The sequence below is a fragment of the Aquarana catesbeiana genome, linkage group LG09 (assembly GCF_042186555.1).
Source record: "Aquarana catesbeiana isolate 2022-GZ linkage group LG09, ASM4218655v1, whole genome shotgun sequence".
In the NCBI taxonomy this organism is placed as follows: domain Eukaryota; kingdom Metazoa; phylum Chordata; class Amphibia; order Anura; family Ranidae; genus Aquarana; species Aquarana catesbeiana.
In genome coordinates, this window is record NC_133332.1 from 186,624,386 (window position 1) to 186,696,474 (window position 72,089).

A 72,089-nucleotide genomic window follows, 5' to 3' on the forward strand; every position below is an offset into this window, starting at 1 on the left:
TGGGATGATCTTGGATGGAGGAATGTGCCTGTCCAGCAGCATGCCAGAGAATCTGCAGTGGAAAATCTGAAGATTGCCATCCCCAAACCTGAAGTGCTGACAACAGGGCAGAGCTCTGCTAACCTCTGCCCAGCACTGATAGCATCTTCTGGATTCCATGGACAGGAGATGGTGAACCTCCATCCCCAGACACTAGTTGCAGAGACAGGGGATTTGATAGACTTTTCTGCTGAGGAAGAACCATCGGGTGAGCCCCAGCAGAAGAGTTGGGATTAGGGCCAAACTTCATTGCATTCTGCTCAGCACTGATGGCATCTTCTGAGTTCCACGGACATTTCTAGAAATGAACACATGAAGACAGATCACTGCTGTTAATAGAGCACGGACCTCACAGTTTGTTCGGATCCTGGGACATCAGTGTTTCGCAGAAGACATCCAGCTGAGCAGTGTGAGCACGGACCTCACAGCCGACTCGGATCCCGGGACATCTGATGTTTGGTTCCTGCTGATGACATCTAACAGAGTAATTGTCTACTGATGCCTTATAGACCCCCTGTAATTAAGGGGTCCATCTAATCTGGTAAGGGCATCCATATGCTTTTATTTATTAGATCTGCAGACAAGTAACCATCCTGGATATTACCAGTAGATTATTTTTGCTTTATTTTCTATGGACTTTAAATGGTGTATTTGTTTACTCAACTAGTTCGAAACATTTTTTCTCAATAGTTATTTTGTATCAGTTCTTTTTGCGCTGCACTTAACTGCTTAACAAGCTTTAGGTGCACACTGTGCAGAGGACGCACTACACTAACTGTAAATACTGCAACTGCATTAGATAGATTAGATAGACTAGATAGATATACACTGATACTGCAGCTAGCAAAATCAACTGCCTGCCTGTAGCATGAGAACACCACCAATCTTCTACAGGTAGCTTTAGATGAACACGGTGCAAAGGTCACACTACACTAACTTGTAGCTATAGCTGAACACTGTGCAGAGGATGCACTACACCCACGTTAAAATAATGTAGCTGCCTGCGGTAGTGATAGGATCAGGACAACACCACCAACCTTCTACAGGTAGCTTTAGCTGAACACTGCGAAGAGGACGCACTACACTAACGTTAAAATAATGTAGCTGCCTGCGGTAGTGATAGAATCAGGACAACACCACCAACCTTCTACAGGTAGCTTTAGCTGAACACTGTGAAGAGGACGCACTACACTAACGTTAAAATAATGTAGCTGCCTGCGGTAGTGATAGGATCAGGACAACACCACCAACCTTCTACAGGTAGCTTTAGCTGAACACTGTGCAGAGAACGCACTACACTAACGTTAAAATAATGTAGCTGCCTGCGGTAGTTATAGGATCAGGAAAACACCACCAACCTTCTGCAGGTAGCTTTAGCTGAACACTGTGCAGAGGTCGCACTACACTAATGTGTAAATTATGTAGCTGCCTGCGGTAGTGATAGGATCAGGGAAACACCACCAACCTTCTACAGGTAGCTTTAGCTGAACACTGTGCAGAGGTCGCACTACATTAACTTGTAGCTTTAGCTGAACACTATGAGGAGGATGCACTACACTAACTTGTAACTTTAGCTGAACACTGTGCACTACACTAACTTGTAGCTTTAGCTGAACACTGTTCAGAGGACGCACTACACTAACTTGTAGCTTTAGCTGAACACTGTGCACTACACTAACTTGTAGCTTTAGCTGAACACTGTGCAGAGGTCGCTCTACACTAACTGGTAGCTTTAGCTGAACACTGTTCAGAGGATGCACTACACTAACTTGTAGCTTTAGCTGAACACTGTTCAGAGGATGCACTACACTAACTTGTAGCTTTAGCTGAACACTGTGCAGAGGTCGCACTACACTAACTGTAAATAGTCTAGCTGCCTGACTGTGGTACTAATAGGATCAGAAGAACACCAGCAATTTTCTTCAGGTAGCTGTAAATACTGTAACACAAGCCTGCCTGTCAGTAGGAACGGATCTAGCTATACAGTGTGTATAATATATGTATGTATGTATGTATGTATGTATATATATATATATATATATATATATATATATATATATATATATATATATATATATATATATATATAGTGCATGCCTGGCCAATCATCAGCCAGCAATGCACTGCCGATGCCGCAGTGAATTATGGGCCTTGACACGCCACACGAATTTGGCTCGAACGGCCCATATCATTCACAATTCGTCGAACGGGCGAACAGACGATGTTCGAGTCGAACATGGGTTTGACTCGAACACGAAGCTCGTCCCTAGTGGTGTTCTTTTGATCCTATTAGTACCACAGGCAGCTGCAGTATTTACAGTTAGTGTAGTGCATCCTCTCTGCACAGTGTGCACCTAAAGCTACCTGAAGAAAATTGGTGGTGTTCTTCTGATCCTATTAGTACCACAGGCAGCTGCAGTATTTACAGTTAGTGTAGTGCGTCCTCTGCACAGTGTGCACCTAAAGCTACCTGAAGAAAAATTGGTGGTGTTCTTCTGATCCTATTAGTACCACAGGCAGCTGCAGTATTTACAGTTAGTGTAGTGCGTCCTCTGCACAGTGTGCACCTAAAGCTACCTAAAGAAAATTGGTGGTGTTCTTCTGATCCTATTAGTACCACGGGCAGGCAGCTGCAGTATTTACAGTTAGTGTACTGTGTCCTCTGCACAGTGTGCACCTAAAGCTACCTGAAGACAATTGCTGGTGTTCTCATACTAATAATACTACAAGCAGGCAGTTGATTCTGCTAGCTGCAGTATCAGAGTGTGTGTGTGTGTGTGTGTGTGTGTGTGTGTGTGTGTGTGTGTGTGTGTGTGTGTGTGTGTGTGTGTATATATATATATATATATATATATATACACACACACACACATCCCAGCTTTGTGCAGCTACATCTCACTGCAGGCCATTAGTATGTCTGGAAGGCCAACAAGAAGAGGCAAACATTTCTCATTTCCACTGATGCTTTCCAATCCTTGTTCCACAAAAAACCCCAAATTTTCAAAAAACATTTGTCATTGGGACAAAAAGTGAGGTGAAATCTTCTGAAGAGGAGGAAAGACAGCAAAACAAATGTCACAGGGGTGATAACCCTTCCCTATGTTTTCCAAAAAGCTTAAAAAAGATTTTTTGGCTGGAGCTAAACACGTTAAAAATGTAACCGTTAAAAATTACAAACAGATTCTACTTAACAACAAACCTACAGTCCCTGTCTTGTTTGCACCGCCTGTATACTGCTGTTCAGAGTATATAGGGCCTGGTGGCCCCACACCTTTCCTTATTTTAATTTGGGTGTGGGGTTCCCCTTAATATCCATACAAGACCCAAAGGGCCTGGTAATGGTCTGGGGGATACCCATGCCGTTTGTCTCACTGATTTTCATCCATATTGCCAGGACCCGACATTACATTAAACCCGCAAGCAGTTTTAAATTAGATTTATTCCTTTAAAAATGACATTTTGTGCAGGGACTGTTCTAAACACAGGAAACACGCGCCACTTTACAGGCATACTATAGACACACCCCAGGTACGATATTTAAAGGAATATTTCACTTTTTTTTTTACTTTAAGCATCATTAAAATCACTGCTCTCGAAAAAACATCCTTTTTTAAAAGTTTTTTTTGCATCGATACAAGTCCCCTGGGGTAGGACCCGGGTCCCCAAACCCCTTTTAAGACAATACCATGCAAATTAGCCTTTAAAATGAGCACTTTTGATTTCGAACGTTCGAGCCCCATAGACATCAATGGGGTTCTAACGTTCGTGCAAATTTTCGGTCCGTTCGTAGGTTCTGATGCGAACCGAACCGGGGGGTGTTCGGCTCATCCCTAATCACTGGCCAGAGCTTGCACAGTATGCAATTGAGCTACTGGCCTGTCCTGCATCCAGTGTTCTTTCAGAATGCACATTCAGTGCTGCTGGAGGCTTTGTTACCGATCACAGGGTGCGCCTGTCCACTGAATAGGTCGATTGGCTGATCTTCATAAAAATGAATCAGTCTTGGATCACCAGCTACCAAGCACCTGATGCTGATGTAACCAATTGATTTTTGATTTTTTTTTTAATGTGAGATCTCTTCAAGAGTGCCTATGCTGATGCTGTGTGACTATCCTGTTATGCTGAGTAACAATCCTCTTCCTCCTCAATTTTCATGCTGATAGCTTGTAAGAACATGTTTGGTTCTGGGCACTGCCACCAGTGCCCAGGGCCCAATTTTTCAGCCCCTGTTTAACAGGGACATGTAATTACAACTCTTGATCTAATATTTCACAGTACGGCCTGTTCCTGCGCCCACCAAGAGTAACTGTGAGGGCTTACAGTGTTGTGTCAACCTAAGGCCCCAGTTTCTGCAGAGTATATAGGGCAGGCCCCTACTTTCAAAAATCCATCTTACAAATGACTCCTACTTGCAAACGGAAGGAGACAACAGGAAGTGAGATGAAATCTACCCCTAGGAAGGGACATTCTCTCCTGTAAGAGTTAATATGGGAAAAACATGTCTCCTCTTCATTGATGCTTTATCACCAATCCTTGTTTCACTAAAAACCACATTTTCAAAAAACATTTGTCATCGGGACAGAAAGTGAGGTGAAATCTTCTGAAGAGGTGCACAGACAGCAAAACAAGTGTTACAGGGGTGATAACCCTTCCCTATGTTTTCCAGAAAGCTTAAAAATAGATTTTTTGGCTGGAGCTACACTTTAAAAATGTACCAGTTCAAAATTACAAACAGATTCTACTTAACAACAAACCTACAGTCCCTGTCTTGTTTGCACCGCCTATATACTGCTGTTCAGAGTATATAGGGCCTGGGGGCCCCACGCCTTTCCTTTTTTTAATTTGGGTGCGGGGTTCCCCTTAATATCCATACATGACCCAAAGGGCCTGGTAATGGACTGGGGGTGGGGGGTACCGTTTGTCGTTTGCTGTTTGTCCCACTGATTTTCATCCATATTGCCGGGACCTGACATTACATTAAAGCCGCAAGCAGTTTTAAATGACTTTTATTCCTTTAAAAATGTAATTTTGTGCAGGGACTGTTCTAAGCATGGGAAACAAGCGCCACTTTACAGGCATACTATAGACACCCCCCCAGGTACGATATTTAAAGGAATATTTCACTTTTTTTTCACTTTAAGCATCATTAAAATCACTGCTGCTGAAAAAACGGCCGCTTTTAAAACTTTTTTTGCATTGATACATGTCCCCTGGGGCAGGACCCGGGTTCCTAAACCGTTTTTAGGACAATAACTTGCATATTAGCCTTTAAAATTAGCACTTTTGATTTAGAACATGCAAGTCTCATAGACTTTAATGGGGTTCTAAAGTTTGCGCAAACTTTCGGTCCGTTCGCAGGTTCTGGTGCGAACCGAACCGGGGGTGTTCGGCTCATCCCTACCTCTGACTTTGCGTTCCCTCACTTAAGTTCGCACCTTAGTTTTTTGGGCCTTTGCGTATTTTTTGCAGAATTAACCCAGTAGCTTACGCATTAGATCGTCCTTCTAATATGCATATTTTGAATATGTATTTCATTTCTCCTTATTAAATCCTTTGGTCTGCAACCACTTTACCACATCGGTGCCTCTTTTTCAGAAACCTGTACAGGTTGAGAACCATGAGGAGTATGAAGTACAGTCCTTGTTGACTTCCGTAGGTCCCATGGGTACATACAGTACCTGGTGCATTGGAAGGGGTACGGTCCAGAGGAACGCTCTCGGGTCTCATCCTCGGACGTCCATGCCCCTGTCCTCCTCCGTGATTTCCATAGACATTTTCCCCTCAAGCCTGGTGGTCCTCCGAGGGGGAGGGCTCATTGAGGAGGGGGTACTGTCAGGGCTGGGCTTAGCCCTTCCTTCTCTGAGCTGGCCGCTCAGCTGTTGATTAATTGCAAGCTCCAATCTCTTTCCAGAGTTACTCAGCTGTCTCAGTTGCCTTCGCCTTGGTCAACATCACAAGAAACATCTCCTGCATTCCTGTTTAAAGACTGGCTTTGCTGACATCCCTTATGGCTCCAGATCCTGCTCGCTGTTCCACTACATTGTTCCCTGACTTCTGGCTTGGCTGACTATCCGTTCCGGTTACTGAACTTTGGCTATGTTTTGACTACATTTGTTCTTTTTACTTTTATTATTAAACAAGTGTGATTTAACTGTACTTCTGTCTCAGTCTGATTTCATGGTTTCTGACACAACCTCAAGGATGAAAGGTACCGTAGGATCAGGAAGTACAAACACAGGAGCAAAAACAAAGGCAGCCTTGAAACTTTCAAAGGCCTTAATGGAACCGGAGACAAATTCTGTGGTTTGACCTCCTTTCTGGTCATATCAGTCAGGGGTTTGACCAGAGACGAGAAGTTACGAATAAACTTATCATAATAATAGGCAAAGCCAAGAAAACGTTGCAATGGACGTAAACCCCCGGGTCGATGCCACTGTAGAACTGCTGAAAGTTTCTCTGGGTCCATCGAAAAACCAGCAGTGGAAATGACATAACCCAAGAATTTAACCTGTTCACAATGAAACTCGCACTTCTCCAATTTACAATACAGGTTATTATCTCTCAGCCTCTGAAGCACATGACAGACATCTGTGTGGTGGCTCTCTAGGGAACTGGAAAATATGAGGATATCATCGAGATAAACCACCACACATAGTTGCAACAAATCTCGGAGGACATTGTTGATGAGTTCCTGGAAAACTGCTGGAGCATTGCAAAGACCAAACAGCATTATAAGGTATTCATAATGGCCAGTTCTGGTATTAAACCCAGTTTTCCATTCATTTCCCTTCTTGATCCTCATGAGATTGTATACCCCTCTTAAATCAAGCTTTGTGAAAACCCTTGCTCCCTTGAGGCGGTCAAATAACTCCATAATCAATGGAAAGCATTCTTAATCGTGAAGCGATTGAGACCCCTATAATCAATACAAGGTCTCAGTTCACCACTCCTCTTTTTCACAAAGAAGAAACCGGCATCAGCAGGAGATGAGAATTTACGGATGAATCCTCAAGAAAATGTGTCGTCAACATACTCCTCCATGGCTTTGTCCTTTGAGACAAAGGGTAAACCTAGCCATGAGGGGGTATGGCATCAGGTTGAAGGTCAATTGTGCAATCATATAACCGGTGTGGAGGCAAACTACCGGCTTGACCTTTGTCGAAGACACCGCAAAATTTGCGGTACTCCTCCGGCAGAGAGGAGAGTGAAGAGGTGCACAAGACCTTAGCCACTTTCTGAAAACATGTCTTCCTGCATTGTGGCAACTAGGAAAGAACCTCAGCTCGAAGCCAATCAAAAGAGGGGTTTTGCCTCTGTAACCAAGGATAACCAAAAACCAACGGGAAATGAGGTGAGGAAATTCTTGAAATTGGATTATCTTGTCGTAAAGAGACCCTACGACCATGGTCAATGGAACAGTCTCATGAGTCACATGGACAGGCTGTAGAGGTCTCCCATCAATAGCCTCAATGGCAAGTGGAGTGGCACGAAGCTGCAGCGGAATCGAGTGCTTAGACACAAAAGCACCATCAAAGAACAGGCCTACAGCCCCAGAGTCGATTAAAGCCTGTATCTAGATGGATGACTCAGACCAAGAAAGGGTCACTGGAACCAGGGGCTTATCCTTCTGGATAACTGGGGATGAAACAATGCCACCTAAGGTCTGTCCCTACAGGACCTCAGGTGCAAGCTTTCTCCTGGATGGGTATGACAAGACTTCTGCAAATAACCTGCCTGGCCACAATAAAGGCACAATCTCTCCCTCCTCCTAAAGGCCCTTTCATCTGCAGAGAAACATGTGAAGCCCAATTGCATGGGTTCTACCTCACTGGCAGACTCTGTACCAGGAGGTATGAGAGGTGAGGGAGGCACGGGCGGGACTGCAAAGCTCAGAGCAAAACATACAGGAGGCTTCCGCAAGCACTCCTTAAAGGAAGGTCTCTCTCTGGAGACTGGAGTCTGGAGTCAATGAGAACGGCAAATGTGATCAACCTCTCCAGCTCAGTCTCGGGTTGTTATCACATCTTTGATGGTATCCGAGAGACCATGAGAAAAAGGAGCCATGAGGGCCTCATTGTTCCAAGCAACCTCTGCTGCCAGAGTACAGAATTCAATGGTGTAAATCGGCAACAGTTCTCGTACTCTGTTTGATGGACATGATGCTGTTAGCAGCAGAAGTGGAGCGTGCAGGAATGTCAAATACCCTTTTAAAGGAAGCCACAAACTTAGGATAACTCAGGACGAAAGGGTTTAGTGTCTCCCGTAGAGGGTTTGCCCAGGCCAAGGCTCTCTCAGAAAGCAAAATAATCACAGACAAAAAGAAAGGCGCCTCTAAGTGCAGAATTAAAAGCTTTTTTTAATATCCCCAAAGTGATTCAAAACACTTACAGGATCTGAGGAAGGGAAGAGCATATTATTCATTGATAGTGCAGGTGATCTGGCTTCAGGAAGATCCCCAGCATATTGTAGACTCACAGGGCTGTTCATATATTGCGGCAGAAGGTCTCAAAAAACCAACAGAAGAGTGCCCAAGGCACTCTAAGTACCGATAAACGGTCCTAATCCATGGAGAGCGGTGATCCCGGAAGTGATGTCAGCAGAGGGGGACAGCAACCAGTGTGGACCACAAGCTGGATGTAGTCATCAGAATGGGATGCGTTTCGGAACTACTAATTGGTTGCTTTGTCAATCTTTGTCAATGACTGAATCTTATTACTTATCTCTCTTGATTGTCACGGGATTGCACGGAGGGGAACTATGGGGGACCTACAGGGAGGAGAGTGGGAGGAATTTATGGCCAATATCCAAAGGAGCTATGAGGGCAAGGAACAGGTCACTTCGGATCTATCCTCACTCTTCTCTAGTTTGACTAAAATCCTAGAAAATAAATCAGCCTTACATTGGCATATCGAGTCTCTTGGGAGATATATTAGGGAAGGAATAAATCCAATTGGCCTTAGAATCCAAATATTCCCCATTGTAGATAACATCTCCAAGGAACTCAAAAAGAACTGGGAGAGCAAGCTAAATGATTGTTCAACAAACCTTATGTTACTGCTTCAGAATGAATACAAACAGCAACTGGACAACATGAACACAGAAATTAAAGCGCTTTATGATCGACTCTCCCCATTAAAGACACATGAAGAATATGCAAACTATGAGAAGAAACTCAAAGATCACTTGGAGACCTTTGGCAAAACCATCCTTATCAAAAAGGAGAAGAAATATTGGAGAGAGACAAGAATGCCTTCAGGGAGGGCAGAGCCTATAAATGGAACATAAATAGTAACAATAGAAAAACTAAAAAAAGAAACTCAAGAATTCCTCATCATGAGAATATGAATGGATCAAATGACTATTCTTCAGACACGCCGTCCAATTCCTCCTCATCAGCATCCTCACACACTGGCCAATTTCGGGGGAAAAGAAAAGGGCCGCTGGGAAGACAACAAGAAACTGAGGGAGAAATAAAACTAACCAAAAAAAAACGTACCTCGGATTATGAAACAATGGTACCACAACGGAGTGGTAAACCCAATACGAGTAAAAATCCAACTCAGGGGAATACAAGAAATCCCCCCTCAAACTTAGGAAGAGGAAATCGGAAAGATCAGGGGGCTTACCCCAAGACCCAACAAACACAACTCGACAGTTTTTTTAGACAAAAACACCATACCACCACCCAGTCCGCTACCCCCAACGCAATTGACAATGATACCCACGACACCTCTAATTTAAAAGGAGAACTAAATGTTATTAATCTTTCCTCACACCAACTAACTGAAGATGAACAAAGAGTACTATCCCTGGCGCTTTCCTTCTGCCCCAATCAAAGCATGGGTGGCTTTGAGACTACCAAGGACATCCATCTCTTCGCTAAGTACCAAATCGGAAGTAACACCGAATTTAAAAACTGCAGACTTCAAAGCCTTGAGGGACTTAAACCTTCTACTACAGGAGAACAACATCAGTGAGGATCTATGGGAGGAAGAACTAGGAAGTGGGGAGGCGATGAGAAGGAATTTGAAGAAGACAATACCCAATCGAAGTCATACACAAAAAAATTTAAAAAGAAATCACATACATTTCCACCACTAAATCTCAATCCAGCAATAGTATTATTCGTAAAGCAGACAACCAAAGAAATTGAAAAATTAGGCACAAAGACAACTAAAAATAACCTTAGCTCAGAACTCCGACATGCTCTCAACACTCTCAAGAATGATATGAGTATCACAATGAAGGCATCAGACAAAGGGGGAAACATTGTCCTTATGGACAATGAAGATTATGAAAAAATGAGCCTTGATATTCTTAATAACACCAATCGCGGTAGTGGAGCGATTTAATCAGGAATTTTTTCACCTGGTGGATGCATCATTTAATGAAGGTGCCATTGACAGGGAGATGTGGGAATTTATTAGAACGCAGCACCCCCGCTCACCCACATTTTACGCCCTGCCAAAGGTGCACAAGAGACTAGATCATCCACCAGGTCAAAAATTTCAAAAAAGTCTTACATGGGATGATGGCAATGACACACCCATGCCACCGAGGTTATATGTATATAAAAAAAAAAAAAAAAAAAAAAAAAAAAGACTGCAAGTTTAACACAGACTTAACTTATGCTCTCCGGGCAGGCTATGGGCGGAGCTATGGACGGGAAAGGGAAAAAAGAGAATGGAGAATAATGGAAGGCCTTCTCTCCAAAATAATATAAATAGTAACACTATATTGGCACACATAAATGTACCACTAAACATAAGGTAAAAGAATACACACACACATACACACATCCACAAGGAACAAATACTGGCAACAAACAGATATGACAGAGCAAATATCCAACAAATTAGAGTCACATGATGCAAAAAAGCCAGTGATAGCCAGCTTGAAAATATAAAATAAAATATTATGACTAAATCACACAATGTCATTATAAGGGGGGGGGGGGGCAGGGAGATGGGGGGGAAGAGGAGAAGGGTTTTTTTTTCTCCATTATATAAAAAAAAACACTAGAGTAAATAGATAAGAATTAAAAAGGAATTATTTTTTAAAAAATTGTTATACCATAAAAGAACGTTGTTATTAGTACATCCTATGTGTATGCCCGCATGAACCATTCAAATGGTCGGTTTAAAAAGGACCGGTATAATAAAAACGTATGTGGACACATACAGACATAAACAATATATATATATATATATATATATATATATATATATATATATATATATATACATATACACACACATATACATATACATATACACACATACATACACATACATACACACACACACACACACACACACATATACACACACACATATACACACACACATACACACAGTGTGCACATCCATAGAGAGACAGGTGTATACATACACACACACACACACACACACACACACACAATCTCCTGACCACATACACATATATTCTCTCATGCATATTAGCAAAAAAAAGGGGGGTATATAATTGTCCAATAGAAGAACGTTGTGACTATAAGAAAGAGATTTACGAATTGGCAACGAAACAAAAGTATGGCGCCAATTTCAAAATCTTTATTCAACCCTCCTGGGGCCAAAACATTCAAAGAAAAAATCCAATACATCTCTCTATGACAGAGCCTTCTAAAACACTCATAAGGAGGTAGGTCTCTAGGCATTGCCTCGATAACCCAGACCTTGAGGCCCTCTGTAGATTTTGCATGGTATTCGAGGTATCCAGTCCATCAGAAATGAAACGGCGATGTTCGCCAAATCGCTTGGAGCAACAGAGGCCAGTGTCTCCACACAATGCTCTCCATTTGTCTATGGCGAAAATGAAATTGAGTAATAAAACGCAAATCATTCTTATTGGTATCACCATGTGTTGAAGGGCGTGATTGAGGGGATGTGTTTTTATATTGAGAGTAAGCTGTTTCCACAAGATCTGCTGGAAATCCCTTTTCCAGAAGTTTCTCTTTCAGAATCTTACTCTGGATGTTGTAATCATTGTTTCTAGAGCAGTTCTTTTTGAGACTACAAAACTGGCTCTTAGGTATGTTATTGAGCCATTGAGGATGATGTCAACTTTTATAATGAACAAAATAATTTTTGCCCTAGGCTTTGTGAAATTCTTAGCATGGATTTCTTTACCAACAGAAAAAATTTCTAAATCAAGAAAAGCTAGCTTTTCTTCATCCATAACGTAGGTGAACTGTAATCCCATATTATTATTATTGCAATGTGCGACAAAATCTGGAACTATGGATGCATTACCATCCCAGATGATGATCGCATCATCTATGTATCGTCCAAAGAACACATTGTGGGAAGAAAAAGGATTATTGTGCCAAAATGTGCAAGGATTCCCACTGCCCCATAATAAGGTTGGCATATGAGGGGGCAAAATTTGCCCCCATAGCTGTCCCATTTACCTGTAAGAAAAAAATCTTTATCAAATTTAAAATAATATATGGGTAAGGCAGAATGAAGTAGCCTCAACAATGAAGGAGGCTTGTCTGGGATTCAGCATGGGATCCAGACACAAAAAAGATTGTATGGCAAGAAGTCCCACATTCTGTGGTATGGAGGTATACAGGGATTGAACATCCAATGAAACTCAGAGGTAGGTGAGTTTCCAAGTGTAGGGGGAGAGCAATTCCAACAAATGAGTGCCATCTCTGATATATGACTGAAGGGATTGGGCAAGTGGCTGGAGGAACTGATCAACATATTGTGAGAAGCCACTGGTTATGCTTCCCGTGGCTGCAACGATCGGTCATCCAGGGGTGTTATCCAAATTTTTATGCACCTTAGGCAGGTGATAAAAATATGGAGTAGGCGTGTCCGGCAGCTCACTGAGAAGGACATGGATTCATGGAGCTCTGCAGTTCCAGCTCCAATCCACCGCCATCCTAGCTGGAAATTCTCCGGGAAGGCCACCAAATCTTCCCTAGTGGCCCCTGGACAACTGCTGCCTTCTTTTCAAACAATATTGAAAAACTTGGCCAGCTCATAATGGCTTCTCCCCGGTCCGATCCACACAACCCAAGCCGTCCGTCATCTTGAGGCCTACAGGGGCCTACGGGGCCTCCCTGGCTGTCTCCGAGTGGCAGACGCCCTCTCTCCCAGCCACAGCCTGTGGTGGGGTACCCAGTCGAAGATCTATTCCCTTCTGCGACCGCTGACCAGATCGATACCGTAGGGAGTCACCGAGGTGGTGGGATCCGCGCGGCCTGCATCATCCCCGAGCTGGAGTAGCGCAGACCGTGAAGCTGCGAGCGGCTCTCTTGGACGTTCAGGCCTGGCATCGCAGAGGCACCCGCCGGCTGGCACACCCAAGGGGACCCACCGCTGCTCTCCTAACAGCCACACCAGTGCGATTACAGCACCCTGCCATATTGCGGCCTGAGGGCCCGTGAATTATTGTTTCTGGTGCAGTTCTTTTTTAGTATGCAAAACTGGCTCTTAGGTATGTTATTGAGCCATTCAGGATGATGGCAACTTTTATAATGAACTAAATCAATTTTTGCCGTAGGCTTTATGAAATTCTTGGCATGGATTTCTTTACCAACAGAAAACATTTCTAAATCAAGGAAAGCTAGCTTTTCTTCATCCATAACGTAGGTGAACTGTAAACCCATATTATTATTATTGCAATGTGTGACAAAATCTGGAACTATGGATGCATTACCATCCCAGATGATGATCGCTTCATCTATGTATCGACCATAGAACACAATGTGGGAAGAAAAATGATTATTGTGCCAAAATGTGCAAGGATTCCCACTGCCCCATAGTAAGGTTGGCATATGAGGGGGCAAAGTTTGCCCCCATAGCTGTCCCATTTACCTGTAAGAAAAAAATCTTTATCAAATTTAAAATATATGGGTAAGGCAGAATGAAGTAGCCTCAACAATGAAGGAGGCTTGTCTGGGATTCAGCATGGGATCCAGACACAAAAAAGATTGTATGGCAAGAAGTCCCACATTCTGTGGTATGGAGGTATACAGGGATTGAACATCCAATGAAACCCAGAGGTAGGTGGGTTTCCAAGTGTAGGGAGAGCAATTCCAACAAATGAGTGCCATCTCTGATATATGACTGAAGGGATTGGGCAAGTGGCTGGAGGAACTGATCAACATATTGTGAGAAGCCACCGGTTATGCTTCCCATGGCTGCAATGATCGGTCGTCCAGGGGGGTTAACCAAATTTTTATGCACCTTAGGCAGGTGATAAAAATATGGAGTAGGCGTGTCTGGCAGCGCACTGAGAAGGACGTGGATTCATGGAGCTCTCCAGTTCCAGCTCCAATCCACCGCCATCCTAGCTGGAAATTCTCCGGGAAGGCCACCAAATCTTCCCTAGTGGCCCCTGGACAACTGCTGCCTTCTTTTTGACCAATATTGAAAAACTTGGCTGGCTCATAGTGGCTTTCCCCGGCCCAATACACACAACCCAAGCCGACTGTCATCTTGAGGCCTATAGGGGCCTACGGAACCTCCCTGGCTGTCTCCCCGAGCCATAATATTTTATGTTATGTTTTCATGCTGTCTATCACTGGCTTTTTTGCATCATGTGACTCTAATTTGTTGGATATTTGCTCTGTCATATCTGTTTGTTACCAGTATTTGTTCCTTGTGGTTAGGTTATATATATATATATATAGATATATATATATATATATAGATATATATATTATATCTATATATATATATATATATATATATATATCTATATATATATTTTTTTTTTTTTTATTTATTTTATGTTTTACCTTATGTTTAGTGGTACATTTACGTGTGCCCATATAGTGTTACTATTTATATTATTTTGGGAGAACGCTTTCTATTATTCCCCATTCCCTTTTTTCCCTTTCCCGTCCATAGCTCCGCCCATAGCCTGCCCAGGGAGCATAAGTTAAGTCTGTGTTAAATTTGCAGTCATTAGGTTGACAAAGGAACCAAGTAGTAGTTCCGAAACGCCACCCATCCTGATGACTACATCTGTCTTGCGGTCCACACTGGTTGCTGTCCCCCTCTGCTGATGTCACTTCTGGGATCTCCGCTCTCCATGGATTAGGACGGCGCAACTGTTTATCGGTACTTAGAGTGCCTTGGGCACTCTTCTGTTGCCATTTTTGAGACCTTCTGCCGCAGTATATGGACAGCCCTGTGAGTCTACAATACGCTGGGGACCTTCCTGATGCTGGATCACCTGCACTATCAAAGAATAATATGCTCTTCCCTTCCTCAGATCCTGTAAGTGTTTTTAATCCCTTTGGGGATATTAAAAAAGCTTTTAATTCTGCAGTTAGAGGCGCCTTTCCTTTAGTCTGTTTTTATTAGAGATTGCTCCTCTTTGTGAGTGCAGCCCTAAGTGTTGAAGATCCACCACCATCACCACACCCTTCATTCCAATATAGACATTATCTGCTTGGTCCTGACACTCAGAGCGCCCTTATATGAACATTGTATCTAAAATAATCCTGAAGCCTACTTTGCTTCTATCCGTGGGAAAAGCCTGGGGAAGCATCTCAAAGTATATACCAACCTGGTTGAGAAACCCTCTGCATTTAAATGGATCGCCCCCAAATCTCTGGGGAAGCAGAGCAAAACCAGACATACCTCTTATAGAGGTAATATTCGAGGTGGAGCATCAGCAGGGACGGCCTGCAACACAGGTTGTACCGGAAAAGCCTCAGTGGGAGGATCCAGGTGAGCAGTGCGACTCGGGAGCGTCCGTAACGCTATGGCAAAATGATCCATGTGGTGGATCATCCAATCTGGAAAAAATATTACCAATAAGTGGATTGCCTGCATCTTCTGAATTCATGGCCTTCGCCTCCTGTCAGGAACCATGAATCAGAATGAGACAAAAGTGTAGTAAATATCACACTATTTAATGAAATGGTAAAATGGTATAAACAGAGCAAACATAGTCAAAACATAGCCAGAATTCAGTAAGTAGGATGGGTAGTTGATACTAGCTGATGAGCAGGAAATTAAGAACAGGTGAGTCACTGTGGAATGAAGAGTGCTGGAAATTAACAGACAGCTGAGCACAGAGCTCTGAGAAGGAAGGACTGAGCCCAGCCCTGATAGGATACTTCAAACATCTAAATGAAACAAACTCATTTAGTTTATTCATTATAATTAGGGTTGCACCGATACCACTTTTTTAAGATCAAGTACAAGTACTGAAACCTTTTTTAAATACTCGCTTATACGATTACCATTACTTTTTTTATGTCATGTGACAGTGGACTGTGTAAGTAGTTTTTTTAGTTTATTTTTTTTTTTTTACAATTTATTTTTGTATTATTTTTTACAACTGATATTTTTTTGTTATTTTTTATTTACAATATGTTCTTTTTTTGGGGGGGAGGGGTTGGTGTCAGTGTTTTTGTTTTTTTTACAATTTTACATATTTATTACTATTTTTTTTATTTTTTATTATTATTATTATTTTTTCATCAGACCCCTGTCATATCCCCTTTGAGACAGAGAAAGAGACTGAGGACACAGATTCCCCAGTCCCTTTCTCAGCAGCCTCAGCTGCACTGAAAATGAATGGACAGAAGACAGCGGCTCCCCTCCATTCATAAACTGAGACGTCGTAAACACAGTTTACTCTGCTCGGGTATGAATGGACAGTCAGTGATAACTGGCTCTGTTCATTCGGAAAAGGAAGGAGCCAGTAAATGACAGATTTACTGGCTCCTCCCTCCGCACTCCATCCTAACAGATCCAGGACGGGGGGACGGAGGATGACAGAGGGGGACCGGAGGAGCAGGGAGGACATGGCAGGGGACCAGAGGAGCAATGAGGACATGACGGGGGACTGGAGGAGCAGGGAGGACATGGCGGGGGATCGGTGGTGCAGGGTGTACATGGCAGGGGGATCGGAGGAACAGGGAGGACATGGCGAGGGACTGGAGGAGAATGGAGAATAGGACACAGGGGACAGTCAGGGATGATTGGTGTATGGTGGGGGGAGTTACAATCACCAATCTCCCTGTAAAGATTTCAATAAAGCAGCTGAAAGCCACAGGGGGAGAAGCAACTGTCAGCTGCTTTATTGAAATCTATACAGGGAAATAGGTACTTGTAACTCCCCCCCACTGCTGCACTGATTACCCCTGACTGCCCAAGTATCGGGTGAAGTATCGGAGCATTTGCAGAAGTACAAGTACTCCTGCAAATACTCAGTATCAGCACCGATACTAGTATCGTGGCAACCCTAATTATAATACAACAAATAATTGTTGAAATTTGTTAGTATTGTTATTTGGAGATTCTGATACATATGAATCTCCAGATAATGAAAATTTCATCTGAATTTTGTTTTGTAATGAAATTAACTGCACATGTTTACCCTGGATGTTGGTCTATCTCTGGAGGTCTAATTGGCAGCCACCTCTTTATTCAGAAAGCCTAAATCTGTGCTTGGTGCTGTATGGATTGAGGCAGGCATAGTCAGCATCAAAACGCACAATCACCTCCTGGATTGTTAAGACAATTAAAGGAGCCTACTCTTCACAAGACCCTTCTGTTATGGAAGACTTAAAGCAACCACCCAAAAGTGGAACTTCCGCTTATGTGATTCCTTGCCCTCTCCGGTGCCACATTTGGCACCTATAGGGGGGAGCGGGTACCTGTTTTTTACAGGTACCCTGTCCTCTCTTCCGTGAAACTGGGCTGCGGCGAAGTACAATAGCAGCTTAGCCCCACTCCTCCCTCCCCTTCTGCTGGGCCAGTGAGAGAGCGCAGAGCACTTTGTGCATGCATAGTAGGGACCCGGCCGTGAAGCTGAAAGGCTACACTGCTGGGTTAATAAAAAGGATAGCTGGTGCTGTGCTGTTAAAAAAAACAATCCAAGTAATCAGAATTTTCAAACTGTATCAAGAAGCAATGTGCTGCTAAAGGTAGTAGTACAAATGTGAAATGATAAATAAAAAAATAAAATCAAAATCACATAAATGAACTACCTTTACTACCTTTGGCAGCACATTGCTTCTTGATACAGTTTGAAAATTCTGATTACTTGGATTGTCTGTTTAACAGCGCAGCACCAGCTATCCTTTTTATTATTTCTGTGTATGGGTATGGATTGACCCTTATTCAGTGTTCGCAGCAGTTATATTTCCTATATATATTTTACACTGTCGGGTTCCCTTAGCAGCAATGGTGTCGGCAGCACCCGACCAGCTGCTGTAAACATCGGCTTGCGGTGCCGACATCGCTGGACTCCAGGACAGGTAAGTGTACTAATATTAAAAGTCAGCAGCTACAGTATGTGTAGCTGCTGACTTTTAATTTTTAAAGGGGCAGGGTGGAACTCCTCTTTAAATGCACATTCAACCAGGTCAGTGGCAACTCTGTGGACAGTGCAGCGCTGAGTGTCTCCTGAGGCTATTTACAAGTCAGCAACATGGTCCTCCTGGAACTACGCATTGTTAGGTGGACCCTACTCAATTCACAACAGTAGAATTTGGAAAATGTGTTGCTCGGGTGCATACTTATGCTACTGATCATTACAATTTTTTTCTTGTGCGCTCCTGTCTGGCAAGTTAATTCTTATTGCATGCTGCCATGACGAGCCAGGAAAATGGAAAATTGTGCACTCACATTTCCGTAAATTTCCTTTCCTGGTGCATCTTTAGGGCAGCATAAAGTGATAGTTATAGAGAATCCCCTGAACAGGAGCCTTTAGAACTTTATAGTTAACCAGTCTATTAGCCACAACCCATTATAAGTTACCATGAAGATGCACCAGGACAGGAACATTACGGAAAGGTGAGTATACAAGTTTTATGATTTCCAGTTGGGGCCCACACTGCTCTGTGTACTTGCTGTGTACTTGGATGTTTCATCTTACTTTTTTATTAAACTTCACATACCTGTTAGACATTTGACATGATAAAAAAATGAAATATTATATTATACTGTCGGTTTGTTGCTCTGGTAATGCCATCCACCTGCTTCTTGGCAGAAAATGGAAGCTAAAACCCTCCTTAGGACTAACAGATGCTTCCAAGTCAGTTGCCTGGCATCATGCTGATAATGCATGCTGTGCCTCAGGTCCTGAGTGTGCATTGCAGAATTATTAAGCAGAGTGTTATAGTTGTTTACAACATTGTTATTTAATACTGTTATGAACAGTCAGAAGCTAGAAGACAGCATGAGTTATCATTATGAGGTGTGGTAACTGAAAGGACAGCAACTGTTGGATCTCTGAGGGTCTCTTGGCTCTAAATCTCCAGCTCCAGAGCTGACCTCAGAAGCAGGTGTATATTTATAAGCAAATCTGCATAATTATGATCATGGAAGAATCAGCAAATCGGATGCTATTTGCAAATATTATATTTATTGCACTGGCCTCTTTTCACTGTTTACTAAAAAAGGCAGGCCTTGTTTAGTTATGCAAAGGTTTACTATGATATAAGCCTAAAATAAATAACTAGGAGCACAGAAATGGGTCCATTGATTTGTTTTTAGAGTAATAAGTGGAGGAAAGTAATGCTGGGTACAGACAGGCCAATAATCAGCTGGTTCAGCAGGAACCAACTGACACATTTGGTCAGTGTGTACAGCACTCTGTCCAACAGAGGTCGGTCTAAAACCCAGCTTTTGTCAAAGGGACATGCTGGAAAACCACCATCCAAATCAATGCTTGCTGTCAGAATAGGCACAGCAGGGAAAACACTGTACCAACATTGCTTGTGTTGGTATAGTTATCTGTCAGTTTTTGTTTCTTCAGCCCACTGGGTTGAATAAAAAATAAATAAATAAATAAAACTACTAGCAGTGTGTACCAGGCTTAAGTTTACGCTCCTTTGTTTTTTGTTTTTTTTTTTTAAATATTTTTTATTAATATTTGCTAAAAAACATATTTTATTTATAAGGATAAAAAAAAAAAAATAGATCACTTGCTAGTATTACAACCAGAGAACAATGTAAGAAAAACTTTTTAGCAAAAATACCAGGAAATACAATCAATCAGCGTATGAGATCACGGGTCAAGGTCCTTTTGTTTTAAGGTTCAGCACTTTGACAAATTAGCCACAGCATTCCTTTTACCTAGATATGCTTTTATTTTTCAGCATTTTTGGATAAGGTAATTATAAGGAATAACCAAATCAAATATGAGTGAAAACATGATAGATTAGTAAATGCAAATGTAGCACCCTCTACCAGAAGGTAGGTGCTAGAATAGGATTTTTCTGGGTTTAAGATATCAGTGTAGGCAAATTTAGACAGGTCTGTGCTGTAAGTTAGGCCTGTGTGTTTTGATTTGAGTTTGGGAGTGTTTAGTGTAGTGGTGGATGTGACCACCTGTGCTCTAACTCAGAGGCACCTCCCCTGCTTTCAGGAAGATTGTTCTGGAACAGTGGTTGGACCTGAGGTTTTGGCAGGGGGCAGGCCTCCCATATAAGCTGGGGTCACATGCTGCCCAAGAGGTTCTGATGGTACAGGAGAAAAGGAGAATGGAGTCATAGGTAGCTGCCACAAGGCATCCCCATGTGGGGGGGCGCGCTGAGCACGGAGGAGGGATGGAGGAGCTGCTAGGCTGTATTCCTGGCTGCTGTGACCGGGTAACACAGGACTTGTACACAGATGAAGATCGGTGAAAAGTAACAGTAGGACTGAAAAGAGCAGAGTTCTGGGACTGGGGAACACAGAGTTTGCCCTTTGGAGAAGGTCAGTGTACAAGAAGCAAAAGGAGAAGTGTTGAGAGTAGTGCAGAATGCTGTGGCCGGGGAATGCATTGTTTGCAGTTATGGACTGGCTGGGAACATTAGTCCGCCTATTACCGTGTGTGTCAGAGGAATAATCCTTCCAGCCACACCAGCCGTGTCCCTGCATGCATGTGCGGCGGAACAGCGCTCCGGCGCATGCGCATCCGCGGCCCGGCACTACGGTGCATGCACATGTGCACTGGTGCATGCCCAACGTGACCCTTGGGCTGGCCTATAAAAGTTGCTCTTGTGCTCAGACAAATTGCTGGTTTGTCTTCAGCTTCCTGTTAAAACTTGATCCTGTTTCCTGTGCCTGATTACCTGTTGTGACCCGGATTGCTACTGACTCCTCTGCTCTTCTCCTTGACCTGATCCTTGGCTTGCTTAAGGGATTCTGCCTATCTCCTGTGTTTGACCCTCTGCCTGTGACCCGGATTTGCCTCCTGTCTCATATAGTTACATAGTAGGTGAGGTTGAAAAAAAAGGACACAAGTCCAACCTATGTGTGTGATTATGTGTCAGTATTACATTATATATCCCTGTATGTTGCGGTCATTCAGGTGCTTATCTAATAGTTACTTGAAGCTATCGATGCTCCCCGCTGAGGCCACCGCCTGTGGAAGGGAATTCCACATACTTGCCACTCTTACAGTAAAGAACCCTCTACGTAGTTTAAGGTTAAACCTCTTTTCTTCTAATTTTAATGAGTGGCCACAAGTCTTGTTAAGCTCTCTTCTGCGAAAAAGTTTTATTTCTATTGTAGGGTCACCAGTATGGTATTTGTATATTAAAATCATATCCCCTTTCAAGCATCTCTTCTCCAGAGAGAATAAGTTCAGTGCTCGCAACCTTTCCTCATAACTAAGATCCTCCAGACCCTTTATTAGCTTTGTTGCCCTTCTTTGTACTCGCTCCATTTCCAGTACATCCTTCCTGAGGACTGGTGCCCAGAACTGGACAGCATACTCCAGGTGCGGTCGGACTAGAGTCTTGTAGAGTGGGAGAATTATTGTTTTATCTCTGGAGTCTCCTTGCCTTGACCCTCTGCTTGTGACCTGGACTTGCCTTGTGTCTCCCAGACACCATTCCTCAGCCTGTGATTGGATTTACTGATCTTTTGTGTTTGACCCTCAGCCTGGTTCTGGACTCTGTTTGTTCTCCTCCAGCAAGTTATCCCATTTGCCAGTCTCTGCACAGCTGCTATTGCTCAACCATAGTACCAGTACCTGACCAGTCTCCAACATGTACCTCCAGTCTACCTGGAGTTTAAGGATGTTTTTGACAAACAGGCTGACCGTCTACCACCTCATCGGTCTTACGACTGCCCTATAGACCTTTTGCCCAGCTCTGAAATCCCTTTTGGTCACATTTTTCCCTTGTCTGAGACTGAATTAAAGGCCCTGAAGTCTTACATTGCCGAAAATCTAGAAAAAGGATTTATCCGCGCTTCCTCATCACCGGCTGGAGATGGTATCTTCTTCGTAGAAAAAAAAGACTGTTCTGAGACCCTGCATCGATTACAGGGAGCTAAACAAAATCACCATTAAAAAAAAAAAAATCGGTACCCGCTCCCTCTTATTCCAGAGTTATTCCAATGTTCCCGATCCTGAATCCCTGAATCTTCACCAAGTTAGACCTTCGTGGTGCCTACAATCTTATTCGAATTTGAGCTGGCAATGAATGGAAAACTGCCTTCAGGTCCAGATTTAGGCAATACGAGTACCCGGTGATGACGTTTGGGCTCTGCAACGCCCCGGCCACCTTCCAGCACCTGGTAAACGACATTTTCCAGGAATACCTTGATGACTTTCTAGTCATTTACCTGGACGAAATCCTTATTTTTTCTGCCACTATTGAACTACACCATGTACATGTCAAACAGGTCCTTGCAATCCTCAGGATACACAAATTATATCTCAAAGCAGAAAAATGCGAATTTGAAAAGGCAATGGTGCAGTTCCTGGGATTCATCATCTCCACCAACGGGGTCGCAATGGACCCTCAGAAGGTCAAGGCAATCCAGGAGTGGCCGGCTCCTGTGGGTAAAAAAGGGGTACAATGATTCATAGGATTCTCACATTTCTACCGGAGATTTATCACTGGCTTCTCAGCTATTGTAGCACCCATCACCCAACTCACATGCCAAAATAATCGTTTTCAGTGGTCCTCAGAAGCCCAGGAAGCTTTTATCAAACTAAAAGCCCTATTTTCATCCACACCAATCTAACGGCATCCAGATCCAGCCCTGTCTTTTGTACTGGAAGTAGATGCCTCGAAAACAGCCACTGGGGCCATCCTCTCTCAAAGACAGGACCCCAAGGCCCTACTGCACCCCGTAGCCTTTGCATCACGGAAATGAAGTCCACCTGAAAAGAATTATGATGTAGGCGATAGGGAGTTGTTGGCCATCAAGTTTGCTCTGGAAGAGTGGAGGTACCTACTAGAGGGGGCATCCCATCTTATCATGATCTCCACCGACCATAAAAATCTGGAGTATCCAAGGACAGCAACACGTTTAAAACCCAGACAAGCCCAGTGGGCTCTCTTCTTTTCCAGATTAAATTTTCATATTTTCATACAGACCCGGCTCAAAAAAAATGGAAAAGCATACGCACTCTCCCGGATGTTCCATGAAACTTCTCAGGTAGCTGAACCGAGTACCATTTTGTCTCCACAAAGTGTTCTTTTGGTCACCCAAGCTGACCTAATGACCGCCATTAAATCAGCATCCAGTCATTAGTTCAGTTCTGACATGTCCTCTTTGGAGAAACACGACGACTTACTCTGGGCCTGGGTAAAAATCTTTGTCCCGCTGGAGGTAAGACCCCTGACCTTAAGGACCTTCCACGACCACTAATTGGCAGGCAACTTTGGGACACAAAAAACTACTGAATTGATTTCCCATTCTTTTTGGTGGCCGAGTTGGAGACAGGACTGTAAGAACTACATTTCCGGGGGGGGGGGGGGCGCATGCGCGGAGTCTAGCACAGCGGACATGTGCTAGAGCTCCGCTCCGTGAAAAGGGAGAACCGCTGTATAAAGACAGCCCGCCGACGTTTTTCATTTAAAAAACGAGACATACTCCTGAGAGGTGAGAGGAAACTTTGAAAGCAAAATGGTACTAGGGGGAACCCGGAATAAGTATAAAAATGCCCCCAGCAGAGGCACACAGGCAAAGACTGCAGTGAAATTGGCGCCAGTCCCCTCAGTCTCCTCAGCCTCAGGCATAATCACCTCAGAGCACAGGAGAAAGACAAAGCTGTCACAGCAAATCTCCTCAGATGAATCTGACACAGAATTGTTTCTGTCACAAAAATCTTCACAAGAACCAGCAGCAACTCCAAACCTTATTAAACAATTTGAGAAAACGCTACACAAAGCATTAAAGATTACCTCAGAACAAATAACCAATAATCTTACTAAAGAAATCAGAGAATTGGGGAACCGTACAGCAGCGCTGGAAATTAAAACTGAAGAACTAGAAAACACAACACAGGAATTCATGACTGAAATAGATCTTCTTAAAGAAGAAAATATAATCTTACAAAACAAATTGGAAGATTATGAAAATCGCACAAGAAGGTCAAATTTGCGTTTCAGAGGCATTCCTGAATCGATCGTTGACCTATCTTCTACAATAACAGCTTTATGCCAAGAATTACAACCAGGAATACCGATCGAAAGGTTGGAAATGGATAGGGTACACAGAGCCCTCATGCCTAAAAAAACAGATGGACCCCCTCGAGACATCATAGCAAAGTTCCATTTTTATCGAACGAAAGAACAACTTTTATTTGCGGCCAGAGAGAAAAAAAAAAAAAAAACTTAACCTTTCAAGGTCACAATTTTCAGATTTTCGCAGATCTCTCTCAAGTTACTATCTCTAAAAGACGTGCTATGAAAATACATCTGCTGGAACTGCAAAGAAACAATATCACATACCAATGGGGTTTTCCATTCTCCATACGTTTTACCTACCAAGGAAACAGGCATATTTGTAGATCTCCGAACGAACTACAACAAGCTCTACAAGATCTTAATTTGATCGATGGAACATCTGCAATCAATACCTCACGAAGACGAACAGCATCCGCTTCTTCACTATCAACTTCATCCCCTGCTATTGATAAAAACGGTAACCAGCAGGTTCACAAGAGAGGCCGCTATGTATCCCCTCCACAAGACCAAGAAGTAGATCCAATGGACTGAAAGACTATTTTTCCAGGAACATGAATTTAAACATAAAATATAGAATTAGCTAAGAAGATATGCTCTCAATGAATACACAGCATTTTGGACGCATTCACAATGCAATTCTTATTTGAATTCACATTCCATACTTGTATTCTAAACAGGGGCCTCTCCAACTAGGTCCAATCTCTTTCAAACAACTTTTTTATATAGGACTATTACGGTACCAAGGGAAATATAAAGAGACTTTAGTAAAAAAAGTAAAGAAATTTATTTGAAATCACAATAAAAAGTCCTACAAGGGACACATCATATACATTGTCATGGTTTAACATACACAAAAAACGGTGATTGTTACAGCATTGTTGACACTTAATTTAGTAAAACTAATGCCCACACAGATGTATGAACAAAGGTTGTATAATATAATACTTGCAGACGTGACCTCTACAGTTTCGCGGTCACAGCCGCTTCTTCAGGAGGCGTCTGATAGTATATAATCTACAAAGAGAACAATACAGTATCAACATAACAAAAAAATGTCATAAGAAACATACACTTCATGTTGGAGAACATGTTTGAAGTTAAAAAAATGCACTCACCAACCTATAACCCAGAAGGGTTTTCCGGAGAGATACTGTGAGACGCCCTCTAGAGGCGTTTCCCCCGGGGGCGGGCCAGGGAGGCAAATTTACGTGAAACTATTGTAAATAAATATAATAAAGACGAAATTCAGAATTTAATACGGCATGTCTTCTATTTAAAAGACCACCCGGGAGTGTGAAGTTAACAAATGGAGAGGCAAGGAAGAGGGAAAAGGGAGAAAAAGGAGACGGGAGGGAGGCTGAGGAAGAAAAAAGGGAAGGGGGGGGAAAAGGGGGAAGGAAAGAGAGGGAGAGAGGGGGAAAGGGGCAGCGACGGGAAGAGGAACAGAAGCCAGAAACCCACCATAAGATATGGGATGGTTGTGGGAAAAAAAAAGGGGGAAGAGCATGGAGAAAAAGGGGGGTGGGGGAGGGGGGAGAGAAAAAGGGGGAGGGGGAAAAAAGGGAAAAGAGGGGACAAACACAGATTGGGAAGTGAATAACAAAGGCAGGCAGGGGGAGAGGGGAAGGAAAGAAGGGAAGGGGGAGGGGGAAAGGAAAAGAGGGAGGGACACAAGGGCAGAACAGACAGGGGAGAGTGAAAGGGAAAGGGGAAAGGGGAGAGGAGAAAAGAAAGGGGATGAAACCACAAAAGAAACAGGGAGGAAAGACAGGGGGAAAGAAGGAACTGGGGGGGAAAAAGAGGCTTGAACCTACCACCTGTGAAGAGAGGTAAAGGAACAAAATTAAAGCAGGGGGTAATAGTATCGCTAAATTCACCCACCGTTGCTGTATTGATTGTTAAGAGCCAGACTCAGAGACTAATAAAACACAGGATGAGGTGACTGACACAGCAAAGAGCCGTTGAGTCACACCGTAATGCCAGAGGGAGCCACTGTAGAAAAGATATGTGGAGAGGAAAAAATATTAAGGGATGATCTTGGGGATCGGTATGCATTGTAAAGCACGCCGAGCAAGGAAGGGGGGAAAAAAAAATGTAATAATTAAATGGTAGTAGTCCCCACTCTTGCTATAAAACAATCAGTACTTACAAGGACTCCAAGCGGCGCAGATAGATTGCTGGGTGTCTGCCTGTGTGGGTTGACTGACGAGTCTGGGCATCTTAAATGCCTCCAACCCGGAAGTTAAACAGCGTTGGAGATAGCCGCTGTTATTGCTTCCGGGTCCGGTCCTCCACTGTTGCGCAGGCGCAGGGAATTAACCCAGCGCATGCGCACAGCTCAATGGTGATCAATGCCAAAGCGTTGATCGTAAGAGGCAGCAGCTGGGCTCCGTAGAGCCCGGCCTGCTGCCGGAGGAACGCAAGCCTGCCGTAGGGGGAGAATTAACTCCTCACATCCCTCCGGAACAGGAAAGCGAGTGCAAATAACAACAGTGACTTAAACCAATGTACAATAAGGCAAAAAATAAATTGAAGGAGAGGGGGGAAAAAATGCAGAGTCTCCGGCAGTGGAGACGTATAAGAGTCCACGGTCGGAGAGGTGCATAATCTGGTCCCATCCTAAAACAATAAACACATTACAAACTAACATACATAGCTTTTAATAATAAAGCATATAATATGCTGGAAACTTGAGGTCAGCCATAAAGAGAAAACATCAAAAAACTACATATTACACAGTGAAACCACTGTGTATGGAAGGTCCGCTTACGAAACAGACAAAGGGGGGGAGGATAGGAAGGGGGGCAAGGGGCACGTTGAACAGGGTGAAGCACGATATGCAATTAAGACATCATATTTTGTGTGTTCAGTATGCTATATTACTAACAAGGGGGGGGAAAGGGGGGGGAAAGGGGAAAAAAGGGGGGGGGGGAAGAGGAGGCGAGGGGGGGAGAGGAGGCGAGGGGGGAAGGACAATGGTTTTTTAGATCACGGCAAAGACTGGGGGAGCTATGGAAATGTTATTCCAAAGAGTGCTTGTATGAGTGTGCCTCATTAATGCCAGGAGGGACACATGCGTTCAGTCGCTCAATCCAGAGGGACTCACGCTTTAAGATTTCACGGTCCCAGTTGCCCCCTCGGGGGTCTTCAGGGACAACCTCTAGGACCGTGAACCTGATATAATCAAGGTTAAAACGATGATGAATGCCGATGTGGCGGCCCACGGTGGTGAGCTTGCCATTTGTAGAGGCATAGAAATGATCCCCCAGTCTTTGCCGTAGCTCCCTAATTGTCTTCCCCACATAAAAAGCGCTGCAAGCGCAAGTCATGAGGTAAACAACACCACGTGTACCACAATGGGCTGAATGTTTGGGGAAATACATGTTCCCATTGGGGAGTAAAAAGTGTTGTCCTTCTTGGATCCAGGGGCAGTGGGGACAGTTGCCGCACTTAAAGGTACCTCTGGGTTCCAACGGATCAGAAGAGGGGATCTTGTAGTGACTATGTGTTAATCTATCCCTTAAAGAGGTGGCCCTCCTAAAGACCAGGTCGGGAGTTGTTTTAATGTATTTTCTAAGGGTGTGATGATCAGTTAAAATGTGCCAATGACTTGACAATATGTTACGTAGCTGATGATGATGGGTGGAAAATTTTGTGATAATTTTGGTCATATAAGGCTGTTTGGGGCATGGAGGGCCAAATAATAATCTTTGTCGGTCTAGGGCTGAGGCCCTATTGAACGCTTTCCTTAACACGGTGTGGTTGTAACCTCTAGCTAGAAGTCTTGTACGAAGAGCATTAGCTTGTCTATGGAAATCCCCGTCCTCTGTGCAGTTCCTTCTCAGCCTGAGATACTGAGCATAAGGGATACTGCGAATCAGAGGGCGGGGATGGAGACCAGAAGCATGCAACAAGGTGTTGCCAGCAGTGGGTTTGCGAAATAAATCAGTAGTTAAATGCCCTGTGGAGTTTTTGATGATCTGTACATCCAAAAACGGGATGCTCAGACTATTGTAGGAAAAGGTAAAATGAAGATTGAAAGTATTGATGTTGAGCTTTTCAATAAAGGTTTGCAAATGTTGCTCCGTGCCTGTCCAGATGACCAAGAGGTCATCAATGAATCTGAACCATCCCAAGACATGGTTCAAAAAAGGTTCCATCAGGTCGTCACTAAAGACGGCCCGTTCCCAGCCACCAAGATACAAATTCGCGTATGAAGGGGCACAGGACGTGCCCATTGCGACACCTTGAATTTGAAGATACAATTGATCCATAAATAAAAAATAATTCCTTGTCAAGATGAATTCCAAAAGTTTTAAAATGAAAATATTGGTGGGCCAGGTGTGATGGTCCTGTTCCATCAGGAAGGAGCCAGCCGTTCGGACGCCCTGCTCGTGGGGGATGCTAGAGTACAGAGCCTCCACATCAATAGCCACGAGGAGGGCGTCCGGAGGGATCTGGACAGCTTCAATGTGTTTTAAAAGATCAGTAGTATCTCTGATGTAAGAAGGTAATCTCGATACATGGGGTAATAGGAAAGTGTCTACCAGTTTGCTGGCGTTTTCTGTTAATGAACCTTTGCCAGAAACAATAGGTCGGCCAGGAGGTGATGAGAGGTTCTTGTGAGTTTTGGGCAAGGCATAAAACGGAGTGCGTGGGTGTTGTACATTGATGAATTTATAGGTGTCTTCATCGATGAGGCCCTCAAGGAAGGCCCCACCGATGAGTCCCCTAAATTCATCAATGGTTTGTTGAATAAAATGATTTTCGATGGGTAGATACCAATTAGGATTGGAAAGAATTTTAAGGCACATTGTCTGGTATTGGTGGTGGGTCATCAATACTAGGTTACCGCCCTTGTCAGATTGCTTTATGATAAGGTCAGTATTCTTTTGTAGTCTAGTAACTGCCCGAAACTGTTTTTGGGTCAAGTTGGAGGGTAATGTTTGCCATCGCTCTTTTTTAAGGGATAGAATACATTCGTGCAAAAACGCCCAAACGGATGGGCATGTCAATAGATCGGGGAAGGCCTTGGATTTCATTTTTAAAGTGATCTTAGAAGTAGGGTAAGAGGGCTGAAGAGTATTATCCATTTGAATGGAGGGGGAAGAGTCGGAATCGTCATCTGAGGAATCCGGCTCCACCTCACCTTCATCAAAGAGTAACATAAGGTCCCGTAGGGCTCTGGATTCTGCTATGGTGAAATTCTTGTTTTTTTCCGCTAGTTCTTTTTCTAAATTCGCACGTTTTCGGTCTGGGTCAAACATGTAATTAAAAGTCAATTTACGGGCAAACAGATATAGATCTTTAATTGTCTCATAAATATCGATTGGCTCCGAAGGACAGAAGCCCAGGCCTAATTGGAGGACCTGTTCCTCCTCCGGGGTCAGACGATAAGATGTTAAATTGATGATGTTAAGGGAGTGGGAATCTTTTCCATTGGTGGGAGTGACTACTCGTGAGACGTGCTTGGAACCGGGGCCCGTTGCACAAACGTGTCCAGGTTCCCTTGTCTGGAGGGCTCTGGGGTTGCCTGTACCAAAAAACCCGGTTGTGATAGGAGTGTTTGGATATTGGGTTGTAACAATTTCGGGATGATGTTGTGTAAAGTGGGGTGGAGGGAACCCATGGAGGGGGTCTGTCCACTCGGCCTGGGTGTTTGTGGTGTTTAGTGATTTTCCATGTTGTTTGCCTTTTTTAGGGTGTTTGGTAGTGGAGTTATCCCCAGTGGGGGACCTTTTACGAGGGGCACCAGGTGCTCGTGACAAAGTGGATCGGGTGGTGGTCTGTGAAGCCAAAGAGGATATCGATGAATCCGATTCCGTATAGTCTGTTGCCGTCGGAATCGGAGGTTGCCAATTGTGACGTTTGTTTTTGCGGGAAAATGATTTTCCGGACCATTTGTATGCATAGCCCTCCGAAAATGCCAATTCATCCTGGGAAAATTTTCTTTGTTTTTTAATAATTATGTCTTTGTTGAGGTTTTCAATTTTATCTCGTATTTCCTTCCACTTATTTGTGAAGGAAGTAGAATTCTGAATGTTGGGAAATTGGTTTAATAGTCTGTCTATTTCCACATCCAAAGTCATCATGTCAGAACGATACTGAGTGGTGAGTTCTGACATGAGTTCTATGCTGCACTTGGTTAGAGTACTTTCCCAGGACTTTTTAAAATCCATGGAAGGGTCCCTAATGGTGGGGAACAATTGGATACGGAGTCCAAGAGGACAGACTTTTTCCGTTATATACAATTCATACACAGTGGTTTCACTGTGTAATATGTAGTTTTTTGATGTTTTCTCTTTATGGCTGACCTCAAGTTTCCAGCATATTATATGCTTTATTATTAAAAGCTATGTATGTTAGTTTGTAATGTGTTTATTGTTTTAGGATGGGACCAGATTATGCACCTCTCCGACCGTGGACTCTTATACGTCTCCACTGCTGGAGACTCTGCATTTTTTCCCCCCTCTCCTTCAATTTATTTTTTGCCTTATTGTACATTGGTTTAAGTCACTGTTGTTATTTGCACTCGCTTTCCTGTTCCGGAGGGATGTGAGGAGTTAATTCTCCCCCTACGGCAGGCTTGCGTTCCTCCGGCAGCAGGCCGGGCTCTACGGAGCCCAGCTGCTGCCTCTTACGATCAACGCTTCGGCATTGATCACCATTGAGCTGTGCGCATGCGCTGGGTTAATTCCCCTCGCCTGCGCAACAGTGGAGGACCGGACCCGGAAGCAATAACAGCGGCTATCTCCAGCGCTGTTTAACTTCTGGGTTGGGGGCATTTAAGATGCCCAGACTCGTCAGTCAACCCACACAGGCAGACACCCAGCAATCTATCTGCGCCGCTTGGAGTCCTTGTAAGTACTGATTGTTTTATAGCAAGAGTGGGGACTACTACCATTTGATTATTACATTTTTTTCCCCCCTTCCTTGCTCGGCGTGCTTTACAATGCATACCGATCCCCAAGATCATCCCTTAATATTTTTTCCTCTCCACATATCTTTTCTACAGTGGCTCCCTCTGGCATTACGGTGTGACTCAACGGCTCTTTGCTGTGTCAGTCACCTCATCCTGTGTTTTATTAGTCTCTTAGTCTGGCTCTTAACAATCAATACAGCAACGGTGGGTGATTTTAGCGATACTATTACCCCCTGCTTTAATTTTGTTCCTTTACCTCTCTTCACAGGTGGTAGGTTCAAGCCTCTTTTTCCCCCCCAGTTCCTTCTTTCCCCCTGTCTTTCCTCCCTGTTTCTTTTGTGGTTTCATCCCCTTTCTTTTCTCCTCTCCCCTTTCCCTTTCACTCTCCCCTGTCTGTTCTGCCCTTGTGTCCCTCCCTCTTTTCCTTTCCCCCTCCCCCTTCCCTTCTTTCCTTCCCCTCTCCCCCTGCCTGCCTTTGTTATTCACTTCCCAATCTATGTTTGTCCCCTCTTTTCCCTTTTTTCCCCCCCTCCCCCTTTTTCTCTCCCCCCTCCCCCACCCCCTTTTTCTCCATGTTCTTCCCCCTTTTTTTTTCCCCACAACCATCCCATATCTTATGGTGGGTTTCTGGCTTCTGTTCCTCTTCCCGTCGCTGCCCCTTTCCCCCTCTCTCCCTCTCTTTCCTTCCCCCTTTCCCCCCCCTTCCCTTTTTTCTTCCTCAGCCTCCCTCCCGTCTCCTTTTTCTCCCTTTTCCCTCTTCCTTGCCTCTCCATTTGTTAACTTCACACTCCCGGGTGGTCTTTTAAATAGAAGACATGCCGTATTAAATTCTGAATTTCGTCTTTATTATATCTATTTACAATAGTTTCACGTAAATTTGCCTCCCTGGCCCGCCCCCGGGGGAAACGCCTCTAGAGGGCGTCTCACAGTATCTCTCCGGAAAACCCTTCTGGGTTATAGGTTGGTGAGTGCATTTTTTTAACTTCAAACATGTTCTCCAACATGAAGTGTATGTTTCTTATGACATTTTTTTGTTATGTTGATAGTATATAATCTACAAAGAGAACAATACAGTATCAGACGCCTCCTGAAGAAGCGGCTGTGACCGCGAAACTGTAGAGGTCACATCTGCAAGTATTATATTATACAACCTTTGTTCATACATCTGTGTGGGCATTAGTTTTACTAAATTAAGTGTCAACAATGCTGTAACAATCACCGTTTTTTGTGTATGTTAAACCATGACAATGTATATGATGTGTCCCTTGTAGACTTTTTATTGTGATTTCAAATAAATTTCTTTACTTTTTTTACTAAAGTCTCTTTATATTTCCCTTGGTACCGTAATAGTCCTATATAAAAAAGTTGTTTGAAAGAGATTGGACCTAGTTGGAGAGGTCCCTGTTTAGATTTCTCTCTCAAACCCCATTCTTTGCCCTATTCATATTCAGGATGATGGTACCTATTAATAATACTATATCTCCTCATGTAAACTATGTGGCACACATCTGAATTCCCATACTTATATTCTAATAAATAGAATACAATATGGATAATGGTAAATCCCAGATTCAAGTAATAATTATATATGCTTAACATAATCATCTGAGAACATGAATCTTTTCAGTTCTATATTTATTCCCAAAACATGAAACCAGGTTTTTTTTTTTGTTCTTTTTTCCTAAATGGAATGGCTTAAGTAGCTATCCTTATTTATTGTATGCAGTATTGAGTTCCACACTATTATAATCAAATAAATAAGGAAGCTCAGTCATGTCAGGAGAAATATAATTTTATTTCTTAGATATATTGCTATATAGATTATATACACATAGTTTAAAAAAAAAAGGGGGGGAAAGGGAAAGAAAGAGGAAGGAAGGGGGGGAAAAGGAAAGAAAAAAAAAAGAGAAGAAAAAAAGAAGAATAAAAAAAGTTTTTTTTATCCAGAAGCTATAACCCATACTATTATTCTAAAAATGAAATATAAGATGGGTTAGATTAATTCTTTATTCAGATGTCATCTGAGTTTGTTGAATATTATCATACGAGAACACCATTCCTATAAGTTCCATATTTACTTCATATTTTGAAACGAAGTAGCTTTTTCTTTTTCCCTAACCAGATTGGTTAAAATACCTTTCCTATTTATCAGTTGCAACTTTGAGTTAAACACTAATATTATCAAAAGAAGACCTAGTCATGACTTAAATGATACAAATTTACTTCTATAATTGATACTTTTAGGTAAATTACTGAAACAAAGTTTAGTAGTAAACCTTAACACTAACCACAAGACATATATATATATTTTTTATATATATATATATATATATATATATATATATATATATATATATATATAAAATTATTTTTTTCTCCTCTTTTTCCAGACTGGATAGTTTATTCTACTTAAATAACAGAGAATTTAAACAATCTTTATTTCATAAATGTTAAGTTTTTCTTCAAAACATTGATAATATAGATATGTTTCGTTCCAAGCCTTAAGGGCTACAAGTTTACATCCTAGTGATGTTATTTTTCCTTTTTACATTTTCACAAAGTGGTTCTCCTGCTCACAAAAGTTCCGTGCGCCTCACCTAGTCTTCCTCGGATCCCCCCGCTTAATATGGGGAGACCTGACGAAGGCCTTCGACCCCCTGTTGAGAGGTTTCACCCCTCACCACGGGCAAATTCTGAACACCTTAGTATTTTATTCTTAAGCTTATGTAATGTAATCTTACCTGTTTTCTTCTCCCTAAACCAGATCACACAAGATTTTTTTTTCTCCTTTCCCTTTTCAAGTCCGTATGGGTTGAGTCGAACGTTCTCCAAACCAGAATAATTGGTAAGTACTGCCTACTGACTCAGTTACCATGGCTCCTTTAAACATCTTATCCCTCAATTTGCAGGGACTCAATGTGCCACAAAAACGTACTAAAGCATTTAGATCATTCCAAACACAAAAGACACACATTGTGTGTATTCAGGAGACGTATTTTACAATAAACTCAACACCTAAATTTTTTAGTTCATCCTATCCACAAGTATTTTCTGCCTCGGCCAATACCAAAAAACGCGGAACTCTAGTGGCATTCCACCGCTCCACCCCAATCACAGTCCACTCGGAAATTAAAGACCCGGAAGGACGTTATTTAATCCTGACGGAAAACATTTTAGATACAGAAGTAACTGTGGTCTCCTATTATGCTCCAAACAAACAACCAATTCCATTTTTGACACATCTCTTGCAAGTAGTTAATGCACATAAAATGGGAACAATTATAGTATGTGGTGATTCCAACCAGGTTCTCCTCCCATGGACAAAACTCCATATATGCCACCTCGAAACCAATCTAAAGTATCCCTCTCTCAACTTCTTTCGAAGCACAATCTAGTTGATTCATGGAGGGAGAGTAACCCAACAAAAAGAAACTACACATATTTTTCACACCCCCATCAAACATTTAGCCGTATAGATCATATTTTTCTTACCACAGGGATGATACCAGAAATTCTATCATCAAACATAATCCCCATCCCATGGTCTGATCACAACGCAGTCCTAACCACCATTGCATCCACTATACCTAAAACTCAAGATAAAACATGGAAACATGGTATCTACCAGAAATATTACTCAAACAACCTATATATAGAAACAAAATCGAACATGCATTGAAAGAGTATTTCATACTCAACAAAAGTCCAGAAATTTCTCCAATAACACTTTGGGAAGCTCATAAACCGGTGTTGAGAGGGATATTTCAGCAAGAGATTGGTATACTCAAAAGAGAACATAGAAATCTTGCACGAAAATTAGAAACACAATTTAATTCCCACTTCATAGCCTTCCAAAACAATCCTAACCCAATTACTAAAAGTGAATTAGAGAAGGCACGCCTGGAATATGATCTTTTTCTAACAGAATCAACTGATAAAATATTACGTCGTTCCAGGCATGCCTTTTATATGAAATCGAATAAACCAGGCACATACTTGGCACGTGCACTCAAAACAACTAATACATCTTTTAAACCAATTAAGCTGAAGATATCTAAAAATATATACACTAGTAATCCCCTTAAAATTGTCCATAAATTTCGTTCCCACCTAAAAACACTATACACGGAATCAAATTCATTTAATTTAAACAAAGCAGATTCCTTTTTCTCAAAAATTAATTTACCTGAATTATCTGATTCACAAAAAGCGCAATTAGAGGAACCCATCAAGGTAGAAGATGTAGCAAAAATCATCAAAGAATTAAAAATTAATAAAAGACCAGGACCTGATGGCTATTCAGCATTATATTATCGTACCTTTTCGGACTCTATTTCCCCCATATTAACAGAAACATTTAATGCACTACTTGAAAACAATTCATTTAGACAGGAATCTCTAACGGCGATCATATGCATGGTTCCTAAGCCTCATGCAGATGACACATCCTGTACTTACTACCGTCCTATCTCGATGCTTAATATAGACATCAAAATTCTGGCAAAAATTTTAGCGTCCCGTCTTGGGGGTTTCATTGGCACTCTTATAAATCGTGATCAGGTTGGCTTTATGCCAAATCGCCAAGCAGGCGATAATGTACGACGAGCGGTTCTTTTAGCACAAATTGCCAAGACCCGACGCATTCCCTCCTGTTTTCTTTCACTTGATATTCAAAAAGCCTTTGATTCCATATCATGGCCATACTTGCATTATATGTTACAAAAATGGGGTTTTGGCCCGAATTTTATAAACTGGATCAAAGCTTTATATAATAAACCCAAAGCATACGTTAAATATGTAGGGTATAAATCTGAGGCCTTTAACATCGAGAGGGGCACTAGACAGGGGTGCCCACTTTCACCTCTGTTTGCCCTGCTCATAGAACCTCTTGCCCAACGAATCAGATCAGAACCAACCATAACTGGAATTGAGATAGGAGGATTTCACCACAAACTCTGTTTATTTGCGGATGACATCCTCTTGTTTCTTTCATCACTGCAAATATCAGGCCCCAATTTGATGCCAATACTTGATGACTTTGCTGCCTTTTCGGGCCTTTTCATTAATTCTAAAAAATGTATAGCATTAAACATATCCCTCTCATCATTGGAATTAAATTCAGCTAAAAACGGTCTCCCATTTACTTGGGCAGATAAATCTACACCTTATCTAGGAATACATCTCACTACATCTTATTTGGATCTTTTTTCAGCTAACTACCCTCCAATGGTTAAAAACATAACAAATATGCTGAAATCCTGGAATCACCTCCCTCTATCATGGTTTGGAAAAATTAACACAATAAAAATGACAATCTTACCCAAATTATTATAGTTATTCAGAGTTTTACCTATCCCAATTCCTGCCTATTACTTAAGAATTATACAAAGAAAAGCAAATTCATTTATCTGGGGCTCCTCTAAACCTCGTACAAACCTGCATACATTATATCTCCCTAAGTTGAATGGGGGTCTAGGATGTCCCAATTTTGCCTCTTACTATAGAGCGGCCCATATAGCAACTTTAACTAAATACCATATACAACACGAATCCCCTCTATGGGTGTCAATTGAAGCAGCTGACTGCGATCCCTTATCAATCGCAAATCTGCTCTGGCGTTCACCAAGAGATCGTAGAGGGATAGGTAACCCAATTACCAAACATTTTGTCTCCATGTGGGACAAATACAAACTCAGAAATCAATTACAATCTTTGCATAACCCTCTATTATCTTTCTATAAAAACCCTGCATTCTACCCCGCATGGGTCTCACCTAGATCTTTCAAAGCGTGGATTACTTATGATGTACTAAACATACACAAATTTGTAAATTCCTCATCCTTTATTCCCTTCCCAACCCTCTGCGACAAATATGGATTACCTCAATCAGAGTTATTTAGATATCTTCAGATTAAAAATTTCTTTATGCCTCTTTTAACCACAAAATCTCCACTGACTCAATTCACTGAATTTGAAAAATTTTGTAAAAATAATCCTCATGCTAAAGGCATGATTTCGGTCCTTTATGCTCAATTAGTAAACCAACCCGAAGCGGAGAAACCATCGTATGTACAGAAATGGGAGAGAGATTTAGAACAAACACTGGAAACAACAGAATGGAATCAAATTTGGTTAACAACCAAATCGGCTTCCCCAAACATACTAGCAATAGAGGCTAATTATAAAGTTTTAATACGTTGGTACCTTGTACCGGTTAGAATAGCGAAATATGTGCATAATTACTCTACAGAGTGTTATCGTGGATGCTCTGACCCAGGTACTCACTTTCATATTTGGTGGTCATGCCCCAAAGCACAAATTTTTTGGAAGGCTATCTTTACTATTGCATCTAAAATGTTAGGAATATCCATCACCCCTGATCCTGCAATGGCTCTCATTAACCGAAAACCAAACTTTTTAACACATAACCAATTTAAATTACTAATCCAACTATTTACAGCGGCGAAACAAACACTGGCAAGAGCCTGGAGATCTCCTTCATTGATAGTGGAAGGGGTAGTAAATCAAATGAACGTCACCATGACTCAAGCTAAAATGGTAGCCATTGAAAATGACTCGTTTGTCAAATTTGATAAAATATGGCAACCATGGATTAGCAACTACTTGCCTTCAACTTTTAACAAAGAAGTATTACTACCATGGTAACTGACCCAGTGAACTAATGCATTATATAGTCTTTAGTGACTGATGGACCTCGCCTCGACTCAGCCCTACCGACTCCTCTTTCTATTCTTTCTAGTACTTCCTCTTTCTATCCCTCCTTTCTTCTCTACTTATTCTTTTTTTTTGTTGTTTTATTTGGAAGCTCATATTAATCATAGAACATAATTCCTCTTACAACCAGCACCATTGTATATATTATTAATACCATAAGAACTTATAATTCAATATATAATCTACATTGTTTAAATATGTATTTCTGAGCTTCATTTCCTTTATTGTATAACTTGTACTCACTGTAATGTCAAATACTTCATTGTATGTACAATAAAATCTTTTGACAAGTAAGAACTACATTTCCTCCTGCATCCCATGCCAGCGCAGTAAGGGATCAAATACTAAATCTTGGGGTCTACTAAAACCTTTGTCCATCCCTGAGCGACCATGGGCAGAAATTTCCATGGATTTTATTGTGGACCTACCCCCCTCAGGAGGGTTCACCACTATCCTTGTCATCATTGATCGGCTTTCAAAAATGGCACATTTCCTGCCCATGGTGGGTACTCCCTCTGCTTCACCACCAGTCATGGTAGACGGGGAAAGTGAATTTGAAGTGGAAAATATAGTTGCAGGAAGAGGGGTAGACAGCTCCAGTACTTAATTAAGTGGAAAGGGTATCCCTCTGAGGACAACTTCTGGGAACCCTCTGGAAATTTACATGCCCAACGCTTGATCCAGACCTTTCATCAAGAACATCCAGAATTAATGTCCAGTTTGGGTGTCCAGAGGCCATCCCTTGGGGGGTGCACTTTCAGAGGAATAATCCTTCCAGCCACACCAGCCGTGTCCATGCGCGGCGGAACAACGCTCCGGCGCACGCGCATTCATGGCCTGGCACTACGGAGCATGCACATGCGCACACCCAATGTGACCCTTGGGCTGGTCTATAAAAGTTGCTCTTGTGCTCAGACAAATTGCTGGTTTGTCTTCAGCTTCCTGTTAAAACTTGATCCTGTTTCCTGTGCCTGATTACCTGTTGTGACCCGGATTGCTACTGACTCCTCTGCTCTTCTCCTGGACCTGACCTTTGGCTTGCTTAACGGATTCCACCTATCTCCTGTGTTTGACCCGCTGCCTGTGATCCGGATTTGCCTCCTGTCTCCTTGCCTTGACCCTCTGCTTGTAACCTGGATTTGCCTTGTGTATTCCAGACACCATTCCTCAGCCTGTGATTGGATTTACTGATCTTTTGTGTTTGACCCTCAGCCTGGTTCTGGACTCTGTTTGTTCTCCTCCAGCAAGTTATCCCGTTTGCCAGTCTCTGCACATCTGCTCATCCCTACAAGGATCATCATGCAAGTCCACTCCTGTCTACTGGGTAGCCTGTGCCTCTTTGTGCCATTCACCCCCTGTACCACCTCCAGGGGGCGGACTGCACTTAGTCGCAAGGGTGAACTGCTCTCAGCATCTTGGCCTCGGTAAGTACTTCTCTGACAGTGTACTAGGCCATCGGGAGAGGTACCGAGTATCTCTGGCCTGGTAAAGCACTCCTGTAATACTACCAAATTCCAAATTCAAATTCATAGCTACCAAATTCACTGAGCCACCGGGGAGAGGTAATTGCATGCCTCTGGCTTATTGATTTGCTGAAGCAACACCATTCAAGTACAACCAGCAAACTGGGATTATTCAGAGTGGTCCCTTTGTGTAATACTGGAAGTGAAGCAACAGGAATGTAACAGTTTTACAGTAGAGGATTTGTACAAGACAAGTGATAGTCTTCTGCAGGAGTGAGTACAGAGGAAGAGGAGCAATAGTCTGCATTGTAGATATGCAGGGGAAACAGAAGAAAATATTACAGCACACACATGCAAAAAAGACATTTACCTCCAGCAAGGCTAGTTTAAAACACCTAAACATTTACAAAAAGACATTATAAAAAAAAAATGGGGATTTGGTCACACCATATTGCTATATGGTCCTAAGCCCACTTACTGCGATAAAGTACCCCATGATTAGTGGGTCCTACACTATTCATAGATTGGGAGATTCTGCTCTCTGAACCATGAGAGCAATACACTCTTCTAAATGGGAGAATCTTGAGGTCTCCACCCATGACGCAAGTGGACACTAATGACAGGTACTTAATGAGGGAGTGGGGTGCTCCTCACCCAAAAGGATTTGGTCAGAATCCATACAATAGACAAACAAGATATTTGGGGGGCACACCCTAAAAGATGCATTAAAGATGGTGCAGCCATAAGACCGTACAGTAGAAAAAAATATTACAGCGCACACATGCAAAAAAGACATTTACCTCCAGCAAGGCTATTTTAAAACACCTAAACATTTTCAAAAAACATTATAAAAAAATATGGGGGATGGGGGCATGGTTTGGAGCCGCTCTAAGATGGACGCGTTGTGCTGAAGCTCCCGTCCATGAGGTCCTGCTACATTAGCGATTCGCTACCAGACGACTATCTGCTATGGTAAGGACAGCCCGCAGCACCTCAGCATCCCGATCCAGATCCCCTCGGAACCAAAATCCCCCGCGGGGAGAGCATATTCCCGAGATCTTCCGCTCCCGGCCCAGAGGCGTCATGCAGGCCGCTCAGCCAGCGGCCTCGAGTAAACCGCAGACCCAGAGCGCCAGCACCCCCAGCTCAGGCACACAGAGCAGAGCAGGCACTGGGACAGAACAGAGACACCCACCCACAGTAAATCTAGATGACCTTCATACTGTGGCTGCAGACATAAAAAACACTCTGATGGCGGCCATCTCAAACATGCGGTCCGATCTCCAGGCAATCTCACTCAGAGTAGAAGAGGTTGAAACTACCCAGACACGACACGAGGCTTCCCTGTGCCATGTACAGCAGCTCACTGAGTCCCACGCCATACATTTAAGAGACATAAATCGCCACATGGAGGACCTCGACAATCGCGGGAGACGCCGCAACCTCCGATTTAGGGGGATACCAGAATCGATCGATTCACAGCAGTTATCTCAAGCAGTTACTACAATTGTGAATGATCTCCTGGACAGGCCCCAAGATGCCCCGGTAGGTTTTGAACGCATACACAGGGCACTACGACCAAGAGGGAGAGACACAGACCCACCCAGAGACACCGTCTGCTGCCTTATAGATTTCTCACTAAAAGAGGATATTCTGAGATCTTCCAGAAATCGTAATCAGATACTTTTTCAAGGCTCAAACGTCAAAATCTATCAGGATCTCTCCAACATTACCCTGCAGAGGAGACGTGAATTGAGGCCCTTACTCGACACTCTGCGAACCAGATCTATCGCATACCGATGGAAATTCCCCTTTGGTCTGTCTGCATCGCACCAGGGCCGCACAGCCCTCCTCAGAGTCCCAGAGGACTTGGACCACTTCTGCTCTACACTGGATATCCCAATTGTCGCCCTGCCGGACTGGTACAGCGATTTTCGTCTCCCCCAGATGCACAGAGCCACATCAATGGACGGCATAGCAGAAGCAGGAAACTTCCACCTTGGACGCCGCCGACACCTCCAAAGGCCACATCTCTCCCCGCAACGAGATCCGGGCTTGCCGAGGAACGGCAGCCCCACAGCTTCCCCTGCACATCGCAGAGCCAGGATCACCTAACGGTCTGGTAAAGCCTGGATTTCAGAAGATACCCAAACAGAAGAACAAGAGAAGCTGCTCTGACATAAAATTAAGGACACCAGCAGTAAATATACATGTCTTTCTATTTCTATCCTCTTCCCTATATACCCTTGCTTCTCTCCCTCCATTTTATTATTTTCGTATCTTAGGGCCTCCTCTCGTACTCTCTTCCCTTCAGGATAAATAGCTCAGAGCTTCACCCCATAGCACACTCTCATGAGCAAGTGTTCCTTATCATAACAAAACCATTTTACCGTACATATGTGAATAATGGTACCAATGGTTGAGATACGGTCAGAGATGTGGTCATACAACCCCGCCCCTCCCTAGTTTCTCTTATGTTTTACATTATGGTATATAACTCTAATATGTTTAAACCTTAGACAACAGCGAATACCGTAATCGTTCTGGAGGTCGAAAGGGGCGGGCTCTGGTAAGCAATCCATACCAAAAATACTCACCCATGTACTCCGAACACTCCAACCTCAGCCTGACCCTCCCTCACTAAATTTATTCTACATATCATTCAACCACCAGTAGAGGGCAATTCACAAAGATTTTGCCCAGAGATTGCGGATGAGCGAGCCCCTCTCGATACCAGGGAGATCTTATTGATGTTCCACCCTCTCTTTTACAGGTACGATTGTTTCCGTTAACCTTTTGTTTCGTTTAGTTTGTTAAATTTACAAAGGTGCAAATTTGCTAATTATTTTGAAAGTTGTCAGGCCCACAGGTTCTGTACACCTACATTCTCAAGAACGCTACCCGGGGCCTGTACAGTTTTATAGTTGACAAAAACACCTGTATTACTCATCTTAACATCAGCCAACTACAGTCCTCTTGGCATAAGAGGCAGTAAGTCACTATCACCACTCCACAAATAGATAAGTAACACACGATAGTGAATCTGCCCACTCTCTATAATACATCGCTCAAATAAAAAAAAAACCCTAAAACTCCCGTGACCTATATTTACCACCATATCTCATAGATCTCCTATGACAAGGATGCGATTTTACCCTCAACACACCATAGTCAGAAAACATTTCAGTCACCATCCGGGCCCACAGTGGGATTCCCTTAACATCCACTGTGGAGCCCTGACCCGCGTATTAAGCAACCATATACTCTGCCCGTCATGACCTCTTTGGGACACAGGACGACCTCCCTTCTCTGAACGTCACCTTCCACTCCCGCACACAGCAGAACCCAGTGATTCTAGCTGACTCATACCGGTCCCCCGTATTTAACAAGTGGGTTTGCCGGTCGACCCACACAACCGGTATCCTTGTTTACTTCCCCTGAAGCTACTCCACCTCACACCCTCCCACCATTCCATTACACCCACCCCTACCTTCATCACTACGCTAATATCCTCCTGCCCTTAACCCAAACACACCCAAAACCTAATCTCTGACTCCTCCTAAATACCTTCATAAACTTAGGTATCCAAGCCTTTTAAGAGTGACAATGACACCTCGTCAGGCGCAACCACTCACCCACCCGTTGAAAGTTATATCTATCAACGCAAAGGGCCTAAACATCCCTGAAAAGCGTTCACAGTTACTTGCTCAAATGCGTAGTTCAAAGGCAGACATAATCTTCATACAGGAGACTCACTTCTCTAGCACCAACATCCCTAAAATGACGAACCACTTCTTCCCCCACTGTTATCACGCCACTACATCTTCTTCAAAGACAAAGGGAGTTTCAATTCTTCTTTCCAAGAATACACACCTGCAAATTTCAGATACTTTAACAGATGCACAAGGCAGATTCATCTTCATCAAAGGCACATTCAACAGTAGACCAATCACCCTAGCAAACATTTATAGCCCTAACACCTCTCAGGTTCCGTTCTTCCGCACAATAACGAGAGAATTATTATCCTTTCAGGAAGGCCTCCTGATTCTGGGGGGGGGGGATTTTAATGTCCCCCTTGACCCCATTGTAGATTCCTCAACAGGCAAATCTCATCTTCCATACAGAGCCCTAAAACAGATCAAAAAATGTCTACAAGACCTAGCACTACACGATTCATGGAGAACCCTACATCCATCAGACAAGGACTACACATTTTTCTCGGCCCCACACAATAAATATTCCCGTATCGACTACTTATTCCTATCACAACCAGACCTCCCCACCCTCTCCACCGCGACTATAGACCCGATGTCACTCTCAGACATCACCCCATTTCTATTTCACTCAATCTCTCTGACACTCCCCAACGTCCCTACTTGTGGAAATTAGATCACACACTCCTGACGGATGAAATACAGGTAGCAGAAATCCGCTCCTGTCTGAAGGATTACTTTAAAGAGAATAATACCCCAGACACATCCCCTCTGACGCAATGGGAAGCGCACAAATGCGTAATAAGAGGGAAACTAATATCTATTACAGCTTCCATTAGAAAAGCCAAAAAAGCCAACCTACACAACCTTTTTGCGAGACTTAAAAAGCTAGAAGCATTCCACAAACAAACGTTAGCACAAGACACCCAAACAGAGCTAACAGAGATCCGTACACTTATCAAAGAAGAAATTTACTCTAACCTTAAGAAAAAGTTCATCCTCTCACACAAACTATTTTATGAATTCGGTAACAAAAGCGGCAGATTGTTAGCAAGGGCTCTACGCAAACAAAAAACTGACAACACAATATACAAATTACAATCCACCTCAGGACAGTCCCTCACACAAAATGAAGAAATAGCAAAGGAATTTGCGAACTATTATTCCTCCCTTTATGACCTACATACATCAGAACCAACATCTACCCCTACACCAATAGGAATCCGAAATATTAAATCATTCCTAGATCAATATGCCCCTGAGAAACTATCCCCAGAGATATCAGCATCCCTTGACTTACCAATTACCTCTATGGAATGGTCCCAGGCCCTCAAACAACTTAAGCCCGGTAAAAGTCCGGGCCCGGATGGCCTCCCGGCCGCCTATTACAAAACGTTTACAGACATCCTCCAAGCCCCATTCCTAAGGACCTTTAACTCTCTCTCCCCCACTAACCCCCTCACTAGTGGGATGCTAGAAGCCCACATAGTAGTTATTCCAAAAGAAGGTAAGGACCCCTCCCACACTAATAATTATAGGCCGATCTCCTTATTAAATGTAGACATCAAAATCTTCTCCAAAATTCTAGCCAACAGATTATTAACACTTCTCCCCTCCATTATATCCCACGATCAAGTCGGCTTTATCCCTGGAAGAGAAGCCAGGGATAACACTTGCAAAGCAATTAACCTACATCACCTGATCACACGTACTAAACAAAAAGGATTTTTCTTGTCATTGGATGCGGAGAAGGCGTTCGACAGAGTATCCTGGGATTACATGCTTGCGGTTTTACAAGCCATAGGACTTGGTCCTCAGTTGATTGGCTTTATCATGTCATTATATAGCTCTCCAGCAGCGAAAGTAAGGATCAACGGTACTCTGTCGAACGCCTTCCCGATCCATAACGGAACGAGGCAGGGGTGCCCACTATCACCCCTCCTCTTTGTATTAACTCTAGAACCCTTTCTAAGGAAAATAAAACTCAACCCGGACATAAAAGGAATTCTCTTACCAGTAAAAGAATATAAGTATGCTGCTTATGTGGACGATATACTACTATTCCTTTCACAACCTCTAACAACCTTGCCAATATTACTATCGGAATTTAAGCTCTTTCAGTCCCTATCCAATCTGAAGATTAACTTCTCTAAATCTTTCGCTCTTAATATATCACTAACCCAACACACAGTAGACCAATGCAAACACAACTTCCCATTCCAATGGAAACAAGACGCATTAACGTACTTAGGGATACAAATCCCATCCTCACTCTCAGACCTATATAGTAAAAATTTCCTCCCCCTCTTAAACAAATTAGCCTCTGACTTTGAAACTTGGAATAAACTGACATTCTCGTGGTTTGGCAGAGCGGCCATACTAAAAATGAACGCTCTCCCCCGGATCTTATATTTACTACAGACGATCCCGATACAGATTCCCCCTCTTTTTTTCAAGTCATACAGACAGAACAGTTCTAAGTTCTTATGGGGTAAACATAAACACAGAATTAGCCATCTCTTGCTCTCCCGTCCGAAAAATTTAGGAGGTATAGGCCTTCCCAACATCTCCAATTACCACATAGCTACCCATCTCGCCAGGATAGTGGATTGGAATGTTCACACCCAACAGAAAGACTGGGTTTCCCTTGAAGCCTCCTTTACGAAGTTAGAATGTAAATCACTCCCGTGGATCTCTCTTCACCATATCCCACAAGAGATCCAAACTCACCCGACGATAGGTCCCACCCTGCGATACTTCCACTTAACCTGCAAAAAGGTTTCGCTATCTTCTACTCCCAGCCCATTGACACCAATAAAACTGAACCCGGACTTCCCCCCAGGTATGCACCACCAGTTTCTAGATGACAATCTACCTCAAGGACAAACCAGAGCATACCACTTCCTCCACCAGGGCAAAATCATCCCTGCAATGCAACTAGCATTACGCTCTGAAAAAACACTTATCCCACAGTGGACATACCTAATGATAGCATACTACCTCCAAACGCTTGATAAGACAGGTCAATGTTCCAGGCAACTTACACCCTTTGAAACTCTATGTACCAAATCATCACCACAAACACACCTTATTTCGCAGATACACAATATGCTTTTTGCTGACCTCAAAGCAAACGACAGTCAGTTTTGCAAAAAATGGGAGAAGGATCTTTCTATACAAATTACGGAAGAGAGCTGGGAGTGTATATTCTCGCACATACATAAAGGCTCAATAAACGTTTCCACTCAAGAGAATGGATTCAAAATATTGTCGAGGTGGTACCATACCCCAGCACTATTGCACAAATTCAAATCTAACATTCCCGAAACATGCTGGAGGTGCCACCAAGCAAAGGGTACCCTACTCCATATGTGGTGGTCCTGCACCCCTCTCCAAACTTTTTGGTCAGAGGTTCACAAAATGATTGAGCAGATCACCACCTATAACCTAGACTTCGCCCCAGCTCAATTCCTCCTTCACCTCTCTTCCCACCCACACAGCACATACCATAAATCACTTATGATGTACTTGATCAATGCAGCAAAACAATGTATACCCATACACTGGAAATCACACAAAACACCTACCCTGGCTGAATGGTTCGCCAGAATAAACAAAATAGAAGAAATGGAAAAACTTATACATATTGCTCAAGACACCCCAACGAAATTTAACCATAAATGGGCGTGCTGGACCCACTTTAAGACTCTGCCGGACTACCAGTCCATCCTGAACTCTCCTACATACAGTGACTAGATTATATAAGAATACCACTCAGGCTATACACATATACAAACTAGATATACACATCCGTTGCCCCCACCTCGCTGTGGTTTTATCCCCGATTTGTTCATTACTCACACATTCTGGATACTCCCAACCACCCCCACCCTCATCTGGAGGAGTCAGAGATTCCCCAGACCCCCCATTCCACCCCTCCCTCATGCCCTACCTACCCTTCACACCCTTCCCTCCCTTCTCCCCCAGCCTCATTTTCTCCCAAGCCTGGCCCCCCATATTTAGTATGAGCCCCCAAATCACTCACGCCTCATTCTACTCAGATAACCATTCTGAAAACTACGTTGCAGAGTACTGGGAGAGGGCCAGACATGTATAAAATGAAAACCATACCCCTCGATCGTAGTCTTCTCATGTATATACGTATCGATCACTTACTCCTCACCGCAACAATGCTGTAACACATACTACCGAGGGAGTCTCAGTTACTTGGCTGTTAAGACCCTCTCCCAGACAGGTGCTAGGTTATATATCCCACATTGACATTGATATTACGCTGGCTACCCTAGGGCCAGGTGGGGATTTCTCTTAAAAGGATTTCCTTTGCCTTTTCTTTCTACTGTACAGGTAAAATACTCCTTTACTGACACCTCCAGCTGGGATCTATAGCTTCCCCATCCAGGCACAGTTAGGACCCGACAGGGGTGTTTGGACGTTGTGGAAGCATACCTGAGTATACCTATACTTAACCCTCCCCCAGTTATACAAGTAAGACATCGTACCATACTCAAATAACAACTAATGAAGATGTTGTCTTACAATACCTAATGACTTTCTTATTTGCTCCTTCCTTTGGTTTGGTTATTCATCTCAGTTGTGTAGTCTATTGATTACGGTTTACTTCATGTTGTACTGTATTTATACTGTATACATACAAACCATGCCATGCTTGTAACATTTCATTACTGCATTTTTATATCTTTGTTATAATGAAAATTTCAATAAACATTTTGAAACAAAAAAAAAAAAAAATATGGGGATTTGGTCACACCATATTGCTATATGGTGCTAAGCCCACTTACTGCGACAAAGTACCCCATGATTAGTGGGTCCTACACTATCCATAGATTGGGAGATGCTTCTCTGAACCATGAGAGCAATACACTCTTGACAAAGAAGAAAGTGCAAAAATAGGCCACGTCCGTAAATATATGAAGACAAAAAAAATAGGTAGTACTACGTATTACCAGGGGGCGGACATTTTAGGCTGAGAAACACTGGAGAGGAAGTAACAGTATAAAAATATAAATTTATTGAAGGTTACAAATACATAAAAGTAAGAATGAAGATTATAACATAAATGCATCCATGAATATTGTGCAGTGAGCCCTTGTATGTCTATGCATTTCGCTGCTAGGTTTCCTCGGGACACGGCCAAGGTTCACAGACGAGACAGATAAGAGAATATGTTTCTCTATCTGAAATGAGATATAATGTCATTAGACACACATAACTAACACAAAAACAAACTGTTCAAGATAAAAATCATGTGCTAAGCAATTGCGAATGCAGAGACGAACATCAAGACATTACCTTGCTTGGAATGCACAATCATGGGGGACAGGAGGCGGAGCCTAGCGGAGCAGACATGCATTGTTAGAGCTCCACACCGCTGAGGAGAGAAGAGAAGGACAAAGCGGAGCCTGCAGGCTCAAAAGGTATCCATTTGAACCTTTTTGCCCCAGGGAACAAACTGTGAAAGTTTGGGCAGGAAATATGGTACTGGGAGGAAACCGTGGCAGAAATAAAAATCACCTCACAAAGAGCTCACAGGCACTCACTGCAGCTGAAGCAGCTCCAGTCACCTCACAATATACAGCATCAGGGCGCTCTCACAGACAGAAAATGTCACAGCAAGACTCTCCATTTGAGTCAGATACAGAACAAATCCTCTCACAAACTTCTCCACAAGCCTCCTCAGTATCCCCAGTAATATTATTACAATTTGAAAAGATGCTTCATAAGGCTTTAAAACAAACCTCAGACCAAATAACAAAAAGCCTAACCAAAGAAATAAGAGAGCTGGGAAACCGCACCGCAGCCTTAGAAATAAAAATGGATGAAATTGAAATTACAACCCAAGAAAATATAACAGAATTGGAACAATTAAAAAAAGAGAATTTAATACTTCAAACTAAGCTTGAAGATTACGAAAATAGAGCCAGACGTTCAAACTTGCGCATAAGGGGAATACCTGAAACTGTGACAGACCTGCAATCTACTATTACTGCTCTATTACAAGAACTAAAGCCAGATATCCCTATTGAACGTTTAGAACTGGACAGAGTACACAGAGCCCTCACAGCCAAAAAGAAAGATGGACCCCCACGTGATATAATCACAAAATTTCATTATTACAGAACGAAAGAACAAATACTAATTGCTGCAAGAAAAAAAAAGGAACTTAATTTTCAAGGACACAATTATCAAATTTTTGCTGACCTATCCCAACTTACTATTACTAAAAGACGATCCATGAAACCCCAACTAATGGAACTGCAACGCCACAACATTATGTATCAATGGGGCTTCCCCTTTTCAGTCAGATTTAACTACCAAGGTACAATTTACAGAAGCAGATCAGCAGATGAACTACAACCAACCCTTTTAAAATTAAATCTGACAGAACCCACAAGCAGCAACATTCCCACACGCAGAAGAATGGCATCATCTTCACCTTCAGGCAGCACCCAGAAAATTCCAGAACAAAATGGGAATCATCATTCTCACAAAAGAGGCCGTTATGCCACATCATCCATGGACCAATAAGATTCAATGGACTGACATCCTAATTCCTGATATCTCTTCATTTATTATACTAAGAGATGGTTCTCTATAAAAAAACCTATATTTATAACTGAATGTAACTGCATTCTGATAGTCAAACACTGTGTGGGATCACGTTACATTCCAGTTATATTTCTTATTACTTCTGAATCATATAGCCTTAGAATATATAAGTGAAATAAGGAAATTCTTGTTCAGTTATATATTATCAGGTAATAACAATAGATTTATTACTTTTTAGGACAAATATGTTCAATAATCCAGAAGTAATGGAAGCTTTTTTTTTTTTTTTTTTTTTTTTTTTTTCTTTCTTTTCTTAAAACAAATATATTATTACCTAACTAGTTCCTAGAATTATGTTTTTGTTTATTCTAATCTGAAGCAATACAACCTCAATTTTATGAGTTAACATATCTAAACAGTTACATATGAATAAAATATGTAATTGTTTACTCTAAAAGGGTTAAAATCCCAAAATAATTCAAACTATCTTCATCAATACCAAAGTTAATAACAGTACCTTTCTAACTGAATTATTTAGCCTAGGGCAAGACTAACCATATACAACCACCCTGGAATAAATAATTTCAACAAAAACTATATTCTGCACTCCAACTAATGAAACATCATTTTGATGTCTTTTGGCATAGCACTTCTCTCCTGTAAGCGGAAGATCCGTGTACCCCCATTAGCCCTCCTCATTCTCCCAACCATATTATGTGGGAGTGTGACGAAGGCACTTATTCCCCTGAGAGAGATATTTATTCTCTTTCACGGGTAAATTGTGATTACTTGCAAAAAATAATTTATACAATGTATCATCTAATCTCATATGTCTTTTGTTTACTCTTTACTCCAGAATTCACTGGTTTCTTTTCTATCTATTCATCTCTTCAGTCCACACAGGTTGATCTGCGCAGTCAGCTCTACATAACAAAAAGTAAGTCAAAACTATTTGCTCTATTGCCATGGCACCACTGAATATACTTTCCCTGAATGTTCAGGGAATAAATGTCCCTCAAAAAAGGACCAAAGCCTTCCGTACTTTCCATAACAAGAAGGCTCACATAGTATGCCTCCAAGAAACACACTTCACCAAAGATTCTACTCCAAAATATATTTCTCCTTTTTATCAACAAATTTACACGGCTTCTGCCTGTACCAAACAAAGGGGAACTCTAATTGCATTTCACCGATCCACACCATTCACCTTATCATCAAAAATTAAAGACCCAGAAGGTAGATACCTGATACTCATGGGTTATATAATGGATACAGCAATCACGGTGATTTCCTACTACGCTCCTAACAAACAACCTACACCATTCCTCTCACATATATTACAAGTGATTAATACACACAAAATAGGAACAGTGATAATGTGTGGGGATTCGAACCAGGTCCTCCTCCCATTTCTAGATAAATCACCTTTTACACCATCCAAAATAACCTCTAGATTACCTTTTTCTCAACTTCTTTCCAAATACAATCTGGTAGATTCATGGAGAGAAAGTAACCCAATGAAAAAGAAATTCACTTATTTCTCACACCCTCATCAAACCTTCACCAGAATAGATCATATTTTTCTAACAATAGGAATGATACCAGAAATTATTGCATCAGATATAATTCCGATTCCGTGGTCTGACCATAATGCAGTATGCACTACTATAGCCTCAGCCATACCAAAAGCGCATGACCCAACGTGGTACTTACTGGACATAATGCTCAAACACCCACTACATCAGATGGCCATTGAACAAGCTTTAAAGGAATACATATCAATTAATAATACAACAGACATCTCCCCAATAACACTGTGGGAAGCTTATAAGCCTGTCTTGCGTGGTACAATACAAAGACAAATGGCACTATTTAAACGGGAACGCAAAAATCTAGCAAAAAAACTAGAACTCAATTTTAATGCAGCCTACATATCATTTCAAGATAATCCATCTCAGAGTACAAAATCTCATCTGGAAAAATCTAGATTGGAATACGATCTATTTCTCACTGAGTCAGTTGATAAATCCCTCAAACGCTCCAAACACAATTTCTACATGAATACAAACAAACCAGGTACATATTTGGCTCGGGCATTAAATTCAACTAACAAATCTTTCAAACCAACACGTTTGAAATTATCAAAAAATGTTTACACTTGTAATCCAGTTAAAATAGTCCATAAATTTCACTCACATCTCGCAACTTAATACAAGACAAACAATGAATTTAATCCTACAGAGGCTGAATCCTTCTCAAAAATAACCTTACCTGAGTTATCTCAGAATCAAAAAAGCAGTTTGGATGAGCCTATAACTATAGATGAAGTTGCTAACGCCATAAAAGACCTAAAACTTAACAAAAGACCAGGCCCAGACGGCTACTCGGCTTTATACTATAAAACATTCTGAGAAATACTCTCTCCCATTCTCACCGAAACTTTTAACAAACTTCTAGATGGACATTCTTTTCGGCAAGAAACACTAATGGCAATTGTTTGTATGATACCAAAACCCCTTTCTGATGATACTTCCTGTGTGAATTATCGGCCTATCTCTCTGTTAAACCTCGATATTAAATTATTAGCAAAAATAATAGCAAAACGCCTCAATAGCATTATAGGAAAATTAATACATAGAGATCAAGTAGGCTTCATGCCAAATAGACAGGCAGGCGATAATATACGCAGGGCAGTGTTATTGGCACATATTGCTAAAAAACGGAAAATCCCTTTATGTTTTCTATCTCTCGATATTAAGAGGGCATTTGACACAGTATCCTGGCAATATATGCAATATTCATTACAAAAATGGGGTTTTGGACCCCACTTTTTAACATGGATCAAAGCATTATATAATAAACCCAAAGCCTATATAAAATATGCTGGATACAAATCTGAAGCCTTTAATATCGAAAGAGGTACCCGACAGGGTTGCCCATTATCTCCATTATTATTTGCCCTTATACTCGAACCCATGGCCCAATATATCAGAACAAACCAAACTATAACTGGCATTGAAGTAGGAGGTATTACACACAAATTATGTATATTTGCAGACGATATATTACTTTTTCTATCATCACCACAGGTCTCTGGTCCTAACTTAATACCAGCTCTTGATGGATTTGCAGCCCTATCCGGCCTTATGATTAATCCTAAGAAATGCCTAGTGCTTAATATTTCACTCACAAACATGGAATTGATCCCGGCTAGGGCTGCACTCCCATTCACATGGGCAGAAAAATCAATCCCATATCTTGGAATTCATTTAACAGCCTCTCATTCTGACTTATTCTCAACCAATTATCCTCCTGTATTAAGACAGATCACAAATCTAATAAAACAATGGTCGCAACTTCCTTTATCCTGGATGTGGAAGATTAATGCAATCAAAATGACTATTCTACCCAAATTGCTTTATCTATTCAGAGTCCTCCCTATTCCAATGCCTTCCTATTTTTTGAGAATAGTACAAAAAAGAGCAACTTCGTTTATATGGGGCTCTTCTAAACCACGTATACCTATACACACACTACATCTTCCCAAAAATAAAGGAGGCCTGGGATACCCTAATTTTACTAACTACTACAGAGCGGCACATTTGACCAGTCTGTCCAAATACCATGCAAAACAGGAAATCCCATTATGGGTATTTATAGAGGCTTCAGAAAATGACCCTCTATTAATATCAAATTTATTATGGCTTGATCCTAAAGACCGCTTTAAAATTCATAATCCCATAACTAAACACTTCTTATCTCTCTGGGATAAACTAAAAACCAAATATCAGTTACAATCTCCACACAATCCTCTCCTTTCTTTTATCAGAAATCCGGCCTTTTATCCGGCATGGATCTACCCAAATTCTTTTAAAGCTTGGACAACATCAGGCATTCAGACACTAAATGACTTCATAGCATCTAAATCATTCCTTTCATTCCCATCGCTTAGAGAAAAATATGATCTACCAAACTCTGAGATATTTAGATATCTCCAAATCAAAAATTTCTATACACCATTCCTAAAGGGGGATACACCATTATCCCAATTATCCATTTTTGAATCAATCTGTACAAAAGATCCATTTGCTAAAGGTACAATTTCATCACTTTATAATCAATTATATGGAGTAGCAAATCTTAATAGACCCTCTTACGTTCAGAGGTGGGAGGAGGACCTGGGACGAACTTTAGAAGACACGGACTGGTCTAACATATGGCTCACATCTAAGTCATCTTCACCCAACATCTTAGCACTGGAGACAAATTATAAAGTCCTAACTCGCTGGTACCTTGTACCCGCTAGAGTGGCAAAATATTCACCTAATACCTCAGCTCTTTGTTTTCGAGGATGCCCAGAAATAGGCACATATTTACACATATGGTGGACGTGCCCAGTAATCCAAACCTTCTGGAAGGAAGTCTTCGTGATTGCATCTAAAATATTTAAAAAAATAATACAACCAGATCCATATTTAACTTTACTTAATCTAAAACCGGAATGGTTAACACTCTCTCAATTCAAACTTATGTTCCAACTAATAACGGCTGCAAAACAAACAGTGGCCAAGGCATGGAAATCTCCTACATTGGTACTAGCAGAAACAATTCACAGAATGAATAATACAATGTCCCATGCTAAGATGGTAGCCATCGATCAAAATCAAATTCCAAAATTTGAAAAACTTTGGCATCCTTGGATAAAACAACAGTTCCTGTCAAACTTCAATGACTCTGTCCTGTTGCCATGGTAACAGATTAAATGACTTACAGAGACACCCATTCTAAGGCTTCAAAGAGAACTAAAAAGAATAATAAACTGACGAGCGGGACAACCTTGTGGACCATACCTCTACCTTTCAACCCTTTTTCTTCTCTTTCCTTTTCTCCACCTTACGATTAAAGCTCATTATCAGAATTTATTTGACCTATATACACTCTACTTGTAAACAATATGTATAGTAGGTATAAATCATTTAAATACCTACAAAAGTAACTAAGGAAATGATATATATCTTTAATTTAGGTTTACGTGAACCCAATGTTTAATATTTGAAATTTCATGATATTTACCTATATAAACCCTACTGTAAAACAATGAGCTTACTTTATAGATCTTTGTAAACTTACTTTATGTATCTTTATAACATTGTATACTCAATAAACTTCTTTTGACAAGGAATGCACAATCATGTACAGTCACGATACAGTGGGTAATTCACTCAAAAGTTAAAGAAAATGAAAATGGAGCACATATAACCAATGTCAGCACAGAGAGTCTATATTAGGCTAAAAGAGTATAGGCTTTTTAAAAAAAAAGCTAGGACTTACTATATTAGGTATAGCTGATGGTATGAACAGGGGCATGTAAATTGTATTCCTTATTTTGGGAACAGCCATAAGGGAGAGGAGGGCCATCAAAGAGTATCCCACAGTGATCCTGGATTTTAATTCCAGTACTGCTGATGGCTATATATAGCCCAACAGCCAATCGCTGTATCTATAAGCATACAATAATAACATTGGCTTAGGTAGAAACAGTAAGGGCACATAAATAGTCTGAAGCAGCTAGGGCCTAATAATGACTTAGAGCTAAGTACTTACGTTTAAAGTTTCAATATCACAGCATGCCCCTGGGAGACAGCAATCCACTGCACACAGGGCTTGCAGCAGCTGAGAGGTATTTATACTCTAGATTAGCCACAGCTGATCGTTAGCCAGGGCATCATGTGATATGCTAGAGGGATTGTGGGAATTGTAGGATATTGGCTCTCATACTCTCTGTGCCTGTGCAGAGAGGTCTATACAGAAATACAGACATTACACATAAGGGGAGAAATCCGAGCGGTGCAGCATCCGGGCGGAGGAAACCTCATGCATGCGCATATTAGAGTATAACAACTGCATTCTGGGCATTGTAGGAACTGCTGTGTCTATCGGTTTTAGGCTAAATCAGATAGTTGATGGACTACAAATGTCAGTAAAAGTACGCAGTGCCACCACTGTCTGGAAGTTACATATTTCTGAAAGACTCTGTGTTAACATTGCTGCACAGGCCCCAATTACAATAGATAAAAATGATGCATACAAATGCTAATGAGAAAATTCTTATTATTCTTATCGGTATGCCACCATGATCGTGCATGTGCAGAGAGACTACATATTAATGCATTCAGCTTAAGATGTTTCGTGACCACCACTCACAAGAGGATAGCCCACGATAAATCATAAAAACAGAAACATAGATGCATCCGACAAAATTACAAAACAGTATGCTAAAAATATATAAACACTGTTAATCTGAAATCATGCATGAATTCTCCAGCAAGTCATATTTACTAACGGTCGGATACCGATTCTATATGTATAGTACTGTATATGCATATACAGTGGGGACGGAAAGTATCCAGACCCCCTTACATTTTTCACTCTTTGTTATATTGAAGCCATTTGCTAAAATCATTTAAGTTCATTTTTTTTCCTCATTAATGTACACACAGCACCTCATATTGACAGAAAAACACAGAATTGTTGACATTTTTGCAGATTTATTAAAAAAGAAAAACTGAAATATCACATGGTCCTAAGTATTCAGACCCTTTGCTCAGTATTTAGTAGAAGCACCCTTTTGATCTAATACAGTCATGAGTCTTTTTGGGAAAAATGCAACAAGTTTTTCACACCTGGGTTTGGGGATCCTCTGCCATTCCTCCTTGCAAATGCTCTCCAGTTCTGTCAGGTTGGATGGTAAACGTTGGTGGACAGCCACTTTTAGGTCTCTCCAGAGATGCTCAATTGGGTTATAAGTCAGGGCTCTGGCTGGGGCATTCAAGAACAGTCACGGAGTTGTTGTGAAGCCACTCCTTCGTTATTTTAGCTGTGTGCTTAGGGTCATTGTCTTGTTGGAAGGTAAACCTTTGGCCCAGTCTGAGGTCCTGAGCACTCTGGAGAAGGTTTTCGTCCAGGATAACCTTGTACTTACCCGCATTCATCTTTCCCTCGATTGCAACCAGTCATCCTGTCCCTGCAGCTGAAAAACACCCCCACAGCATGATGCTGCCACCACCATGCTTCATTGTTGGGACTGTTTTGGACAGGTGATGAGCAGTGCCTGGTTTTCTTCACACATACCGCTTAGAATTAAGGCCAAAAAGTTCTATCTTGGTCTCATCAGACCAGAGAATCTTATTTCTCACCATCTTGGAGTCCTTCAGGTGTTTTTTTAGCAAACTCCATGCAGGCTTTCATGTGTCTTGCACTGAGGAGAGGCTTCCGTTGGGCCACTTTTCCATAAAGCCCCGACTGGTGGAGGGCTGCAGTGATGGTTGACTTTCTACAACTTTGTTTCATCTCCCGATTGCATCTCTGGAGCTCAGCCACAGTGATCTTTGGGTTCTTCTTTACCTCTCTCACCAAGGCTCTTCTCCCCCGATAGCTCAGTTTGGTCGGACGGCCAGCTCTAGGAAGGGTTCTGGTCATCCCAAACGTCTTCCATTTAAGGATTATGGAGGCCACTGTGCTCTTAGGAACCTTAAGTGCAGCAGATTTTTTTTGTAACCTTGGCCAGATCTGTGCCTTACCACAATTCTGTCTCTGAGCTCTTCAGGCAGTTCCTTTGACCTCATGATTCTCATTTGCTGTGACATGCACTGTGTGCTGTAAGGTCTTATATAGACAGGTGAGTGGCTTTCCTAATCAAGTCCAATCAGTATAATCAAACACAGCTGGACTCAAATAAAGGTGTAGAACCATCTCAAGGATGATCAAAAGAAATGGACAGCACCTGAGTTAAATATATGTGTGTCACAGCAAAGGGTCCGAATACTTAGGACCATGTGATATTTCAGTTTTTCTTTTTTAATAAATCTGCAAAAATGTCAACAATTTTGTGTTTTTATGTCAATATGGGGTGCTGTGTGTACATTAATGAGGAAAAAAATGAACTTAAATTATTTTAGCAAATGGCTGCAATATAACAAAGAGTAATAAAATTGAAGGGGGTCTGAATACTTTCTGTCTCCACTGTACATCAACTATCTCCATTGAGATAATCTAGTAAGCCTTGCAAATGGTACAAATAAAAATTCAATTTATATTTCTGTGTTACCCTATGTTAAAGAACAAGTAGGGGAATGGTGGTAAGTAGGGATGAGCTTCGTGTTCGAGTCGAACCCATGTTCGACTCGAATTGCGAACAATATGGGCCGTTCGCTCCAAATTCGCGTGGCGCGTCACGGCCCATAATTCACTGCGGCATCGTAGTGCATTGCTGGCTGATGATTGGCCAAGCATGCACTATGACCCACATGCTTGGCCAATCACAGTGCCGCCTGAACAGAAAGCCGTAATTGGCCAAAGCCAATGAGGCTTTGGCCAATTATGGCTCAGGGGATTTAGTACACGCCCCACACTATATAAGGCCGCCTGCAAAGCGGCCCTGTGTAGTGTGTGTTCCGGTGTTCATTGAGAGAGAGAGAGAGACAGACAGTGACATTTGATTTGAGTTAGATAGATTAGGCAGAACAGTCAGTCAGTTAGCTGCACTTACAGTGTATTGTGTATATATATGCATCCCAGGTTTTGAATATATATATATACACTGTATTCAGTTTAGCTAGATCCGTTCTTGTTATCTTCCTACTGACAGGCAGGCTTGTCTTGTTACAGTATTTACAGCTACCTGAAGAAAATTACTGGTGTTCTTTTGATCCTATTAGTACCACAGTCAGGCAGCTAGACTATTTACAGTTAGTGCAGTGCGTCCTGCTCACAGTGTTCAGCTAGATCCGTTCCTGCTATCTTCTTACTGACAGGCAGGCTTGTCTTGTTACAGTATATACAGCTACCTGAAGAAAATTGCTTGTGTTCTTTTGATCCTATTAGTACCACAGTCAGGCAGCTAGACTATTTACAGTTAGTGCAGTGCGTCCTGCTCACAGTGTTCAGCTAAACCTACAAGTTAGTGGGGTGCGTCCTGCTCACAGTGTTCAGCTAAACCTACAAGTTTAGTGCAGTGCGTCCTGCTCACAGTGTTCAGCTAGATCCGTTCCTGTTATCTTCTTACTGACAGGCAGGCTTGTCTTGTTACAGTATAGACAGCTACCTGAAGAAAATTGCTGGTGTTCTTTTGATCCTATTAGTACCACAGTCAGGCAGCTAGACTATTTACAGTTAGTGCAGTGCGTCCTGCTCACAGTGTTCAGCTAAAACTACAAGTTAGTGGGGTGCGTCCTGCTCACAGTGTTCAGCTAAACCTACAAGTTAGTGGGGTGCGACCTGCTCACAGTGTTCAGCTAAACCTACAAGTTAGTGTGGTGCGTCCTGCTCACAGTGTTCAGCTAAACCTACAAGTTAGTGGGGTGCGTCCTGCTCACAGTGTTTTGCTAAACCTACAAGTTAGTGGGGTGCGTCCTGATCACAGTGTTCAGCTAAACCTACAAGTTAGTGGGGTGCGTCCTGCTCACAGTGTTCAGCTTAACCTACAAGTTTAGTGCAGTGCGTCCTGCTCACAGTGTTCAGCTAGATCCGTTCCCGTTATCTTCTTACTGACAGGCAGGCTTGTCTTATTATAATATATACAGCTATCTGAAGAAAATTACTGGTGTTCTTTTGATCCTATTAGTACCACAGTCAGGCAGCTAGACTATTTACAGTTAGTGCAGTGCGTCCTGCTCACAGTGTTCAGCTAGATCCGTTCCTGCTATCTTCTTACTGACAGGCAGGCTTGTCTTGTTACAGTATATACAGCTACCTGAAGAAAATTGCTTGTGTTCTTTTGATCCTATTAGTACCACAGTCAGGCAGCTAGACTATTTACAGTTAATGCAGTGCATCCTGCTCACAGTGTTCAGCTAGATCCATTCCTGTTATCTTCTTACTGACAGGCAGGCTTGTCTTGTTACAGTATAGACAGCTACCTGAAGAAAATTGCTGGTGTTCTTTTGATCCTATTAGTACCACAGTCAGGCAGCTAGACTATTTACAGTTAGTGCAGTGCGTCCTGCTCACAGTGTTCAGGTAAACCTACAAGTTAGTGGGGTGCGTCCTGCTCACAGTGTTCAGCTAAACCTACAAGTTTAGTGCAGTGCGTCCTGCTCACAATGTTCAGCTAGATCCGTTCCCGTTATCTTCTTACTGACAGGCAGGCTTGTCTTGTTATAGTATATACAGCTACCTGAAGAAAATTACTGGTGTTCTTTTGATCCTATTAGTACCACAGTCAGGCAGCTAGACTATTTACAGTTAGTGCAGTGCGTCCTGCTCACAGTGTTCAGCTAGATCCGTTCCTGCTATCTTCTTACTGACAGGCAGGCTTGTCTTGTTACAGTATATACAGCTACCTGAAGAAAATTGCTTGTGTTCTTTTGATCCTATTAGTACCACAGTCAGGCAGCTAGACTATTTACAGTTAGTGCAGTGCATCCTGCTCACAGTGTTCAGCTAGATCCATTCCTGTTATCTTCTTACTGACAGGCAGGCTTGTCTTGTTACAGTATAGACAGCTACCTGAAGAAAATTGCTGGTGTTCTTTTGATCCTATTAGTACCACAGTCAGGCAGCTAGACTATTTACAGTTAGTGCAGTGCGTCCTGCTCACAGTGTTCAGCTAGATCCGTTCCTGCTATCTTCTTACTGACAGGCAGGCTTGTCTTGTTACAGTATATACAGCTACCTGAAGAAAATTGCTTGTGTTCTTTTGATCCTATTAGTACCACAGTCAGGCAGCTAGACTATTTACAGTTAGTGCAGTGCATCCTGCTCACAGTGTTCAGCTAGATCCATTCCTGTTATCTTCTTACTGACAGGCAGGCTTGTCTTGTTACAGTATAGACAGCTACCTGAAGAAAATTGCTGGTGTTCTTTTGATCCTATTAGTACCACAGTCAGGCAGCTAGACTATTTACAGTTAGTGCAGTGCGTCCTGCTCACAGTGTTCAGGTAAACCTACAAATTAGTGGGGTACGTCCTGCTCACAGTGTTCAGCTAAACCTACAAGTTTAGTGCAGTGCGTCCTGCTCACAATGTTCAGCTAGATCCGTTCCCGTTATCTTCTTACTGACAGGCAGGCTTGTCTTGTTATAGTATATACAGCTACCTGAAGAAAATTACTGGTGTTCTTTTGATCCTATTAGTACCACAGTCAGGCAGCTAGACTATTTACAGTTAGTGCAGTGCGTCCTGCTCACAGTGTTCAGCTAAATCTACAAATTAGTGGGGTGCGTCCTGCTCACAGTGTTCAGCTAAACCTACAAGTTAGTGGGGTGCGTCCTGTTCACAGTGTTCAGCTAAACCTACAAGTTAGTGGGGTGCGTCCACCTCACAGTGTTCAGCTAAACCTACAAGTTAGTGCAGTGCATCCTGCTCACAGTGTTCAGCTAGATCCGTTCCTGTTATCTTCTTACTGACAGGCAGGCTTGTCTTGTTACAGTATATACAGCTACCTGAAGAAAATTACTGGTGTTCTTTTGATCCTATTAGTACCACAGTCAAGCAGCTAGACTATTTACAGTTAGTGCAGTGCGTCCTGCTCACAGTGTTCAGCTAAACCTACAAGTTAGTGGGGTACGTCCTGCTCACAGTGTTCAGCTAAACCTACAAGTTACTGGGGTGCGTCCTGTTCACAGTGTTCAGCTAAACCTACAAGTTAGTGGGGTGTGTCCACCTCATAGTGTTCAGCTAAAGCTACCTGTAGAAGGTTGGTGGTGTTCTCATACTACAGGCAGGCAGTTGATTTTGCTAGCTGCAGTATCAGTATATATATATATATATATATATATATATATATATATATATATATATATATATCCCTGCTTAGTGCAGCTACAGGCCATTAGTATGTCTGGAAGGCCAAGAAGGAGAGGCAGACAGTCACAAGCCAATAAGAGAGGGCAAGCAGGCTCTGTGTCTAGTGCTGGTCATGGAGACGGTGCATCCTCATCAGCACGTGGCCGTGGGACATGCTTGGCCATTTTTTCGGCAGCTGGCCGTGTTGAGCCGCAACATGCGGAAGACTTGGTCGAGTGGATGACCAAGCCGTCCTCATCCTCCTCATCCTCTCTCACCCATGCCCAGGGTACTTTGTCTGTCAAAACAGCGGCCTCTTCCCTCGGCTCAATGTCATCAGTGACTCCTTCCCTAGCCCCACCATGTCCTCCTGAGGAGTCCCTCGAACTGTTTGACCACAGTGTTGGGTACATGCTCCAGAAGGATGCCCAGCGTTTGGAAGGCTCTGATGATGATACTGAGCTCGATGAAGGCAGTAACATGAGCATGGACAGAGGGGGTGCCCAAGAAGGACAGCAATCTGGCAGTCATGCTCCCCCTGCTGCAGCATACTGCCAGGTTTGCTCCAGTGATGAGGAGGGAGGGGATGATGAGGTCACTGACTCAACGTGGGTGCCTGATAGGAGAGAGGAGGAGGAGGAGGAGGAGGCGGCACATCACCAACGAGGCAGGATGCCCTCCAGGGGCCAGCCTAAGGGCAGCACATTGACTGCATCACACCCCAAAGCTCCACATGTGCAGGGCGCTGCAGTCTCTGCGCGTTATTCAAAAAGTTCTTTGGTGTTGGCCTTTTTTGAGACGAGTGCATCAGATCGCACCGCTGCTATTTGCAACATATGTCTCAAGCGTATCTCGCGTGGCCAAAACATCTCCCGCTTGGGTACCACATGCTTGACCAGACATATGTTGACCTGCCATGCAGTTCGTTGGCAAGTGTTTCTAAAAGACCCACACCAAAGAACAAAGAGGACCTCTCCTTGCTCCTCATCAGCTGAGATTTCCAACCCCACTAGACCTTCAGTCCTCTCTGAGACCTGCACTGAGAGGAATGAAGGTGTAGAATTAGGTGTGTCACAGCCAAGTACTTGTGGGCAATCTGCTTTTGGTACACCGACGTCAGATTGTACCAGGCAAATTTCCCTGCCCCAGCTACTGCACTGCAGAAAGAAGTTTGCTCCCAGCCATCCACATGCCCAGCGGTTGAATGCTAGCTTGGCAAAATTTCTAGCACTTCAACTGCTGCCTTTTCAGTTGTTAGACTCTGCCCCCTTCCGTGAGTTTGTGGAATGTGCGGTTCCTCAGTGGCAGGTACCAAAACGCCACTTTTTCTCATGGAAGGCGATTCCGGCTCTCTACCGGCATGTGGAAGGCAATGTCCATGCCTCGCTGGACAGGGCGGTCAGCGGTAAGGTGCATATTACCGCTGACTCATGGTCCAGCAGGCATGGACAGGGACGTTACCTAAGTTTCACGGCGCATTGGGTGACTCTGCTGGCAGCTGGGAAGGATGCAGGACAAGGTGCAGTAGTGTTGGAGGTTGTTCCGCCACCACGCCTCCAAAATGCTAATGATTGTGACACACCTCTTTCCTCCACCCCCTCCTCTTCTTCTTCCTCCGTGGCCTCTTCCTGTGCTTTGTCCTCGGAACCAGCGGTGCTCCGTAGCCGTTCAAGGGGCTACGCAAGTACGCAGGCCAAAAGATGCCATGTGTTGCTTGAGCTGGTGTGCTTGGGGGACAGGAGCCACACTGGGGCAGAGGTTCTGTCAGCTCTGCAGGGGCAGGTTCAGAGGTGGTTGACGCCACGCCAACTTAAGGCAGGAATGGTGGTTTGCGACAATGGCACCAACCTCCTCTCTGCCCTCCGACAGGGACAAATGACCCATGTGCCCTGTTTGGCTCATGTCCTTAACTTGGTGGTGCAGCAGTTCTTGGGCAGGTACCCGGGCTTACAGGATGTCCTGAGGCAGGCCAGGAAAGTCTGTGTGCATTTCCGCCGGTCATATAATGCCAGTGCTCGGCTGACGGACCTCCAAAAGGAGTTTAACCTGCCCAAGAACCGCCTAATCTGTGACATGCCCACCAGGTGGAACTCAACGTTGGCCATGCTGCAGCGGCTGCACACGCAGCAGAGGGCCATCAATGAGTACCTGTGCGACTATGGCACCAGGACAGGGTCAGGGGAGCTTGTTTTTTTTCCCCATGCCAGTGGGCCATGATCAGGGATGCATGCACTGTCCTGTCACCATTTGAGGAGGCCACGAGGATGGTGAGCAGTGACAGTGCATGCATCAGTGACACTGTCCCCCTTGTCCACGCTGCGTGGATTAATGGACAGGGCACTTGAGGCAGAACAGAGGCAGGAAGAGGAGGACTTCCTTAGCTCTCAAGGCCCCCTTTATCCAGACAGTGTTCCTGCGTGCCCATCGATCACACAGGAAGAGGACGAGGAGGAGGAGGAGGAAGATTGTGTCAGTATGGAGGTGGAGCCTGGCACTCAGCATCAGCAGCAGTCTTTAAGGGATCAGTCCCAAGAAACACATGGACTTGTACGTGGCTGGGAGGAGGTGGCTGTGGACCAAGTCGTCCTTAGTGACCCAGAGGACTCCGGACCGAATGCCTCAGCAAACCTACGCTGCATGGCCTCCCTTAACCTGCAAAGCCTGCGTAAGGATCCTCGTATTCGTGGTATCAAGGAGAAGGACCAATACTGGCTGGCAACCCTCCTTGATCCACGTTACAAGGGTAAGGTTGCGGACCTTATCTTGCCATCGCAGAGGGAGCAGAGGATGAAACATCTTCGGGAGGCCTTGCAGAAAGGTCTGTGCAACGCGTTCCCAGAGACTGGGAGGTTACAAACTCCTGTTTCTGGACAACGTGTTGCTGAGGCTTCGGTCAGTCAAAGAAGGAGCGGTGGAGAAGGTGGCCGTCTGACCGATGCGTTCAGACAATTTTTTGGTCCGCAGCCCCAAGGTATGATCGGTTCCAGCAACCATCGCCAGCATCTGTTTTACATGGTGCAGAAATACCTAGGGGCAAGATCAGACTTGGACACCTTTCCCACCGAAAATCCTCTGGGTTACTGGGTCTTGAGGATGGATCACTGGCCAGAGCTTGCACAGTATGCAATTGAGCTACTGGCCTGTCCTGCATCCAGCGTTCTTTCGGAACGCACATTCAGTGCTGCTGGAGGCGTGGTAACCGATCACAGGGTGCGTCTGTCCACCGACTCGGTCGATCGACTGACCTTCATAAAAATGAATCAGTCTTGGATCACCACCAGCTGATGTAACCGAATAATTTTTTTGGAAATCTCAGATCCCTTCAAAGACTGCCTATGCTGATGCTGAGTGACTATCCCTGAGTAATTATCCTCTTCCTCCTCAATCATCACGCTGATAGCTTGTAAGAACATTTTTGGTTCTGGGCGCCACCACCAGTGCCTAAGGCACAATTTTTCAGCCCCTGTTTAACAGGGGCGTGTAATTACAATTTTTGATGCAATACTTTGCAGCAGGGCTCGTTCCTGCGTTCCAACTAGAGTGTCTGTGAGGGGTTGCAGTGTTGTGGCACCAGCACCAGTGCCTAAGGCCCAATTTTTCTGCCCCTGTTTAACAGGGGCGTGTAATTACAATTTTTGATGCAATACTATGCAAAAGGGCTCGTTCCTGCGTTCCAACTAGAGTGTCTGTGAGGGGTTGCAGTGTTGTGGCACCAGCACCACCACCACCACCACCAAAGGCCCAAATTTTCTGCCCCTGTTCAACAGGGGCATGTAATTACAATTCTTGATCATATATTTCACAGCAGGGCCCATTTCTGCACCCACCAAGAGCGAGTGAGGACTTACAGTGTTGTGGCACCAGCACCACCACCACCAAAGGCCCAGTTTTTCTGCCCCTGTTCAACAGGGGCATGTAATTACAATTCTTGATCTAATATTTCACAGCAGGGCCCTGTGAGGGCTTACGTTGTTGTGGCCACAACAACACCTAAGGCCCAAATTTCTGCTGAGTATATAGGGCAGGCCCCTACTTTCAAACATCTAACTTACAAACGACTCCTACTTGCAAACGGAAGGAGACAACAGGAAGTGAGATGAAATCTACCCCTAGGAAGGGAAATTCTCTCCTGTAAGAGTTAATATGGGAAAAACATTTCTCCTTTCCACTGATGCTTTCCAATCCTTGTTCCACAAAAAAACCCAAATTCTCAAAAAACATTTGTCATTGGGACAAAAAGTGAGGTGAAATCTTCTAAAGAGGAGGAAAGACAGCAAAACAAATGATAACCCTTCCCTAGGTTTTCCAAAAAGCTTAAAAAAGATTTTTTGGCTGGAGCTAAACACGTTAAAAATGTACCCGTTCAAAATGACAAACAGATTCTACTTAACAACAAACCTACAGTCCCTGTCTTGTTTGCACCGCCTGTATACTGCTGTTCAGAGTATATAGGGCCTGTTTGCCCCACACCTTTCCTTATTTTAATTTGGGTGTGGGGTTCCCCTTAATATCCATACAAGACCCAAAGGGCCTGGTAATGGACTGGGGGGTACCCATGCCGTTTGTCTCACTGATTTTCATCCATATTGCCAGGACCCGACATTATATTAAACCCGCAAGCAGTTTTAAATGAGATTTTTTCCTTTAAAAATGACATTTGGTGCAGGGACTGTTCTAAACACGGGAAACACTATAGACACCCCCCAGGTACGATATTTAAAGGAATATTTCACTTTTTTTTTTTTTACTTTAAGCATCATTAAAATCACTGCTCCCGAAAAAACGGCCGTTTTTAAAAGTTTTTTTTGCATTGATACATGTCCCCTGGGGTAGGACCCGGGTCCCCAAACCCTTTTTAGGACAAGTACCATGCAAATTAGCCTTTAAAATGAGCACTTTTGATTTCGAACGTTCGAGTCCCATAGACGTCAATGGGGTTCTAATGTTCGTGCAAACTTTTGGTCCGTTCGCAGGTTCTGGTGCGAACCGAACCGGGGGGTGTTCGGCTCATCTCTAGTGGTAAGGGAAGCAATTTAGGAAGGCAGAAGAATGAACTCAGAAACAAACAAATTGCATGGTATATTAATGGACTGAATCTAATAGAGAAAGGATTTAAAACTGATCATATCATTCAAGCCTGGGTAGACCGTGGCTTGTAATTTATGTATCCATTGCGTTTCACGTTGGAGTACTCTTTTATCAAAATCGCCCCCACGAGGGTCGGCATACACAACGTCCAGAGCAGCAAATTTAAACACCATGGGGTCATACATATGCTTGAAAGCTATATGATACCCCATTGTGGTATACAGAAGACCATTTGTAGCATAATATACATGGTCCTTGATTCTTCTCCAAAAGGGCCTAATAGTTTTGCCACATAAAAGGCTCCACATTGACAAAAAATGATATAGATAACACCTTGAGTTTGGCATGTAATGTGGTGCCGTAGGACCTGTGTACGACCATCTGGGAGAAGAACCGAAGGTCCTGTGAGTAAAAAAATTGCAGAAATCGCAATTGCCACATTGGAAGAGGCCTGCAGGGGATTGTGCTGTATTTGTGGTTTTTCGGTAATGACTTCATACTAGGGAGTCCTTTAAAGATTTAACTTGTCGAAAGGTGATTTCGGGACGAGAGCCTATGTATTTGCTGATGGTGGGATCTATCCAGGATTCACTGTGGGATACTCTTTGATGGCCCTCCTGTCCCTTATGGCCGTTCCCAAAATAAGGAATACTATTCACATGCCCCTGTTCATACATTCAGCGATAGCTAATATAGTAAGTCCTAGCTTTTTTTTTAAATAGCCTATACTCTTTTACCCTAATATAGACTCTCTGTGCTGACATTGGTTATATGTGCTCCATTTTCAGTTTCTTTAACTTTTGAGTGAATTACCCACCGTATTGTGACGGTACATGATTGTGCATTCCAAACAAGGTAATGCCTTGATGTTCGTCTCTGTACTCGCAATTGCTTAGCACATGATTTTTATCTTGAACAGTTTGTTTTTGTGTTAGTTATGTGTGTCTAATGACATTATATCTCATTTCAGATATACATATTCTCTTATCTGTCTCGTCTGTGAACCTTGGCCGTGTCCTGAGGAAGCCTAGCGGTGAAACGCGTAGACATACAAGGGCTCACTGCACAATATTCATAGATGCATTTATGTTATGATCTTCATTCTTACTTTTATGTATTTGTAACCTTCAATAAATTTATATTTTTATACTGTTACTTCCTCTCCAGTGTTTCTCAGCCTAAAAAGTCCGCCCCCCTGGTAATACGTAGTACTACTTATTTTTTTGTCTTCATATATTTACGGACGTGGCCTATTTTTGCACTTTCTTCTTTGTCTATAAATGGGTGGCAAACACCATTTAATTTTATTAGTGCACTAAGTTGCTTTGAATCTATACCTGTTCCTTGCAAGTGTTTACCAGGATGGCGGAATTGGCAGGAGGCAATTGGGAGGGTTTTAGGTTGGACATTAAGCAAACATGTTCCTCTCTGACTAATAATAATGCTGAAATGGAGATTGTGTATCACAAATTATTACAAGTGTTTGAGTGAAAAGCGAGTCTTTTCTGGAACATTAAATACTTCAAACAATATATCCTTGAGAATCTCAACCCGAAAGGTCTCAGAGTTCAGGTATTTCCCAACATTTGGGCCACTGACCGTGACTTTAAGACCCGATGGGAACAGAACCTCCAGGATTGTTCCAGGAAAATGATGGAATTAATGATTGAGTATTACATGCAAGAGCTTAAACTAGTAGATTGTGAGATAAAACTAATCTACAATGAAAATACCAGTATATTAAACAATTCTAACTTTTCAACCTTTGATACTCGCGTAAAAGAACACATTCAAACATTCACAAAAGATCTGTTAGTCAAGAAAGAGGACAAACTCGCACGTGACAAATTAGCCTTTGCGGGCAAATATGCCTACAATTGGCCACAAACTAACGGCCAACGAGGGAACTGTAAGTTCACCAATGTACAAAGAAATACACGTAAACCTAATGATAAAGCAAGTGATTCTGATTCCTCCGCTAACTCTTATTTATCACAAGGCTCTAGGACTTTGGACCATGGCCGACAGAGAGGTCGAGGCTCAAGGAAGAGAACACAAACAGATGGTGGGCACCAATCAGGTACAGACAAGAAAAGAGCACTGGGTGAACCAAACACTCCCACTACTGACAAAAATATGGAAAGGACAGAGAGTCCCGGAGCTAAGGACAGGAGGAAATGGGCGCGGGGACGGCATGACAGTGCTGGACTGCACAGTTGCCGTGTTAAGAAGAAAAAGTGGTGTTCCCCCTTTAATGGAATAGGGGGAGGGGCTGGGTGAGGGCGGCGCTCGAGCTTGTGAGAGAAAGAGAGAGGGGGAAGTGACGTCAGTTGTAGAGCGGAGGAGGAAGCGATTGGACGCATCACCCTCACCGCTCCAGGTCCTCTTCCTTCACAGGGCAGTAGGGCAGCATGGAGGGCTTTCCTACCCAGCATAGAGCGGCGGCACGCAATGGGGATATAGGCGGTGTGCCTGGACCACAGCTGGAGCGGCTGATGCAGAACGGGGAGGGGGGGCGGCACCTCGTGGCGGCACGGCCGCCGGTAAGGTTAGCCTGGCTGCAGGCCCTGGAGGCTCAAAGAGCAGGCTGCATGGAACAGAGAGGATTTAACCCCCCCAACCCCCAGGGCACACAGGGAGGAGAGTGGCACTCGGCTAAGAGGCAGGGACGTGGCGGGTGAGAGCCCTGTAAAGCGTACGCCTCTGCTCCCCTGGCTTTACATGAGCACATTGAAAGTGGCTGGCCAGCACAACGAGGGAATACAAAAAACTGCAGGATGGGGGGCCAGACAGCCAGCACGGCCCACAGTCACACGCAGCCCAGAAGATGTTCCACGTAAAGCGCAGGGTTGTGGGGGGAACGAAGACTGGGGCGGGTGACGAGGTCCCGGTCCAACAGGAGGTCGGAGGACAGAGTGTGAGCAGCACCACAGACCCACGGCAAACGGAGCGGGTCCATTGCTGATACAGCCTGCAGTCGGTCGAATGACAATGGGCAGCGACAGGCATGAAGACGAACGGTCCGGGTCGGAAGGTGGCGATGAACAAGGACATCCAGCAGCGGTGGTTCCCGGAGTGACGGCTGGTGGGCCCTGGCCTGGGCAGCCTGGTGAGTTATTTCTTTACTTTTCTTTATACTTTACTGTATAGTCGGTTGGGTCAGGGTAGTCAACCAGGGCATCAGCTTTAGGACTCCTTTGCGGGTGCCGGGGGGGGACAGGTCTACTCCCGTGCTGCAGAAAAGATGGCATTCAAGGCAGGATCCATGGGGGACCAGGTGAGTTAATGGTAGGGTGCTTTGAGCCAGGCACAGGAAGTATTCCTAGGCAGGCATGGGCAGTGATGCATTACACACCTCCGGCAGGGGGCACCCCCAGGGTTGGGGGAGATTCGGCTGCGACAGCCACGGGGATGGCCTCGGCGGTCGGTGAGTCTCCCGGTTTATCAGAATAAGCTCCGAATAGCCAGGTCGAGACAGGGGACGAAACAGCGGACGCGGTCAGGTTGGCGGTTTCCGCAAAAGTGGTACACAGCTGCTGTGAGGGCCCCCTGGAGCCCCACATGTGCAGTCAGAAATACCAAAAAATGTTCAAAAGGTGAATATGTAGCGATAGTCACGTTATGGCATTCGTAGAAGTTCAACCTGGCCAGGTCGATGCCAGAATAGAACGAGGAAGATTAGGAACAACGTAGGTAGCGGTGGATTCCCCGTACCTCTGCCACTTAGATACAGGCGTTCGCCATATGGGCGAGTGTCATAGGGGAAAAGAACCCCTAACAAAGTTCGGCGCGGTTAGATTGCTTGTAGGCGTTGGTTAGTTCACTGGATTTATGGTGGGTACTTGGCTTAGGCGGGATGAATAGTTTTGGCAGCGGATGGCCGTCCGGCGGTCACTACGCTGGGCCCATATGGACATCAGCCGGGGGATGAAGCTGTATGGCAGCGTCGTGGGCTCCTAATCAGTTTCAGGCTAGTAAAATTTGGCAAACTACCGAGTAACAACACATGGGTTCAGGCGTGTGGTATCCCTTTAACTGTCCAGAGGTTTTGAGAGTGAACAAGTACATGTGTAGGTTTGAATAGCAAGAGGGCCTACGCTGGGGCGGTTGGAAAGGATGCATTCTTTCCGCAGTAGATACTCGCTGCGAACAGCGGCGCACATGTTAGGTCCCACCTGGGGCTGACAATTTATGGGTGGCCATGTTCATCCAGCAGTGGTTTTTGAAAAAACTAGGGAAGAAGGTATTTTAGGGCTCATGGCCAGCCATCTTTAGTAGGGAGGGTGGTCTCTCCACGGTAAGTGGTTCCCCAGAAAGAGCCCAACAAGCTTGGATTGATTCATCACCTGCCTGTCGGTAAGGTGGTCTAGTCAGCGATTCGATTGCTCTGGAAGAGGGTAACGTTCGCTTCTTTCAATGGAGCGGTTGCATAAGTGCAGCGGTATGGGCAGGGGTCATTGTTGGCCCAGTCAGACTTTATATGGGCTGTTTAACTATTTCAGCATATCCAGCTAGCTTATGGCATAGTAGTGGCATAGGGAATGGGGCACAGTAGGTGGATCGTTTACTGCTGACGGGTGGCTCTATTTAGTGTGCCTTCTGCTAAACGTTTAGCTCCTTCTTATAGGGGTAGTCTGGGATGTTTTGGGTATCGAATTTGGCATGCATTAGATGGAACAGTTTGTTAGGGTTGGTCCAGTGGGTTGCAATATATACGCAGTCTTGTTGAAAGTTGCAACATTTGGCAGTATGTTTCGGGGTTCCTTTAGCTCCTAGTACAACAGTGGGCCCATACTGCAACATTACATTCCTGTGAATTGCAATTGATTCTATTGGAATGAATGCGGGCTGCCGAGGGACAAGCAAAGGGGGATAAAAAGACGAGGTGCAAGGGACCTTTAGAGTAGCAGGGTACAGTTATGTCAACTACAATATTTGCTGGGTAGCTGAGCGGGCTCGCTGCAGCATAATCCCCATGGGTACGGTTTATTTTGCCTTCGTCTGGCGTTAGTAGATACGGGAGTACGGGGTGCTACTCTCACTTAGCCGAATGAGGATTACAGGGAGGACTTGCGGGTGAGGCGGGATTTCCTAGAATCGTACAGCGAGCGTGCTGTTGCAGGTTATATAAAGCCAAGTGTAGAGCTAAAGAATGAGAAAAAAGTTTGTTGCTGTACCACGTGTACAATATATTGTGTAAAGGTGGTGTTTTGTATGTTTAGTAAAAGTTCATACATAAAAGTCACTCATAAAATAAACCCTTAGGGTCACCAAACGTGATGGCAAGATGCAGTATTAGCAATAAAGTCCAAAACAAAATATGCAAGTGCGATAAACATAAATGT